Source organism: Phacochoerus africanus, chromosome 8 (assembly GCF_016906955.1).
Source record: "Phacochoerus africanus isolate WHEZ1 chromosome 8, ROS_Pafr_v1, whole genome shotgun sequence".
In the NCBI taxonomy this organism is placed as follows: domain Eukaryota; kingdom Metazoa; phylum Chordata; class Mammalia; order Artiodactyla; family Suidae; genus Phacochoerus; species Phacochoerus africanus.
In genome coordinates this window covers 84,565,347-84,625,654 of record NC_062551.1, presented here as the reverse complement: position 1 = coordinate 84,625,654, position 60,308 = coordinate 84,565,347, and the positions used below count along the sequence as shown (strand labels likewise).

Here is a 60,308-nt window from a genome sequence, read left to right as displayed (position 1 = left end):
TGGGTCACTGCTGAGGCCTACTTCACTTAGTATGATAATCTCGAGATCCATCCATGGCATTATTTCATTCTTTTTATGGCCGAGTAATAGTCCATTGTATGTATGTATCATCTTTATCCATTCATCTGTCAATGGACATTTAGGTTACACCCATGTTTTGGCTATTGCAATGAACCCACAGCACTCTTTAAAATTGCAAGTATGTTGGGGAAAAGCAAGAAAAAGGCCCCTTTCAGAGTTCCTGTCGTGGCACAGCAGAAACAAATCTGACTAGAAACCAGGAGGTTTGGGGTTCAATCCCTGGCCTTGCTCAGTGGGTTAAGGATCTGGTGTTGCTGTGAGCTGTGGTGTTAGTTCGCAGACATGGCTTGGATCTGGCGTTGCTGTGGCTGTGCCATAGGCCAGCAGCTGCATCTCCCATTCGACCTCTCCAAATGCCACAGGTGCGGCCCTAAAAAGAAAAAAAAGAGGGGGGAAAAAAGAATAAGCCCCTTTTGCCTCTTTTTGTTTGATGTGGCAACAGTACCAAAGTACTGAACAATTGACGGTAAAGAAGCGCTGACACAGAGGCACAGAAAGGACAAAGCATTGTGATTAAGTTGGGCTCAGGAGTCACGTAGAGCTGGTACAATTCAGTTCCTCATTTTATTAGCTCCGTGACTGTAAGCTGATTACTCAGTCTCACCCGGAAGGTCCAGGAAGACCAGTGCGTCATTAAAAGTACTGGAGAAAGGCGACATTCATCCATAGGTCAGCCAGGCAGGCTGGGCGTGGTACAGCCAGAGACCTTGGCTAGACATCTCTGAAGGGTGACTAACCATCTTGGTTTGACTGAGACTGGAGGGGTGTCTACGACAAGAGGATTTGAGTTTTAAACCTGGGAAGGCCCTAGGCACACTGGTCAGCCGGCACCTTTGGCCTCGCCAGCCTCATGTGTTTACTGCTGGGGTCACATGACTGCTATTTTCTACATGTGCCTGTGACTTAGAGAAAGCTGGGAAACTGCTCTCATCTGTAAAATGAGGATGACAGCAGTGCTTATTTCATTTGGTTGTTGTAAAGATTGAGTGAATAAAGCAGAACCTTTGATCCTGCCCTCTCAACCCAGAGGCACACCAAGATCCTACGTCTTTGCCAATCTAATGCCCTTTGCTCCAAGATATTAAAAAAAAAAAAAACTACCCACGGTTTTTCTATCAGTGTTACAAATGTGAGGTACAGCAACATGCTATGCTAAACTGGTAAAATAAATGTAAACTCCAAACCTTAAAAAATGAATGTTTCCCAGGAGTTCCATTGTGGCACAGGGGAAACAAATCTGACTAGTATCCATGAGGATGCGGGTTCAGCCCCTGGCTTCGATCAGTGGGTTGGGGATCCGGTGTTGCCATGAGCTGTGGTGGAGGTCGCAGACACGGCTCAGATCCCGCGTTGCGGTGGCTGTGGTGTAGGCTGGCAGCTGTAACTCGGATTGGACCCCTAGCCCGGGAAGTTCCCTAAAAAAAAAAAGCTAAATAAATAAAGAAATAAATGTTTCCCTCCCTGAGTGACTACTAAGAGAGCTCTAAGAGCAGCAGTCCCCTGTATCATTCTCCATTCAAAGGAGGGGCTCTGAGTCTGTGTCTTGGGAAAAGAAAAAAAATCAGGCTGGATGGGATGGAACATCCTCCTGGTGCCAGAAAAAAAAAAAAATCAGCAGTGCTGATAAGTCAAAGATACCAACCTCACTCGCCAAGATGTGACAACTGTGGCATTAATAATGACATGATAGTTATTTTATTGCAGTTATTAGAAAAATTTGTATCTGTGAAAGGCCATGCACTCATGATAGCAATCCAAATAGAAAAAGAGCACCAAAAGGTAGTTGAGCCACGACAGAAACTCCCTAACTTTTTTTTTGTTTGTTTGCTTTTTAGGGCTGCACCTGAGGCAGATGGAGGTTCCCAGGCTAGGGGTCCAACTAGAGCTACAGCCACTGGCCTATGCCACAGCTCGCCAGATCCTTAATCCACCCAGCAAGGCCAGGGATCAAACCTGTATCCTCATGGACCCTAGTCGGATTCGTTAACTGCTGAACCATGATGGGAATGCCTCCCTAACTTTTTTATTTTAATAAATAAACACACATGGATACTTTGCTTCTTTTATTAATTAGATGCCTATTTATAAAGTATACATACGTACCGTTCCCATCTGGGTAAAGAAGCAATTCACTGGCCTCTGAGAAGTCAAATACTTCCAGACAATGGGAACTGTGCCCAGAACAAGACGGGCTGATAGGCTGGGCTGCTCACACACAATAACCGAGATGAAGGGGAGGATGACAGGGCACGCCAAGAGCTAATTAGCCAACCATCCTAGAGTCCTGCTAAGCCCAGAGATTCTCTACCTCCTCTTCTAGAACGTGAAGCCTCCAGGTGGCCCTAAGAGTATAATAACATAATACCTCAATAGGAATACACGTAGTTTCAAACTTGCAAAATTCCCATCAATGTATCAAACAGTAAAAAAATTTATATAACACCACCTAAGTGAGACTGAAAGCCTAAGATTTTTTTATTTTGCTTTTTTTCTCCTTTTTTAGGGCTGCACCCTCGGCATATGGAGGTTCCCAGGCTAGGGGTCTAATCGGAGCTACAGCTGCTGGCCTACACCACAGCCACAGCAATGCCAGATCTGAGTCACGTCTGCTACCTACACAACTCATGGCAACACTGGATCCCTAACCCACTGAGTGAGGCCAGGGACTGAACCCGCAACCTCATGGTTCCTAGTTAGATTCATTTCTGCTGCGCCACAATAGGAACTCTTAAATTTAATTTTTATTAAAGTAAATTTGGAGTTCCTGTCATGGCTCAGTGGTTAATGAATCCGACTAGGAACCATGAGGTTGCGGATTCGATCCCTGGCCTCGCTCAGTGGGTTAAGGATCTGGCGTTGCCGTGAGCTGCGGTTTAGGTTGCAGATGCGGCTCGGATCCCGAGTTGCTGTGGCTCTGGTGTAGGCCAGTGGCCACAGCTCTGATTAGACCCCTAACCTGGGAACTTCCACATGCCGCAGAAGCGGCCCTAGAAAAGGCAAAAAGACAATAAATAAATAAATAAAAAGTAAATTTGATTTACAATGTTGTGCCAGTTGAACAGCAAAGTTACCCAGTTAAATATATATATACACACATATATACATATATATAGATATATCCTTTTGTTATATTCTCTTCTATCATGGTCTGCCCCCAAGAGATTGGATATAGTTTGCAAGCCCATGATTTTGAGAAACAAAACCTAAGAGAAAGGTATGACTTAAACAGTCTTACAGGAGTTCCCTTGTGGAGCAGGGAGTTAAGGATCTGGTGTTGTCACTTCCCAAAAGGGAAGCTCAGTCATCTGTGGCCTGATGACAGTCCTCTTGGACCACACAAGCAAGTCTTGAGTCCTGACCAAAAATCAATTGATTGAAGACCCAGATCCAATAACCTGAATTGCACTAAGAAAATCTCTCTCTTTTTTTTTTTTTTTTCAGGCCTATGGATTTCTGAAACCCCAGAAAGGAATAAAAATAATATTATAGAAATCAGAGGATAGTAACAAAATAAATGAAGGAATCAGGGCGCAGGAGGCTCCAGGTTTTGTGGGGCTTGAGGCTTAAACAATTTGTGTGGCCCTATTTAGGAAAAAGAATGCAAAGTAAGGTATTAAAGTAAACAGGAATCTGGACAAAAGAAGGGCCTTGGAAGAGGCTGTGCAAGGATGAGGCCCTGAAACCTAAATTTCATTAGCTTCAGAATCAACTATCATTTTTGTATTTTGTCTGCTCTTTAAGATATTTGAAGTATTCATAAGAATCAGCCATACTAAAACTTGAATTAAAAACATTAGAAAAAATTAAGGATATTGAAATTCATTTGTTTAAATACCCAAAAGATTGATTTTAGGGTTTATTAGCTGTAAGAGTTCAATAAATTGAGCATTCAATAATTAAACAATACCTCTGGGTGTTCTGCACAACCTATAAAAGCCTCTTTGATATCAACATTTTTCTATCAGTATTATCCAATTCCATAATGATTATTACTGGTAGAAATAATCAGTACTATATAAAACTATATAAACTCTATCCAGTTTAAAAAAGAAAAAAAGAGCATCACATCTTGTATATAACACTGGAAACTACCAGAAATTCCCCAAATACAAATTGTACTTGTAGAAATGAGCACCCAGGAAACCGTAGTAGCAGATGTGAAAAACCAGAAACATGTGATATGAATTGTTTGAATCATGAATTTAACCCTCAATATAAGGTTTGCCCCAGAAAAAACTATTCACATAAAAACGACTTCTGCTGAGTTACCACTGTGGCACAATGGGATCTGTGGCATCTTGGGAGCACTGGGACACAAGTTCAATCCCCAGCCTGGCACAGCGGGTTAAGGATCCAGCGAGAAGCTCAAATCTGATCCCTGGCCCAGGAACTCCATATGCTGCAGGGCAGCCAAAAAAGAAAAAAGAAAAAAAAATGATTTCTGCAAAATTGAAAATGGAAAAAATTTGAAATGGTTAAATCTCACTGTTCAGGAGTTCCTGTCGTGGCTCAGTGGTTAACGAATCCGACTAGGAACCATGAGCTTGCGGGTTCGATCCCTGGCCTTGCTCAGTGGGTTAAGGATCCTGCGTTGCTGTGAGCTGTGGTGTAGGTCCCAGACGTGGCTCGGATCCTGCGTTGCTGTGGCTGTGGTGTGGGCCGGGGGCTACAACTCCAATTGGACCCCCTAGCCTGGGAACCTCCATATGCCGTGGAGCGGCCCTAGAAGAGGCAAAAAGACAAAAAAAAAAAAAAACAAAAAACAAAAAAAACCTCACTGTTCAAAAAATTGAACAGAAAATTAAGTCCAAATGAAAATTCGTCATAGGAGTTCCCATGATGGCTCAGTGGTTAATGAATCCAACTAGGAGCTAGGAGGTTGAGGGTTTGATCCCTGGCCTCGCTCAGTGGGTTAAGGATCTGGCATTACCCTGAGCTGTGGTGCAGATCGCAGATGCAGCTCGGATCCCATGTTGCTGTGGCTGTGGGGTAGGCCAGCAAGTGTAGCTCCGATTGGACCCCTAACCTGGGAACCTCCATATGCCACAGGTGTGGCCCTAAAAAGACAAAAAGACAAAACAAACAAACAAACAAACAAACAAACAAATAAATAAATAAATAAATAAATAAATAAAATATGTGTGTTTATAATGTGGCGGCAAGATCAACTGGGAGGTTAAAATGGCAGGTCAAAAATTCGGGGAGATAATGCACGTGAAGAATTTAGCAGAGATAATGCATGTATCTGGCATGCGGTATGCACTCAGTAAACATAGGTGGATTCAATTTTTTTCAGTGCGATAAAATCCTAATAACAAAATGTATCATGTTAACCATTTTCTTTTCTTTTTTTTTTTTTTTTTTTTTTGCCATTTCCTTGGGCCGCTCCCACAGCATATGGAGATTCCCAGGCCAGGGGTCTAATCAGAGCTGTAGCTGCTGGCCTACACCACAGCCACAGCAACACAGGATCCTTAACCCACCTGAGCAAGGCCAGGGATCAAACCCGTAACCTCATGGTTCCTAGTCGGATTCATTAACCACTGAGCCATGATGGGAACTCCCCATGTTAACCATTTTCAAGTACAGTTCAGTGGCATTAGCTATATTCCTGTTGTCCAAACAAACCACTTTCCATCTCCAGAATTTTTTAATCTTCCCAAATGGAAACCATATTCATTAAATGACAACCCCCCTTCCTCCCTCTCCCCAAGCCCTGGTAACCACTATTTTACTTCCTGTTCCTATGAATTTGACTCTTCTGTGTACCTCATATAAGTGGAATCATATAATATTTGTCCTTTGTGACTGGCTTATCTCACCTAGCATAATGTCCTCAAGGTTCATCCATATTTAGCATGTATCAGAATTTCCTTCCTTTTTAAAGGCTGAGCAATATTCCATTGCACCTCCATACCACATTTTGTTCATCCATTCATCTGTCAATAGAGACTTGCTTCCATCTTTTGGTTTTGTGAATCACGCTGCTCTGAACATGGGTATACAAGTAGCTGAGTCCCTGCTTTCAGTTCTTTGGGTTATATAGCCAGAAATGGAGCTGCTGGATCACATGATGATTCTGTTTTCAATTTTTTGAAGAACTGTCATAGTGTTTTTCATAGTGGCTGCACAATTTTATATCCCCACTAACAGTGCCCGAGGATTCCACTTCTCCACATCCTCACCAACAACCAGTTTTTTATTTCTTAAAAAGTAGCCATCCTAGGAGTTCCGATTGTAGTTCAGCGGTAAAGAATCCAACTAGAATCCATGGGGATGCAGGTTTGATACCTGTCCTTGCTCAGTAGGTTAAGGATCCAGCGTTGCTGTGAGCTGTGGTGTAGGTTGAAGATGTGGCTTGGATCTGGCACTATTGTGGCTGTGGCGAAGGCCTGCAGCTGCAGCTCCAATTCAACCCCTAGACTGGGAACTTCCATATGTCTCAAGTACAGCCCTAAAAAAAAAAAAAAAAAGTCATCCTGATGGGTGTGTTGCCAGATTTAAAAAAATTTTTCTTAATTGAAGTATGGTTGATTTCCAATGTTGTACAAATTTCTGCTGTACAACAAGACCAGATTGTTTTTAAAGGATGATTTCCCCTCTTCTCAGTTTTGCTATGGTTTTCCCTGATAGCAGTCTACCTGGAGAGGGAAATGGAAGACCTCTCAGAAATCACTTCCAGGTGACAAGAAGACTTCGACTTGATGAAACTAAACCTTGAGAGACAAATTCACTGCCCCTCTCCCCCCCTAAAAGGTAAATGCCAATTATTTTAGAGCCAATTAAGAACTGAGCCTTCTGCTCAATTAAATAGATCATCAAACTCTTGAATAAATGTGTGAAAATCTTATTTTGATATTTTGCATTGTTAAATTTTAAGACATTCTCACTTTATTTTTAAAAGTATGATCTTCTTGGGAGTTCCCATCATGGCTCAGTGGAAACAAATCTAACATCCATGAGGACTAATGAATCTAACATCCTTGGCCTTGCTCGATGGGTTAAGGATCCAGTGTTGCTATGAGCTGTGGTGTAGGTCACAGACGTGGCTCAGATCCTGCATTGCTTTGGCTATGGTGTAAGCTAGCAGCTCCAGCTCCAATTGGACCCCTAGCCTGGGAACTTCCATATGCCGCAGGTGCAACCCTAAAAAGACAAAAAAAAATTATGATCTTCTCAGCTGAATTTATACTACTTGAACCCCAAATGAGGCTGATTACCCCCAAGTGAACCCACATTTTAAATTTCCAGATACCCTTGATTGCAAATATTTTATCCCACATATCATAAATATGCTCTTACATGTCAGACTACATAAGTTTCAATCACGTTAGGCTTAATACAATAGTGTTATCTTGGTATAACTTTTGTTCTTGGTTGTATCTTATTTATTTCTCAGCAATCACTTGGAGGCTGACAGAACTTACACAGGAAGGAAATGGCACACAAGCAACATTCTGGGCCATAGATATTTTTTCTTTGACTTACATAGTTTTTTGGGTTTTTTGTTTGATTGTTTTGTTTTTTTTGTTTGTTTTTGCTTTTTAGGGCTGCAGCATATGGAAGTTCCCAGGCTAGGGGTCAAATCAGAGCTACAGCTACCAGCCAACACTACAGCAACGCAATCCGAACCACATCTGCAACCTACACCACATCTGTCAATAGAGCAAGGCCAAGGATCGAACCTGCATCCTCAGGGATACTAGCTGGATTCGTTACCACTGAGCCACAACGAGAACACCTATGTAGTGTGTTTTAATTTTAAAATTTACTTATGAACACTTAAAATTTAGACATTTTTACATAAAAGTGCAGCCTTCCAGCATCTGCCAAAAAAAACAGATGACCTAGCAACCCTGAGCCCACATTCTTTATGTCAGTTGCTATTTGCCATTATGCCTGTGTGGTTGTTTTTCCTAATCTGGAGGGGGAAAGTTTAAAAAAAAAAAGACCCCCCCTCTTATCCAATCCACTATTATCTTCTGTTTTCCTGCAGACCCCAGTTATCTTTTTTTTTTTGTCTTTTGTCCTTTTAGGGCTGCACCTGTGGCATATGGAGGTTCCCAGGCTAGGGGTCTAATCGGAACTGTAGCTACTGGCCTACCCCAGAGCCATGGCAATGCCAGATCTGAGCCACATCTCTGACCTACACCACAGCTCATGGCAATGCCAGATCCTTAATCCACGAGCAAGGCCAGGGATCAAACCCGCAACCTCATGGTTCCTAGTTGGATTTGTTTCCACTGTGCCACGATGGGAACTCCCCCAGTAGTCTTCTGAGTTTGTGACACTGTTCTAGGATGTTCAGGAAGGCATGGTAATTACATTGGTTGATGGAATCAGACTTCCTGGGTTTATGAAGACTCCCCCAACTTAGCCTTAGTTTCCTCAGCAGGGACAACAGCAGTACTTACCTACCTCATAGGATTGTGTTAGAAAATGTAAAATGTTTAAGACAATACCTGCATGGAGTTCCCTTCGTGGCACAGCAGAAAGGGAATCCAACTGGGAACTATGAGGTTTCGGTTTGATCCCTGGCCTCACTCAGTGGGTTAAGGATCTGGCGTTGCCATGAGCTGTGGTGTAGGTCACAGACGTGGCTCGGATCTGGCATTGCCGTGGCTGTGGTGTGTAGGCCAGCAGCCACAGCTCCAATTGGACCTTTAGCCTGGGAACATCCATATGCCACAGGTGCGGCCCTAAAAAGACAAAAGACAAAAAAAAAAAAAAAAAGACAGAGAGAGAGAAGAGAGTGTCTGCAGTTTTAGCAAAAGGAAATGCAATGGCCCAGAAACCCAGGGACCATGTCTTCGTTATTTGCCACTGAATCCCAGTGGCCAGCACAAAGCTTGGAACAAGAGATATCAATAAATATTTTTAAATTAATAAATGAGGAGGTGTTCCTAACAGTGTAGTAGTATTTAGAGCAAAGAACTGACAGACATGTTCCACTCTCCATAGGAGGGACACGGAGTTCCCGTCCTGGAGCAGCAGAAACAAATCCGACTAGGAGCCATGAGGTTGCGGGTTCGATCCCTGGCCTTGCTCAGTGGGTTAAGGATCAGGCGTTGCTGTGAGCTGTGGTGTAGGCTGCAGACGCTCTGATTAGACCCCCTAGCCTGGGAACCTCCACATGCCGCGGGTGCGGCCCTAAAAGGACAAAAGACCACAAAAAAGAAAAGAAAAACATAGGAGGGACACAACCGTATTACATGAAGAATAGTTGAAGCAACCGAGGATACGGATCCGGACTAGACTGGGGTGGGGACAGAAAGGTTGGGGGGATGTCATCGTCAGATCTTTTGCCATTCTGGGAAAAAGACTGTAGGCTTCTCACAGCTTCTCTGCGGAGAATCAGGACGACGGGATGGCAATACCAGAACTGAACCTGGCTCTTTATGGAAAAGAATACGCAACCCCACGAGGTGCAATGAAGTTACTACATTGAGCTCCCCGTATGTGTATATATTGTGCTAATGGCAAGTCCTACTACTATAACGCTTTAGGAGGCATCACTTGATTGGTAAGGTTTTGGACGAAACAAGACACCGAACAAAGGAAGTGATGTAAAGTGTCAGTCAGTTGCCGGGGGTGGGATTAAACGGCCTGAGATGTGGAAGTATCATCCAGATTGGTTCTCATCTTTTACTTTTTGGGCAACCGCCCACAGCATCTCGGGAGAGGGATACGACTCAAGCCATCTCCGGATCCTTAACCCGCTGGGCCACAAGTGAACTCCTTGATTGGTTATTTTCTTGAGACACTGGCCTATCTTTGCATCTCTTAGCTCTCCCTTCCGCAGCCGCAACCTATTTTGCCCTAAGTAACGATGGCTGCAGAGGCTTCGGATCTTCCCGGAGCGAAGTGCGCATTCTCCGGAGCTCGGCGCGGGAAGGCGGGAAAAGGCGTGGGATTCTTGAGCATTGATTGGCTGAGGGGAGAAACGCTCTGGACTCTGATTGGCTCCGTCCTTCGCGGGAAGGAGTTTGTGGCTCCAGCGAAAAGTAGATACAGCGCAGCTGCAACAGCGGAGTCCTGAGGGGGTTCGGCTAACCCACTGGACCGGAACCTTCTGGAGCTCTACACTGAGGGAATAGTGACCAAGATGTGGAATAGTAATGATGAGTGGGGCGCCTGATGAGAATCTCAAGAAGGATTTAGCAAGGGGGGGCCCCGGGAAGGCGTGTGGCGGCAGGGGCCGGGCGGGGGCCGGTGATGGGGACGTGCGGGTCGTAGGGAAGGTGGTGGGAAGGTTAGGGAGACTCTGGGAGTGGTTGGGGTGAAGTCTGGGGGGACTTGTGGATTTTTCAGAGGCTTGGAGAGTGGCACAGGTATTAATACTGCTGTTGTTTAAAACCAGGTGGATTTGAAAGCTATAGCAGCTCCTCCTTTGGGGGAGCCGGCGGCTACACACAGTCCCCTGGGGGCTTTGGATCACCGACACCTTCCCAGGCTGAAAAGAAATCTGTAGGTTGCAAGCGCATTTCTTTTTATTTTAACCTCTGCTGAAACTCCTAACGCATCTGTGAGAAAACTTAGGCGGGGAAGGAAGGGTGGTAAACTGGACGTGCTTGTAAGTTTGAAAAATCAAACGTCTCCTAATTTTGCATACATTGTTTCCTTGGCTTTATTTTGAAAGTTACCAATATAACTAATGAAGTAGTCTTGTGGGAAAAACCGAACTTGTATGTGTAGCCTATTTTACATTCTTCACATACTGGAAGTCATTTTTAAATGAAATGTAATGAGGTCATCTGATGAGGTGGAAAGAGCCTGGTCTTTGGAGTCTGGTAGATCTATGTTCCACTATTGCTCTGACACTGCTTGCAGGGTATTATTGGACAATTACAAAACTGGGAATCAGTTTTGCACCCACTAAATGGGATTAATGATACATCTCTTACAAGGTTGTTGTGAGACTAATAACATTACATATAGTTATGCCTGCCCCAGAGTTGCTTTCAATAAATGGCCCCAGGGGTAGTTCCCATTCTGGCGCTGCAGAAATGAATCCAACTAGGATCCATGAGGATGCAGGTTCGATCCCTGGCCTCGCTCAGTGGGTTAAGGATCTGATGTTGCTGTGAGCTGTGGTGTAGGCCATTGGCTATAGCTCCGACTTGACCCCTAGCCTGGGAACCTCCATATGCCGTGGGTACGGCCCTAAAAAGCAAAGCAAAAAAAAAAAAACAAAGAAAAAAAGAAATGTGATCAAGAGCACACTGCTCCTGAGTGGTCGAGCCATAATCTCAGCCCACCAGCTGGCTGCCACCTTTTGTGACATGTGTGCTGGTAGTTGACTGGGCTTACTTTCTACCATCCTGGCAATATTCACCGTTCAAAATTATGCTTCAGCAGTTAGCCCACTGAGCAAGGCCAGAGATTGAACCTGCGTCCTCATGGATGCTAGTCAGATTCATTAACCACTGAGCCATAACGGGAACTCCTGTAATGCATATTCTTCACTCACTATTTTTTCACAGTCAAAATTTTCGTGCTTCAGGGTCCAGCCTAAATTCTCCCTCTTCTTGAAATTGCCAATAAATTTTTCCAAGATCCCACATTCTATAGTGTTTCAAGATCAGGCTTGTTATTTACATTTGTAGCATGTGTTGAGGGCAAATCCTGTTCCATTTTACTCATCTTTATTTCCCCCAAACAAACCCTGGCCAGTGGGAGACAAACATAAGAGTATACATGGTTAGGCTGCTTCTGGATGTGATTTAGGTGTCCTCTTCTGCCCGTCACATCCTGTCCCTTTCCTTTAAGATGTCCCGTGTGGCCAGGCCCTTATCCCATTTTCCTCATACTCACATGGGATTGTCAGAACATCTACCTAAAGCTATATACCTCCAACTTTTTGTTATACTTTAACTTAGAAGAGCTTCAGAGTTCTGTCTTTGCTGGCCATTTCCCAAATTCCTTCCAAATACTATCTCTTCTCATCAGTGATGAAAAGCCAGCTCAAGCTTGCCTTCATCCTAAAGCTGGAGTTGCCTTTTCAGAGTCTGTTCCAGAAGCAGGTCATGTTCCTTATGCTGTCCACACTCTGGCTGACTCATTTTGGTGATCCCTAGTATAGCACAAACTTATCCAGTCATCAGGAGCTTTGGAGTCAGACAGACCTGGTTTTGAAATTTAGAATGTGGCGTTGGAAAACTATATATTGGTTTTCTTCTCTGTGAAGTAGGGACAATGAGGTTTATTTTGAAGATTAGTGTTACAATATCCGTAAAGTGCTGGGCACATAGGAGGTGCTAAGGGACAGTAGCTATTATTTTCTTAATTGAATTTATGCATACTTTTTTCAGAGAGCCCGAGCTCAGCACATTGTACCCTGTACCATATCTCAGCTGCTTTCTGCTACTCTGGTTGATGAAGTGTTCAAAATTGGGAATGTTGAGATTTCACAGGTATGTAAAATAATTTGTGGAAGAGTCACTTAATCATATGAAGAATGAAATAAAACTTACTTCATTTAAAAATAGATTCATGTTGCTTTGGTTTCTAAGAAAACCAAACTTATTTTTCTTCTTGTCTAGGTGACTATTGTGGGGATAATCAGACATGCAGAGAAGGCTGCAACCAACATTGTTTACAAAATAGATGACATGACAGCTGCACCCATGGATGTCCGCCAGTGGGTTGACACAGATGTAAGCAGTTGTGTTTGAATCAGGGTGGGGTTACTTTGGGACTTTGGAGATGTTGAACTTTTTTAGTATCACTTTTTTTTTTTTTTTTTTTGCTTTTCAGGGCCATACCCACGGCATATGGAGGTTCCCAGGCTAGGGGTCCAACCAGAGGTACAGCTGCCAGCCACAGCCACAGCAACACAGGATCTGAGCTGCATCTGCGACCTACACCACAGCTCATAGCAACGCCAGATCCTTAACCCACTGAGCAAGGCCAGGGATCGAACCTGCAACCTCCTGGTTCCTAGTCAGATTTGTTTTGGCTACACCACAACAAGAACTCCTAGTCTCACTTTTTAACAGTGGTCCTCATAAAAATAAAACAAAAACAAGATATCAAAGGCAGAAACCCTAAAATGAAAGACTAATACATTTGATTTCATAAAAATTTTAAATGTTTTAAACTTCCCAAAATAGAATAAACAAAGGGCAAGTGACAGGACACACTAAAACATAGACTCAGAGAATAAGGGTTTTTATGTTGGCACTGTACACCCAGCCCCTAGATCAGTATCAGTACATAGTGGGCCCCAGTAAATACTGTTTAAATGAGAGGGAAATTTTTTTGCAACGTATTACAAACATTTAAAATTTTTAATTAATGAATATTCTTACAAAGAGAAAAGCAGAGTTCTTTTGTGGCCCAGTGGGTTAAGAATCTGCCGTATCACTGCAGCTGCTCTGGTTGCTGCTGTGGCATGGGTTTGATCCCTGGGGCAGGAACTTGCACCTGCCGTGGCCAAAAGAAAAAAGAAAAAAGCTATTGCACCTTGGGAAAATGGGCAAAGAAATGCACAAATATTTATAATAGATGAGATACAGATTGCAACAACAATAAGAAAAGTAGGTTTAATAAACATCGATACCATTTTAAACTTATTAAATCGGCAAAAGAAAAGAAAAAATGGCAATGTCCACTTCTGTTGAGAGCAATAGGCACTTAATTTGTTTTGTTTTGTTTTTTGCCCATGTCAGGTGGAAGTTCCCAGGCCAGGGATCGAATCCATGCCATTGCTGTGACCAGAGTCACAGCAGTGACAACACAATCCTAACCCCCTGAGCCATAAGGGAACCCCAACAGGCACTTAATTTGTCGGGTGATTTGTCAGTGTTTATCTGTGGAAGTGGATACCATCCTTCGTCGATGTTATGAGTATAACCTTTCTCATAAATCAACCAATGATCAAAATCATCCATCACAGAAATGTTGAACCAGCACTCCACAGCTAGAAGTTTACATTAAGGAAATAATTAAAGACACATGCAAAGATTTGGTTGTAAGATTGTTGATGATCACATTATTTATAATAATGGAACACTCAAAGGAATCTCAGTGTTACCAATAGATTATAAATCAAGCCGAGGTATACTTGTAAAATACCGCAGATGATATAGAAATGTATGTATCACCACAAAGAAGTGTTTTACATAAATTGGGGAGAGGAGAAGAGCATGTAAAAGATAGTATCCGGAGTTCCCGTCGTGGCGCAGTGGTTAACAAATCCGACTAGGAACCATGAGGTTGCAGGTTCGGTCCCTGGCCTTGCTCAGTGGGTTAACGATCCGGCGTTGCCATGAGCTGTGGTGTAGGTTGCAGACGCTGCTCGGATCCCGCGTTGCTGTGGCTCTGGCGTAGGCCGGTGGCTACAGCTCCAATTCGACCCCTAACCTGGGAACCTCCATATGCCGTGGGAGCGGCCCAAGAAATGGCAAAAAAGACCAAAGAAAAAAAAAAAGATAGTATCCATTGGGTGGCCTCATTTTTACAAAGAAGCATGTGTGTGAGTATCTGCATAAAAATAGACTGAAAGAAACTATATGCTTTTTACCCATTTTTTTTGTTTTTCTTTTTACCCTTTTTATTTTCCAATTGGAAAGAAGGCTGCTTTTGGTTTTTGATGTTGTTTTTAAAATAAATTCATTGTAGACAATTTGGATAAGTACTTTGTAAGCTATTTTCACTTCAAAAACCACAAGCATCTGTGAAGAATTAACTTGATAGTTATGCTTTCTTTATTTTTTTGTACCCCAGAAAAATACAGGAGAATTTATTCAACAGTTAGTTATTATTGGAGTCCTGATTCTGCACCAGAATGAGAATATATTCCTCCACATGGGCAATAAGCTTTTTTCCATGAGTCACAACTGTTCTTCACAGATAATAAATAGAATTCTTCATTAGCATTTGCAGCTGTATAAAGTATCCCATTATATGAATGTGCACCTTTTGTTGGATATTTAGGCTGTTTGAATGTTTTAGTATTCAAAACTATGCTGTATGGAGTTCCCTGGTGGTGCGTGGATTGTCACTGTATGGAGTTCCCTGGGGTTGTCACTGCTGTAGCTTGGGTTGCTGCTGTGGCACAGAATTGATCCCTGGCCTGAGAATTTGCATAGCATGGCCGTGGCCCCCCTCCAAAAAAAAAAAAAAACTATGCTGTGTTAAATATTCTTTTTGTTGTTGTTTTTGCTATTTCTTGGGCCGCTCCCGCGGCATATGGAGGTTCCCAGGCTAGGGGTCTAATCGGAGCTGCAGCCACTGGCCTACGCCAGAGCCACAGCAACACGGGATCCGAGCCGCATCTGCAACCTACACCACAGCTCACGACAACGCCGGATCGTTAACCCACTGAGCAAGGGCAGGGACCGAACCCGCAACCTCATGGTTCCTAGTCGGATTCGTTAACCACTGCGCCACGATGGGAACTCCTGTGTTAAATATTCTTAAAGCTAAATCTTAATGCATGTTCTTAATTATTTTCTTAATTTTTAAAAGCAGAATTGCTATGCCAATAAATATATCCACCAGAAAGTTGTGTGCCTGGAGTGCCCACTGTGGCACAGTGGAATTGGCAGCATCTCTGCAGCGCCAGGACAGGTTTGACCCCCAACCCTGGCACAGTGGGTTGAAAGATCCAGCACTGCTGCAGCTACAGCGTAGGTCACAACTGCAGCTTGGATCTGATCCCTGGCCCAGGAACTCCATATGCCACAAGTAGGCCAAAAAAGGAAAAAAAAGTTGTGTGCCTGAGAGCACAGAATGGGAGTGCTGTTTCTTTTTTTTAATGATGTGCATAACATAGAACTTGGAACTGGAAATTCCTTTAGAGGGTTTTTTTTTTTCCCCCTGCTTTTTTTTTTTCAGGGCTGCACCCACAGCATATGAAAGTTCCCAGGCTAGGGGTCAAATCAGGGCTACGGCTGCCAGCCTGCACCACAGCCACAGCAACACGGGATCTGAGCCGAATCTGTGACCTGTACCACAGCTCGCGGCAATGCCAGATCCTTAACCCACCTAGTGAGGCCAGGGATCAAACCCACAACCTCATGGTTCCTGTCGTGCTGTGCCACGACAGGAACTCCCGAGATATTTTTATTCTAATTCCTAATGTTATTTTAAAAATTAAATTCTAAGGCAAATTAGTTCGTGCTACATTAGGGTCCTTTAACCCTTACTTTGTAACTTTCTCTTTCTGTACATAACCTAGAAATTTTAAAGAGGCTTGCACCAACATCATTAAAACCTTAGTGATATGTTTGTGTGTTTTCTGCTAGGATGCCAGTGGTGAAAACACTGTGGTTCCTCCAGAAACATATGTGAAAGTAGCTGGTCATCTGAGATCTTTTCAGGTAAAGTCGGGGGCAAAAATGACAGTTTAAAATGTATTTGCATGAAGCAATTTCTGGAGTCATGCTTTAAGTTTGGGATACTTAAATAAACTCCATGTTCAGTGGGAGTTATGTTGGAGTTATTTCATAATTTTTTTCTTCAAAACGAAATAACAGTTTCCCTCAATATAACACTAACAGAAAGATAGAGGAAGAACAAGATCTTAGCCTGCAGTTGCCACTGGTAGGATTCATTAGGTACAGAAGAATAGACACTGGACTAGAGACTAGACTGTGGTTGTATAACCTTGTGTAAGTCATTGGACATCTCTGAGCTAGCTTTGTTTTTTGCTTTTTACTATATTTAATTGACCATACTTGAATTAACTTTGACGTACAATTTTTCAGTATGTAACATGTTTTCCTCATTTAGTAAAATGTTACAACCAAGAATAGAGCCACGATGTTTGGCTAGCATGTGCTCATCCTTCGTTCACATTTTTCTCTTTATTTTCATAGAACAAGAAAAGCCTGGTCGCTTTTAAGATCATGCCCCTGGAGGATATGAATGAATTCACCACACATATTCTAGAAGTAGTCAATGCACACATGCTGCTGAACAAGTCTAACAGCCAGGTGAGCCGCTTCACTCTCTTCATTTTTTTCTCTTCCCCAGAAGACCATGGACCACTCTGTGCTCTAGCTTTGATGTCCTTGACATTTTGAAGATTGAGCCAGAAGAAAAGCGTCATTCATTCCTCAAAATTCTTCTTCATAAGCTTTACCATATTATTTTATTCCATACGAAACACTCATGTGCCTCTCAAAATTCCACATTCCCCTGACCCACTGGCTTGGAAGACTGAGGCCAAGACGGCCTTCAGGTGTAGACACAGTTACAGGCTGAGCTCTTAGCTTCAGGGTTGTTGGTCCATATTCAGAGAAAAACCCCAATTAAGACAGCATTTTGCTGCTTTCCTTCCAATCTATTGGCTAAACAAGAAATTTTATGCACCATTATTTTGTTCCTGAAACTATATTTCTTGGTTCCTATTGAAATTTCTCAACATTATTTTCTGTCATATGAACTCAGTTTGGCAAGTCCATCCATGAACACACAAAGGATTTGTTGATTCTCCTATTAGGGTGCCCTTAAATGATTCTGGCTACAGTAGGAGGGACTAGAGAAGTGATGAGCTGTTGCGTCCTAGTCTGTGCCAAGCACGTTGCTATGTACTAGGGATATGGAGATAAACGCATTCACTTTATTGGGCCTAGTATATGCCAATCATTATTCTAAGCCCTTGGGGTAGTTTCTGTTGTGGCTCAGCAGGTTAAGAATCTGACTAGTATCCATGAGGATGCAGGTTCGATCCCTGGCCTCGCTCAATGGGTTAAAAGATCCAGCATTGCTATGAGCTGTGGTGTAGGTCGCAGACATGGCTCAGATCCAGCAGCATCTGTGAATGGCACGCAGTCCGTGCATTGAAAAGGGTGGTCAAGATTAAAATGCAGATTTCGATGTCTCGTTGTAGTGGGTCTTGAATGTCCAGGAGTTATACATTATTTTCACAGGCAGGGGGAGCCAGCTGAAAGCTTTTAGGTAGAGAAGAGACATGACCAGAAGTTATTACTTGGTAGCAATGAGGAGGGTTGATTGGAATAGGAGAGATTAGCCCCTGGGACTAGTCCGGAGACCAGGGGTGATGAGGCTAGACTTGAGCTATGCTGAAGGTTGTGTTACTAGGCTGTGGTGGAGTTCCTATTGTGGCTCAGTGAGTTCAGAACCCAACGAGTATCCATGAGGATGTGGATTCGATCCCTGACATTGCTCAGTGGGTTAAGGATCTGGCATTGCTGCAAGCTGCAGTGTAGATTGCGGATGTGATTCAGATCTGGTGTGGCTCTGGCTCCACAACTCGACCCCTAGTCTGGGAACTTCCGTATGCCATTGGTGTGGCCCTAAAAAGACAAAAAAAAAATAAAAATAGGTTGTCTGACAGACTGTGGAAGGTGACCAAATGGAGACTTAGATGGCTGAGGTCTGCAGGACTGGGTTCAGGTTTACTAACTGAGATTGAATATAGCAGGGCGAGCACATTTGGGGAGGAGAGTAGTGAACTCTTGGAAGTATGTGAATTATCTGGATGGAGGTCTTCAGCAAATGGTTGGGAACAAAAATTTGTAGCCTAGGAGGACTGGGATGAAATCCTGAGAGAGCGATCAGCCTTTTGGGAGGTCGGTAGCAAAGGCTGAGAAGGGCTGCTGAGGAGGTACAGTTTGAGAATTAACTGGAGAATGAGAAGAATATGGGATCAAGAAGCCTACGGAGGGATATGTTTCAAGCGGAGTGTGATCAACAGTGTCTGCTTTGGAGAGGTCAGGGGTCACCAGGACTGAAAGGGGCTGCTGGGTGTGTTGGTTAAAAAGCATTGGTGACTAGGAGTTCCTGTCGTGGCTCAGTGGTTAATGAACCCGACTAGGAACCATGAGGTTGCGGGTTTGATCCCTGGCCTTGCTCAGTGGGTTAAGGATCCAGCGTTGCCGTGAGCTGTGGTGTAGTTTGCAGACGCAGCTTGGATCCCGCGTTGCTGTGGCTCTGGCATAGGCTGGTGGCTACAGCTCCGGGCCCTAGAAAAGGCAAAAAGATGAAAAAAAAAGGCATTGGTGACTGGTGAGAATGATTTCAAAGGTGTATTTGGTGAGAATCCAAACAGTGTTGGGAAATGAAAACAGTGACTAGAGTCTTTTTTTTTTTTTAAAGTTTGGTGGTTAAAAAAAAGAAGAGAGTGAGGAGAACCATGTCTCTTTTTCTCTCCCTGTGATACATCATGCCTAGTTGACACAGTAAATGCTTGCATCATTGAGCATCAAAGACAGACACCACTTGGACTTCCTGTCATGGTGCAGCAGAAAGGAATTCGACCATGAGGTTGCGGTTCGATCCCTGGCCTCACTCAGTGGGTTAAGGATCCGGCGTTGCCATGAGCCGTGGTGTAGGTCACGGACGTGGCTCAGATCTGATGTTGCTGTGGCTGTGGTGTAGGCCAGCAGCTGTAGCTCCGATTAGACCCCTAGGCTGGGAACCTCCGTATGCCACAGGTGCCCCCAGGCCCCACAAAAAGATAGATACCACTCTAGAAAATCTCCAGGTGATTTTCTTCTTCTCAGTGCTGTTTTTCCTCTGGTTCCCCTCACATCACAAAGAAGAGGAGGAACCAGAAGTATCTTTCTCTCTGATATGATATTCTTCAGAGGCTGATGTTACCTCGCTTGGAAGTACTCATTAAATAACAGCTATCCTTTCCAATGTAAGCAATTGTTATTGGGAAAACTCTGCTTAAATTGTTTATTGTTAAGCACTTATTAAGCTGTTTGAAAAAGCAAGGACCGTGTTTAAATTGGCAAATTTGCTAATATTGTAAATTTATTTCTTAATCCAGCTCCTAGCAGGGAGAGTACCTGTCAGCAATCCAGGAATGGGTGAAGTTGGGAGCTTTGGTGGGAATAGCTTCATGCCAGCAAATGGCCTCACTGTGGCCCAGAACCAGGTAAACACCTGAGTATCTTTAAAAATGTAAGACACAGGGAGTTCCTGTTGTGGCGCCCTGGTTAACTAGGAATCACGAGGTTGCAGGTTCAATCCCTGGCCTCGCTCAGTGGGTTGAGGATCAGCCATGAGCTGTGGTGTAGGTCGCAGACATGGCTCGGATCTGGCATTGCTGTGGCTCTGGCATAGGCCGGTGGCTATAGCTCTAATTAGACCCCTAGCCTGGGAACTTCCATGTGCCATGGGAGTGGCCCTAGGGAAAAAATAAATAAATAAATAAAAAGTCAGCAGGAAAAAAAAAGTAAGACACGGAAAATCATAAAATGTGTTACTTCCTTCTTGGTGCTAAGGCTAAGTACTCCTTCTTATAAAGGGACTCTGGTTTACACAGGGAAGCTAATTCAAAGTAGTTGCCAAAATCTTTCTGATTTGAATCTTTAGGTGCTGAATTTAATTAAGGCTTGTCCCCGGCCTGAAGGACTGAACTTTCAGGATCTCAAGAACCAGCTCCAACACATGAGTGTAGCCTCGATCAAGTGAGTATTTGGTTTGTGTGAGCTAGGGCTCTGGAATTGTACCCATTTCCCTTCAGCAGGGTTTCCTGGCAAGGAGAAGTGAGTTAAAAAACAAAAAACAAAACCTGTTGACGGACAAAAGAGAAGTTGCCCAGCCAAGGAAAACTAGAAGAAGGACTCACAGAGATGATGCTACCCATCACTTCACTCATTTATTTTTTTCATTCCATGAATACTAAGTCCCATGATGTGCAGGGGACATAAGTTTGAGCAAAAATTGACGTGATACCTCTTGTGGAGTTTAGTCTGGAGGAATGAATTCAGGTGTGTGGTCACATTGGCATTACTGCCCCGCTGTGGAGAATGTACATCATGCTATCTGGACCTGAAGCAATTCAACAATTTTTCCAGCATCCTTGTCCTGATAACCCGTTAGACAAGCAGCTTCCTAAGTCCAATGAACTAATCAAACAAACCAAGTACTATGGTATTTATGATAGCTGTTACTACGAATCAGTTGACATTCTAGTTCTCAATGGAAAAGAATGCTCAGGTCTAATTGCATTATCTGTCCTATAAATGAGGTTAACAATTCTTAGAGTTACTGTGATGATAAGGTGCAAAATGGCTGTCACACAGTAGGTGCTCTGTAAATCGTTAATGTTACTCAGTGTGTTAACTGACGCTGATCTTGAGGGTCTTAAAAGGATTTGAAGGTGTCATACCTTTTCTTTCCTTCCCGCAACTTTATATCCCAGAGGGAAATTAGAAGGTCAGTGGATGGCCGAGAAGCTATTTTTTATATTTTTTTAAATTTTTTATTTCTTTTTTTTTATTTTTTATTACTCAAATGAATTTATCACATCTGTAGTTTTATAATGATCATAACAATCTGATTTCACAGAATTTCCATCCCACAGCCCAAGCACATCCCCCCACCCCCCAAACTGTCTCCTCTGGAGACCTTAAGTTTTTCAATGTCTGTGAGTCAGCATCTGTTCTGCAAAGAAGTTCAGTCTGTCCTTTTTTCAGATTCCACATGTCAGTGAAAGCATTTGATGTTGGTGTCTCATTGTATGGCTGACTTCACTTAGCGTGATAGTTTCTAGGTCCATCCATGTTGCAAAAAATGCTGGTATTTCGTTCTTTTTAATGGCTGAGTAATATTCCGTTGTGTATATGTACCACATCTTCTTGATCCACTCCTCTGTCAATGGACATTTAGGTTGTTTCCATGTCTTGGCTGTTGCAAATAGTGCTGCAGTGAACATCGGAGTACATGTGTCTTTGCGAGTCGTGGTTTTCTCTGGGTAGATGCCCAGGAGTGGGATTGCTGGATCAAATGGTAGTTCTATGTTTAGTTTTCTGAGGAATCTCCATACTGCTTTCCACAGTGGTTGCACCAATTTACAATCCCACCAACAGTGTACTAGGGTTCCTTTTTCTCTACACCCTTTCCAGTACTTATTGTTTGTAGACTTTTTGATGATGGCCATTCTGGCTGGTGTAAGGTGGTACCTCAGAGTGGTTTAATTTTTTATTTCTTTCTTTATTTTTTGTCTTTTCAGAGCCGCACCTGCGGCATGTGGAGGTTCCCAGGCTAGGGGTCTAATCGGAGCTGCAGCCACCGGCCTATGCCAGAGCCACAGCAATGCGGGATCCCAGCCGTGTCTGTGACCCACACCACAGCTCACGGCAACGCCAGATCCTTAACCCACTGAGCAAGGCCAGGGATCGAACCCACAACCTCATGGTTTCTAGTCGGATTCATTTCTGCTGCACCACAACAGGAACTCTGAAGCTTTTTTTTTTTTAATTTTTTAAAAAATTTTTATTTATTTATTTATTTATTTTGTCTTTTTGCTATTTCTTGGGCCGCTCCCGAGGCATATGGATGTTCCCAGGCGAGGGGTCCAATCGGAGCTGTAGCCACCGGCCTATGCCAGAGCCACAGCAACGTGGGATCCGAGCCGCGTCTGCAACCTATACCACAGCTCACGGCAACGCCAGATCGTTAACCCACTGAGCAAGGGCAGGGACCGAACCCGCAACCTCATGGTTCCTAGTCGGATTCGTTAACCACTGCACCACCACGGGAACTCCTGAAGCTATTTTTTTTTAAATAGCTGTTTATACTAGGAGATATTACTGCAAGCTGAACTACAGCTTTAGATCCTGGTTTCAGTTTGCTTAGACTGGTATTGAAATGAGATCCTATTATCTTGTCTTTACACAGTTTGCGAGAAAAATCCATTGTAGCCCTAAAAACCTTTGCTTCCATGGATTACCTTGGTTTTGCAATTTTACTGGCATTTTTCTGTGCAAGAGCTTTTTGTGAGCAAAATGGCTACAAACTCTTCTCAGCCAAGATAGCAAGTAGGGAGATGAGTCACGTTTACATATTCGTCCATATAGTCACGTTTACATATTCGTCCATATCCAAAAGGCAGTTTCCTTTCTTCAGCATTTGTTTTTTTCCTTCTAGGCAAGCCGTGGATTTTCTAAGCAACGAGGGACACATCTATTCAACTGTGGATGATGATCATTTTAAATCCACAGATGCAGAATAACCGGATCTAACCGGGTACCTGAGATATTTTCCAGCTGGACCTATTTTCGCAATCTGTTGTCTCCAGCTGTGCGTATGTTTGGCAAGTTGACTCTAGGAAGTAAATTTCCTGTATAAAAGGTCTCAACTGACATCCTTTTGAAACTTACTCCTCTTCTGTTTTTTGAAGCTCAAAGGGATATAAATGAGGGCAGACTTTCTTAAAGATATTACAACTTAGTTACAGCATCAGGTCAGATGGGATTGGAAGAGGGAGGATCCCAGAGAGTTGGGTGGTGTTACTTAAATAATACGCAGGAGTTTGTGTTCCTAAATTGTTTCCTGTTGAGAGAAGATGAGCAGGACTAAGGACCGTCAGCAGAGGTAGCCAAGAGGCCCAATAACTTCTGCCTGTTTCTGTTCCCCGCTTTGATTGTGTGTTGTTACTTTTAGAACTGCACTTTCATCTTGTCATAATAATTGCTGCCACAAATGTGTTTTTTTTAAACATAAGGTTCTTGAGTGGTGACTTCGTGGGGCAGAATAAAGGACGATGTGTTACCCTGTTTTGTACAAAATAAGTGCATTTATGTGTTTAATAAAATAGTTCTATTATTGCGGTAACTTGTAAAAACATTATTTTTACACTGCTGTAATTAATTCTGTATCATCGCAACTAAGTCTTTTTTTTTTTGTCTTTTGTCTTTTTAGGGCTGTACCTGTGGCACATGGTGGTTCCCAGGCTAGGGGTCTAATGGAAGCTACAGCTGCCAGACTATGCCACAGCCACAGCAACGTGGGATCCAAGCCACGTCTGCAACCTGCATCACAGCTCATGGCAACGCTGGATCCTTAACCCTAGGAATCAAACCTGCAACCTCATGGTTCCTAGTCAGAGTCATTTCCACTGTCTTTGTTCTAGGGATCTCAATCTGTTACATGGGCCTGTTTGACAGGGAGGAGTCTGCAAGTCTGGATTCGGCTGGGTTGTGCTGATTTTTTGTCCTTTTATTATTTTTTATTTATTTATTTTTGCTTTTTAGGGCCACACCCACGACGCATGGAAGTTTCCAGGCAAGGGGTCAAATTGCAGTTATAGAGTTCCCATTGTGGCACAGTGGTTAATGAATCCAACTAGGAACCATGAGGTTGCGGGTTCGATCCCTGGTCTTGCTCAGTGGGTTAAGGATCCCCTATTGCCACAGTTGTGGCATAGTCACCATGAGCTGTGGTGTAGGTCGCAGATGCGGCTCAGATCCCCAGTTGCTGTGGCTCTGGTGTAGGCTGGTGGCTACAGCTCCGATTCGACCCCTAGCCTGGGAACCTCCATGTGCCTCGGGAGTGTCCCTAGAAAAGGCAAAAAGACAAAAAAAAAAAAAGAATCGGAGTTATAGCTGCCAGCCTACACCAGAGCCACAGCAATGCCAGATCCAAGCTGCGTCTGTGACCTACACCACAGCTCAAGGTAACACTGGATCCTTAACCCACTGAGCAAGGCCAAGGATCAAACCTACATCCTCATGGATGCTGGTCCAATTTGTCTCTGCTGAGCCACAATGGGAACTCCCTGATTTTTTTGTCCTTTTAGGCCTTGTTTCATTTTCCACCTAAGAATCTTATGAGCTGTAACATGCAAATAAAAGTTCTATAACTGCTTTAACCGTGTTTCTAAATAAGATCTGCCAGTAGCTTGTGAAGTCTCCACCCCCCTTGGTTTCTGACTGAACAACAATGTGGTTATTTTCTAGACATACAGAGTAGTTCCCACTTGGGAAGCTATGTGGATGCTTTAAAGTCAGTCAACCAGTATGTTTATTTGCAAGTGTATCCGTTTTTTAAAAATTTAAATTTTTTTATTTTATGATTTTTATTTTTTCCATTATAGTTGATTTAGTATGTCCATTCTTGATTGTTTCCTAAAAGAAAGAACAGTAGCTAAAAACCAAGTTTTAAAAAGCATGTGCATTTGAATATGGAATGCATGGTAGGATAGGTTAATGGTGGTGGACTTCTCTTTCTAGTTATCAGGCTAAGTACCCTGAAATGGGCAATAGCAGTGGTTCTGAGTGGAAATCTTTTGCTCCCTTGATTTCATCTTTTTTTTTTTTTTTTTTTTAAGGGCTGCACCTGAGGCATATGGAGGTTTCCAGGCTAGGGGTCAAATCAGCTATAGCTGCCGGCCTACACCACAGCCACAGCAACACGGGATCCAAGCCAAGTCTTCAACCTACACCACAGCTCATGGCAATGCCAGATCCTTAACCCACTGAGCGAGGCCGGGGATCAAACCTGCATCCTCGTAGATGCTGGTCAGATTCCTTTCCGATGAGCCACGACAGGGACTTCTCTCCCTTGATTTTATTGATTTTAAATTTGATGATGTAGCAGTCAAAAAGTGCTTACTCATTATTTCAGTGTTTATTGCATACCTACTGTGTCAGCCCATTGGTCAGCTGCTAGGAATGTAAAGCAGACTAAGAGATTGGTATCTCAGACGTGCTGGTTCAGTGTTGCCAATAACACAGAGTAGCTGCTCAGAAATACTGAATTCCCTGCCACCTCAGCATTACTCTTTCTCATGGGAATTGTGTGGTTTTTGAACACTGTGGAGGCCCATGGGGCCAAGCAGAGGCAAGCCACTCCTCAGCAGAACGCCAGCCACTCTAGTGCAGCAGAAATGAATCCGACTAGGATCCATGAGGATACAGGTTCGATCCTTGGCCTTGCTCAGTGGGTTAAAGATCTGGTGTTGCTGTGAGCTGGCAACCTACACCACAGCTCATGGTGACACCAGATCCTTAACCCACCGAGTGAGGCCAGGGATCGAACCTGTGTCTTCATGGATACTAGTGAGCTTCGTTAACTGCTGAGCCCTGCCAGGAACTCCTCCCAAGGTTGTGTTCATTGATTTCCGCAGCTCCTTACATCTGTTACTACATGAGTATGTTATACATAGTACAAAACAGTCAGAATTAGGAATGAAAGAGGATATGAAAATAATTAAGAAGGGACATGCCAATAGAGTTGACCCTTGAATATCACAGTTTGAACTGTGCAGGTCCACTTTTACGCAGATTTTTTTCAATAAATACATACTACACAGTCTGCAGTTGGTTGAACCCACAGATGCAGAGGGAACGCTGTATGTGGATTTTTTACTGTGTGTTGAGGGGGGTGTCAGCACTCTAACCCCCTCGTACAAGGGTCGGATGTCCTTTGGAGACCACTGCTCAGGGGTGTCTCTAGCCCTCCCCACCGCCCAGGGGTTTATTCCAGAGATAAGGAAGATAAAAGCCCCCTGAGGGTGGGGTCCGCCTTTGGTCCTTCCCCGCCCGCCCGCCCCATCGCTCTGGGAAAACATTCACAGTTGTGGCTTTCAGACTTGTTTTCCTCTTTAGCCCAGCTTTCCCTGATCTGATGTTGCTTGCTTTCTCATGCAGCATTTGGCTACTCAGAAATCCCCTTTCGTGGGAACTGGTGGCCCTTTCCTCTGCCCTCTCTTTTGTGATCTTGCTCATTTGTTGCCAAGATTAAATGCAAACAGTGCAAACGTGGAAGTGAAAACTGTTGACATTTTGCATGTGGTCCCAACCCCTGGGGCTTCTGTGGCAGGAAGGAAATTTGTCTCACTTTCTTATTGCTTTTCCCACCTTGGCAGCCTCCTGCCTGTAGATGAGGGCACGGGAACTGGTGTGAAGGTCAGGATGGGTGTGAGACACTGGGCACTGGCGCAGCAGCATGTGGTAACTGCTCAGCGGTCACCTGGAGAACCCCCTGCTGGGGTGTGGAGCCAGGAGGCCTGCGAAGCACATGAGAGCGGAGGGATGTGGGTAGGCAAGGAAGGACACACACAGTGTGGTGCCTAGAATCCGGGACTGGAAATTTGACCCTCTTCTGGCTCCCACCTAGCTGGAGACTCCCACCATCTGTCTCTCTCCTGTCCTCTGCTGACCATGGTGTTTAGTTCAGTGACTGCAAGAGCCCAAGAAACCAAAGTCCCACCGCTTTTAGGAAGTGAGGTCTTTGGTCTTACCTCATTGCACAGGCTTCAACTGATCTTGGAAGCTGATTTCCACTCTGCATAGTCATAGGCTTATATTTCTTTTTTTTTAGGGCTGCACCTGTGGCATTTGGAAGTTCCCAGCTAGGAGTCAAATCGGAACTGTAGCCACCGGCCTACACCACAGCTGTACCAACGAAGGATTCTTAACCCACTGAGCGGGGCCAGGGGTTGAACCCACGTCCTCAAGGATACTAGTCAGGTGAGCTATCAGGGGAACTCATTATATTTCTTTTCTTAGCTCACTATATCGGGCAGTGAGGCTCTCCCACTAGTTGGTATACTCTGTCTCCACAGCCCAGAAACATGGTATATTTTTTTTTTTTCTTCTTAGGGCTGCACCCACAGCACATGGAGATTCCCAGGCTATGGGTCTAATCGAAGGTATACCTGCCACCATGGCCATGGCCACAGCAACGCAGGATCCGAGCCACATCTGCAACCTACACCATGATTCACGGCAATGCCGGATCCTTAACCCACTGAGCGAGGTCAGGGATCGAATCTGCATCCTCATGGATGCCAATCAGATTGGTTAACCACTGAGCCATGACAGGAACTCCAAACATGGTATGTCTGAAACCCTGGGATGAATTCCATAAGTAGGGGATAGGGTGAGCCTGTAGAAAGGGTATTGGTTTTATTTTTATCTTCACTTGCTCTTTTTGTTATGTGTATGTGTGCATGTTTGCATATATATGTGCATGTGTGTGTGTGTCTATATATATATATATATATATATATATGCTTTTTTTAGAGTGTTACTTTTAGAGGCAGGCACAGGTCTCTGATCTTGGTCAGCAATAATGATAGTGACCTATTTATTGAATGTTTACGATGTCCCAGGCACTATGCTAAATGCTTTCAGATATTCTCTCCATTGATCCCTAAAACAATCTTTTGAGGTAGTTAACTTAGTTTCATTTTACATGTGAAGAAACTGAAGCTTAGAGAGGTTAAAATAACTCGTAAGTCACAGCTGATAGCTGGTGAGCAAGGATCCTAACCCAGGCCCTTGACTGGCTTATTTCCTGTCTTTAACATCAAGCTATGGTCTGCCTCAGAGCACTGAGGATTTAGATAGGGTTTGTGAAGTTCTCCTGTGGCGCAGTGGGTTAAGGATCCGGCATTGTCACTATAGCAGCTTGGATCGTTACTGTGGCTCAGGTTCAATCCCTGGCCCAGGAACTTCCGCATGCCGAGGGTGGGACCGAAAAAGAAAAAAAAAAAGAGGGGGGTTTGTAAAGAGTCAGACACAGACATAACTTAATAAGCGATGATCTCTTATTTTTCCAGAAGCTCAGGTGTCATTTTTATTCTACGGTCTTAAAGTAACCTTGGATAGTCATCTACAGGTGTCCTGTGCTGGGTGCCGCAGACATGAGGAAGACAGTCCGGGTCCCTCGGGGCCAGACTGGGGGAGGGGGAAAGGGAGGAGAGAGTGGAGCAGGGAGCAGCAAACATTCAAAAAGGCTCCCAGTGCCATGTGCGGTCAGGATTGAGTCCCTTTTACTGAGAGGCAGGAGGCACAGTCCTGCCATCGCCAGGGCGGCCAGTGTCTTGGATCCCTTTTTGCAGTAACCAGTGGGACAACTGGTATGGGGGACACAGGATTGAGTAGAACCCAGTTGGCTACTAAATACCAAAGCTCCAAGGCTGAGGGAGCCAAATGCAAGGTCTGGGCCCAGAAAAGCCCGCCCTCCGTGGCAGGAACCTAGACCCAGAAGGAGCTGGTGCAGTGTCCATCCCACTTGCAGCCCCACATGGCCACTCCTTGTCCGCGGTCCGAGGTCTGAGAGACCTTGTCCAAGGTCTTCTAAAGGCTTGTAACAGTTAGCTGGTATCTCAGATTCCCTGAGAAGCAGCAGTTAGGAAGTGAGGTTCCTGTAGCACCTAGAGGGTTTTTGGAAATTTCTCGAGTATTTCTTCATAATCATGTCCATCATCTGCAAAAGAGTTCAAGTCAGTGAGGACCTTTGGCCAGAAGTTCCTTCTCCTCCGTAGGGCACTTTCCCCGGGGACAGGGAAGGGCTTTGTCTGGATGCTCTAAGGTCCTTGCCTGCCCAGAAACCACAATTTGTTGGAGTTCCCGTCATGGTGCAGTGGTTAACAAATCCGACTAGGAACCATGAGGTTGCGGGTTCGATCCCTGGCCTTGCTCAGTGGGTTAAGGATCTGGTGTTGCCGTGAGCTGTGGTGTGGGTTGCAGACGCGGCTCGGATCCCGTGTTGCTGTGGCTCTGGCATAGGCCGGTGGCTACGGCTCCGATTAGATCCCTAGCCTGGGAACCTCCATATGCTGCGGGAGCGGCCCTAGAGATGGCAAAATGACAGAAAAAAAGAAAAGAAACCACAATTTGTTGTGTCTAAACCCTTTGCAAACACTCCTCCATGCGCCTTGGGAAAGGAAGGATGTTAGAGGATGAACCCTTCTTCCTTGCCAGGGCCCTGGAACTCCTGGGAGAGGGACAGTAGGGACCCTTTAGCCCAAGGCCACCCCACTTGGTCTATACCCCACTGGGACTGCAGAAGGGTCTGCCCTTGGGCAGGGCGCTGGAGGGTACGGCCTGCACCATCAGAGGCAAAAGCAGCAGCAGAGGAGTGGTATGGGGGAGGGGAGGACAAGGACGAACAGGACTGGCGGACTCACCTGTATCCTGCCTGATGGGCTGAGTGGGCCTGGGGCCCTTCTTGTGGCCAGAAACCTCATTGCACAGTTTTGACCTATCCTTTCTGACCATTGGCAAGGTCTTCGTCTTGGGTTTGGGCAGCAGAGCTGGTTCCTGCCATTCTAAGACCTGAAAAGACTAAGCAGGAGAAAAAGCAGAAGTCAACAGGGTCCCAAGAACCGGGCAGCGGAGTCCATGAAATGCAACTTCCTCCGCATATGACTTCCCCTTCTCCCCTCTCCACTTCCTTCTCAGGGTGGGGCCTCTCAGGACCCCAAGAGTGTTGCTACAAGCACATGAAATGTCCTCTGGCAGGGGAGGGAGGGGCCAGGGTGAGAGACGATAGGGTTGGGGACTAGAGACAGGGTGTCCCTGCGTTTTTCCGCAGGGATTTGGTGGTTGTCCTTCACACCTGCTGCTGAAGAAAAAGACAGTCACAAAGCCTCAGAACAGAGCGCAGGCCCGAGGGGGGGCGGTCCCCAGAAGGAAGACGCCTTGGATGGAACTGCCTGTGCCAGAGGCTGTATGCGTATCTGCTCCTTTCATCCCTTAGGTGCCTGAGGAACCGTTTCAGTTCCCTGTTTACACATGAGGAAACAGGCTCAGAGAGAACGTGCCACGTCAGGCCTGACACACGGAATCCCGGGCCCGGCCGAGGTTCAGACCCAGAACCATGGCTGTGACCTCTCAAGCCGCTGCTCTGGCTACCACACGAGCACCGGGCTTTCAAGAGCAAACAGTACAGCTCCCTGAGGAGCAGCGGACCGAACTGATGCCTGGGGAGGGGAAAGTTCCTGGTTCTAGGGCAACAAGCAAGAATTGGGCCCAACAGAACCATCAGGAACCAAGGCGGGGACTGAAATGTCAATTCTTTGTACCACAGTCTTTCTGGCACTGTCCCAAGGCCTGTTTCAGATGCCCCCATCCACGCTTGGTTTTGTCAGAAAACAACCGCTCTACCCTCTGCTCCACAGATATGAGCCCCTTCTGGGGCTGAGACTCTCAGGGTTCATTTCTTTAGTTTCCACTGCTGTTCTACTACTTCCCCACGTGGTACAAAATGCGAGTCTTTCCAAGTCCTGGAGCAAAGCCCTTTTTTTTTTGTCTTTTCTTTTTAAAAGGGCTGCACCTGTGGCATATGGAGGTTCCCAGGCTAGGGGTCAAATCGGAGCTGTAGCCACTGGTCTACGCCACAACCACAGCAACACAGGATCCGAGCCTTGTCTGTGACCTACAGCACAGCTCACGGCAAGGCCAAGGATCGCACCTGCGCCTTCATGGATGCTAGGCAGATTCGTTAACCACTGAGCCACAACGGGAACTCCTTCAAAGTGCTTTTTGTACAGATCGTCCCCCTCTACCCCGACGCATGCATGTGCGCCCCCCCACACACACACCCCTCCACCCCTGTTCTCAGCCGAACATGGCTGGAGCTCAGGCTCTGTGCTCAGACCCAATTTCAACTGCCCAGCCTGCCACTTGCTAGCTGTGTGATCTCAGGTAAACTCCTTTACCTCTCTGTGCCTCTCGATGTCTCAACTGGAGAAAGGGCTTTCAGTGCCCACCTCAGAGGGACCGTCCTGAGAGCTGGGTGGGGCAGTACCTATAAGGTGCCTGCCCCAGTCAGCGCCCGACGAGTGGAGGCTGGCAAAACAGCACTGAGAGTGATGTTATCCCAGGTTCATCTGAGGAGAAGGTGTACAGGCCACAGATTGAGTAACCTGGGACATGAACTTGGCGTTCCTGACTCCAAAGTTCTTTCCCCCTCCTCGTGATTCGGTCTGGTTCTGTTCAGACTCACTGGCATTTTCTCTGCCTGCCTGGGAATGGGAGGTCCCTTCCCCACAGAATTCCGTTCTAGCCAGAGTCCGAGTACAACGAATCAAAGCCACACGTCGCCCCACCGCTAAGCTAAGTACGAAGTGCAGTGTGGATGCAGAGGAGAGAGGACCGTCACTGCCTTGAAGGAAATCGGAGCCTCGCCTCTGTGTGTGTGGAGGGCTGAGGTGGGAATCCTGGCATATGGAGGAAGCATCAGAAGTTTCTCTGGGGCTGCAGCCTGGGCTGCTGAGCGGTGGTGGAAGATGGGCCTGGGAAGGTGAGACTGAAGACGGCTCCAAAGGGCCCTGGAGGCCACGTTAGGGGGTTCGTGTTACCCTGAGCGATGCGGAGCCACCGAAGATGGGGTCAAGGTCCCTGTGACCAGGGAAGGCTGTGGGAGGCCATTCTGACAGCTGCGGGGAGGGGTTTGACGTGGCTGCTGAACCAATTTAGGTGAAACATCCCGAAGGGCGTGACAGCAGGGGTAGCAGAGAGGTGAGGTGCCGTGAACTAGGAGTCAGCGTGCTGCTCCAGTTCAGGTCCCCCCATTTCTGAATTGTGACTTTAGAGGAGTCTCAGTCTCTGGGACCTCATGTGCTCAACCATATAATATGGATAATCACACCAAAGTCAGGATGGTCGGGACGGAATGATAATAGCACAACGTATGCAATTTTATAAACCGCAGGTTCTGCACCACTGTAAGGAACGTGATGCCAGACAAAGAAACGGCAAGGAATTCCCATTGTGGCACACTGGAAACAAATCCGACTAGTATCCATGAAGATGCAGGTTCGACCCCTGGCCTCGCTCAGTGGGTTAAGGATCCTGCGTTGCTATGAGATCGAAGGTGCAGCTCGGATCACCCATTGCTGTGGCTGTGGTGTAGGTTGGCAGCTGCAGCTCTGACTTAACCCCTAGCCGGGGAACCTCCATATGCCTCCAGTGCGGCCCCAAAAGGCAAAAAAAAAAAAAGGAAAAGAAACGGCAAGACCTGAATGATCCCAAAAGGCGGCCCCTCCCTGCCCACTTGGGTTCTGTTGGTACCTGTGCGTCTTTCACCTTTCTGCCCGGCTTCTTCTGCCTATCGAGGCTCTTACTTTTCGGAGGCCTGGGCGGGGGGGTTTGACTCTCAAAGGCCGATAACTTCCGCAGGCGATAGTAGAAGGCTTCCGTCAGCTCCTCCACTGTGGCGATGGGGAGGGGCCCCGCCGGCTGGCTTGGCCGCTCCTTGGCCTCCACGACCGTCAGGTCCAGCCACCGGGGAGGGATCTCGAAGCACATCTCAGGGTTGGAGTCCAGGCTGACCACAAAGAAGGGTTCCATGATCTTCTCCTCCAGCCGCAGGCCCGGGAAGGAGGGCAGAGGGTCCACAGGGAGGCTAGTGTCCTTGGCTACGACCTTGACCTCACAGGGCAGCGAGAACTGGGCGGTCAGGTCCTGCAGGCTGTAGCGCCGGCCATCCCTCAACTCCTCCACGAAGCTGCCGGGGAAGTAGAGGGGCAGCAGAATCTGCTCTTGGTCCTCCTCCTCGCCATCCTCTTCTTCTTCCTCCCCCGTCTGGTCACTCAGCCGCTGACACACCAAGACTTCTATGTCCCTCTCTTGAGCCCCAAGGGCCTGGCCAGTCCCCAACACCTCCAGCCTGTCCCCCATAGCCAGGGAGGTGAAGCCAGGGGTCTCCAACCCGTCAACCTCACAGTCCTTCGTGACCGCCACCCGGAGTGGCCGGCCTGGCTGGAGAGCACCCAGGAGGTCGAAGGTAGTGGGGAACTCTCTTGGCCGCCGCCGCAGCTTGCCCTGGTAGGCTCCGGAGATCATGAAGTGTCTGGGCACCTTCCGGCCCTTCGTTGAGGCCAGGAACCGCCAGGGTGGCGAGGCCAGGCCTTGGATGCAGAGCTTCTGGCCCTTCTGCAAGCAGCCCACCCACGGGCTGAGGAAGGGGCATGGCCCCTCTGGAACTTCCAGGATCTCCGTGGACAGGGGGAAGGGGCCTCCCCGGGCCAGGGCCTCGCTCAGCAGCATCGGCTGGATGAAGTGGATGTGCTGAGAAGAGGCGGTGACGTCCTCCACGTCGACCTCCAGGGTGGAGGGGATCTTGACGATGGTCCTGCGCACTGTGGGGGGGAGAGGTCGGCTCAGGGGTGTGCCCTCCACCCCGACAGAGATCGGCGGACCTTTCCTACCAGCATTTTCCTATTAGGCCAGATTCCTTGCCCATCTGTCCTTCAACCTCTTTTTATTTTATTTTATTTTATTTATTTATTTTTGTCTTTTCTGGCACTGGCGGCATATGGAGGTTCCCAGGCTAGGGGTTGAATCGGAGCTGTAGCTGCCAGCCTACGCCAGAGCCACAGCAACTCGGGATCCAAGCCGTGTTCTGTGATCTACACCACAGCTCAGGGCAACACCAGATCCTTAACCCACTGAGCGAGGCCAGGGATCGAACCTGCAACCTCATGGTTCCTAGTCAGGTTCCTTAACCACTGAGCCACAACAGGAACTCCTCAACTTCTTTTTTAAAAAGTTATTCTAGGAGTTCCTGCTCTGGCACAGCAGAAACGAATCTGACTAGGAACCAAGAGGTTGCCAGTTCAATCCCTGGCCTCGCTCAGCGAGTTAAGGATCCAGCATTGCCGTGAGCTATGGTGTGGGTCGCAGACACGGCTCGGATCTGGCATTGATGTAGCTGTGTTGTAGGCCTGCAGCTGTAGCTCCAATTAGAACCCCTAACCTGGGAACCTCCATATGCCATGAGTACGGCTCTAAAAAGCAAAAAAAAAAAAAAAAAAAGTTATTCTAGTGGGAGGTCCCATTGTGGCACAGCAGAAATGAATCTAAGAACCATGAGGTTGCAGGTTCAATCCCTGGCCTAGATCAGTGGGTTAAGGATCCAGCATTGCCATGAGCTGTGGTATAGGTCACAGAGGTGGCTTGGATCCAGCGTTGCTGTGGCCGTGGTGTAGGCTGGCGGCTACAGCTCTGATTTGACCCCTAGCCTGGGAACCTCCATATGTGGAGGGTGTGGCCCTAACAAGCAAAAAAAAGAAAAGAAAAACACTGACTTTGATGATTTTGGAAAATTTCCCTTCTGGGCATTGATTAGTGCCTTGTGCATAAACTCTAATATGAGGAAAACTGTCCCACCCACGGTGTCTGAGCCACACTACGTGGAAGACAGAGCAAGGAAAGTTCTCCTCTCCCTGTTTTGTAGATGAGAACACTGAGGCTCTGAGGAGCGGCCGTGACTTCCCGCAGGTCACACTATTGGAATTTTGCTCTGTGCCAGATGAGCTGATAATTGGTTGAAGCTGGGAGGTGGGCACATGTGGGTTCATTATACTATTCTGTTTTTTACTTCAAAATGCTTTATAGGAGTTCCCATCGTGGCTCAGCAGAAATGAATCTGACTAGTATCCATGGGGATGTGGGTTCGATTCCTGGCGTCACTCTGTGGGTTAAGGATCTGGTGTTGCTGTGAGCTGTGGTGTTGGTTGCAGACACAGCTCGAATCCGGCATTGTTGTAGCTGTGGTGTAGGCCAGCAGCTACTGCTCCAATTTGACCCCTAGCCTGGGAACATCCATATGCCACAAGTGCAGCCCTAAAAAGACAAAACAAAAAAAAAGCCTTATAGATTAGCTGAATTGCCTCTTTATCCAGGGGAGCCAACTCAGGTGGGTTCTTTTGTCTTTTTTTTTAGGGCCACACCCATGGCATGAGGAGGTTCCCAGGCTAGGGGTCTAATCAGAGCTCTAATCAGAGCCGCCTGCCTCCACCACAGCCACAGCAATGCCAGATCTGAGCTGTGTCTGTGACCTATACCACAGCTCACAGCAACGCCGGATCCTTAACCCACTGAGCAAGGCCAGGGATGGAACCCACAACCTCATGGTTCCTAGTCGGATTCGTTAACCACTGAACCATGTCGGGAACTCCAATGGTGTTATTTGATTTACACCACATGGCAGGGCTGCTGCTGAAAGTCAGGTTGGGGGCAGACCCAGCTCAGTGGGGATGCCTGGCCCCCACCTCATGCGGCCAGGAGAAACCACATGCCTTCTTGGCCACAAGTCAGGCCGCTGGAGCTAAGTGCACATTTACAGGTGGGCAGAAAAGAGCTAACTTAGCTGGCCTGACACTGCCTTCTCTAGAAAGCCCTGCCCGCCCTCAAGCTTGGTCCTTGGCTGGTATGTGGGAAGGTGGATTTTAGGAGGGTGCCCACTCTTCCCCGATAAGAGTGGCTCACCACACCTACAAACAAGGTGGCTGATGCGGAACCCCAGCTTTCTTCCTGAGAGGCTGGGATTTTGGCACGTGTAAGGCAGAGGGTCCCCAGGTGACCAGCGCCCAGGAAAAATCTTGGGCTCTGGGTCTCCAACGAGCTTCCCTGGTAGAAGGTATTTCACACGTGTTGTCACAACTCAGTGCTGGAGGAATGAAGCGTGTCCTGGGTGACTGCCCCAGGAGAGGACTCTGGGAAGCTCCGCCTTTTCCTTTGCTGACTGCTTTGTGTCTTTCCACTGCAGTGCATCCGGGGAGCCCTCCTAGTGAATCACTGAAATGTGGCGTAGTCTCAGGGCGACACAATAGAAAGTGAAGGGGACAGAGGAACATGGTAACACTGCAAGGAGGCTGGCCACAAAATCCAAAATGTGAGAAAGCCTACAGTGCAAATGACCTAGTCCCTTCAACAGGTAAGTTACCAGAAAAACAAGAGGAGAGAAACCTAGAGATTAAAGAGGCTTAAGAGGAGTTCCCAATGTGGTGCAGCAGAAACAAATCTGACTAGGAACCATGAGATTGCGGGTTCAATCCCTGGCCTTGCTCAGTGGGTTAAGGATTCCGCACTGCAGTGAGCTGTGGTGTAGGTCACAGATGCAGCTCAGATCTGGCATTGCTGTGGCTCTGGCGTTGCTATAGGCCGGGAGCTATAGCTCCGATTCCACCCTGGCCTCTCGGAATCTCCATATGCTAGGGTATGGCCCTAAAAAGACAAAAAGACAAAAAAAAAAAAAAAGAGAGAGAGAGAGAGGCTTAAGAGACCTAACAATCAACAATATTGTGGACCTTATGTGGATCCTGATATGGATGAACTGTAAAAAAATTTATGAGACAATAAAGGAAATTCAAACACCAAGTGGATGTTACCTCCAAGTCGGTGGTACTAGGAGTTATTGTTCCTTTTTTGATGTGAGAATGACATTGTGTGTTTGTTAAAAAATAAATAGAAAAGAGTCTACCCTGGAGTTCCCTTGTGGCACAGCAGGTTAAGGATCTGGCATTGTCACTGCAGTGGCTCAGGTTCGCCACTGTGGCTTGGGTCCAATCCCTGGCCCTGAGACTTCCACAATTTTTTTTTGGGGGGGGGGCATGCCTGTGACATCCAGAAGGTCCCGGGTCAGGGACTGAACCCAAAGCACGGCAGTGACATCACTGAATCCTTAACCACTAGGCGACCAGGGAACTCCAAGAAGAGTCACTTTAAAAAGAGATGTGTTTTGGATCATTTACAAAAGAAATGAGATGATATCTGGGGTCCGCATTGAAATAATCAGGTGGGGCAGAGTGGGGAGAGATGAAACAAGAGAGCTTGTGAGTTGACAACTCTGATTTTGGATGATGGGGATGTGGGGGTTGTTATGCTACTCTCGGCTTTTGTATATATTTGAATTTTTTCATCATAAAGCAGTTTTTAAAGTTTTTGTTTTGGTTTGGTTTTGGGGTTTTTCTTTTCTTTCTTTCTTTCTTTCTTTCTTTTTTTTCTTTTTTTTTTTTGGCTTTTATCTTTTCTAGGGCCACACCCGCAGTATATGGAGGTTCCCAGGCTAGGGGTCAAATCAGAGCTGTAGCCATCAACCTACGCCACAGCTCACAGCAATGCAGGATCCTTAACCCACTGAGTGAGGCCAGGGATCAAACCTGCAACCTCATGGTTCCTAGTCAGATTCATTTCCGCTGCACCACAACAGGACTCCTAAAGTTTTTTTTTTTTTTTTAAAAGCAAAGAATCGAGGAGTTCCCGTCATGGTGCAGTGGTTAACAAATCCAACTAGGAACCCTGAGGTTGCGGATTTGATCCCTGGCCTTGCTCAGTGGGTTAAGGATCCAGCGTTGCCGTGAGCTATGGTGTAGGTTGCAGATGTCGCTCAGATCCCGAGTTGCTGTGGCTCTGGCATAGGCCAGTGGCTACAGATCAGATTAGACCCCTACCCTGGGAATCTCCATATGCTGCGGGAAGTGGCCCTAGAAAAGGCAAAAAGACAGGAAAAAAAAAAAAAAAAAAGCAAAGAATCAAAACTTGACTCTGGAGTCTGCCAGCAACCCTGCCCTCCTCTAGGTAACACCAGGGAGCGGAACCACAAGTCCTCTGTCCTCCAGGGAGGAGGTCCTAGGCATCCATTCTTCTACCTCTGCTCCAGCTTGGCCTCTGACACCGGACCTGACCAGCTTCTGCCTCCGTCTCACCAAATTCTTTGTTTTCAGTCACCAGCCCAGAAAACAGCTGGGGATTCACCCAGGCAGTGCCCTTCCAGTCAGGAGCACCTTCACGAACGATCCTGCTGTCTCAAGGGACAGAAAATATTTCTCCTGAGCAAATAAATGGTCAAAGCTTCAATTTGCTTTTTTTTTTTTTTTTTTTTAGGGTCACACCTGCAGCATATGGAGGTTCCTAGGCTAGAGGTCAAATCAGAGCTGTAGCTGCTGACCTATGCCACAGCCACAGCCATGTGGGATCCAAGCTGCATCTGCGGCCTAGATCCCAGCTCACAGCAATGCTGGATCCTTAATTCACTGAGTGAGGCCAAGGATCGAACCCACGTCCTCATAGATCCTAGTTGGGTCCTTTACCTACTGAGCCACAACGGGAACTCCAAAGCTTCAATTTGTAACATTGTGTTTCCTCGTCCTCACCATTGTGTTGCCCAGTTTTATAAAGTACATGGGCCCTCATTCAAGTTGTCTCATTTTCCTATCTCCTTCTACACCTAACTTCCACTCCTGGGGGATCTTTACTCCATTACAATGTGTACACTGGGTAAGCCATCTGGAATCCCTGGACTGTCCACAGGGATGGGAGGCATCTTCCATCAGAGCAGATCCCTGGGGTCCCCTCTGTGCCTCCTGCCCCTGCCTCCACCCACCTGCCCAGGGAACTCACAGTGCATGATGGCTTCAACCTCATACTCTGGCCTCAGGGTCAGGAAGTGCCAGGGGAGGACGGGGCAGGTGAGGGGGCCGTCCCTCAGGGCCGGGTCCTGTAGCACCTGGAGGAGGGTCTGAGGGTCCCCCAGCTTCAGTTCCCAGAAGCACCCCTTCTGGGACAGGGGCAGGTGCAGAAAAGCCTGCTGGACTCCAGTTCCCAGCACACAGCGGGCATAGTAGGTCCCGTGGTGCATTTCCACAGCCTCGAGCTTGAGGGGCTGCGCCTCGGTCACCGTCCTGGCCTCGGTGGTGATTCTGTGGGTTGACATGAAGCAGATGGGAAGCTTCCTGGAATGCTGGGTTGCAGCAGAGACCAGCTCCTCCAGGGTTCCATAGCTCTGGGGGCTGGTGATGGGGCTGAAGAGACCTATGGGGCACAGAAAAGGGTGTTGGGATGGGGCAGGCCTTTGCCGCACCAAGGGCTGCATATCCCATGCCCGGGTCTGGCTGCAGAGAACCAGCCAAAATCCTCCAAGGACAGGTGCCAAGAAGGCCAGCATCTGGGTAACCAGGTTGCAGGGCTGAGGGGGGAGGCGGCAAGTGCACGGGGTGAATGGACAGAGAAGGGCAGGGTGGGGACAGTTCCTTCGGACACAGACAGGCATGGACACAGGGATTGTCACAAAGACGACAGAACAGGCGCTCATCTCCCAACAGACACACTGATGCCACTGCATCTACCCACCCTGCGACCCCACCTGCCTCTAATATGCCGTCTTCACCGCCAGATACCTCACCAGTGCTGCAACCCCACACACCAGCAGTATCACCCCATCCTGGGTGGGTGAGCACCTCAGTTGCTCCCTCCCAAGCTAGAAACCCAGGAGCTTCTGGCCAAATGACCTCTGACCACCCCTTCTACCCCGAATCCCATCTGCCAATCTGGCTGCCCCACTGCTCACCCCCCTCTAACCCTCCCCACCCCCCACCACCCTGTCCATGGCCTCCGCCACCAGACAGGCCTAAAATGCCCCATGTCTGGTTATAATATCACTTCCAAAGTCTCCCTGCCCAAAACACTCAACACAAATGAATCAATTCAAGGAAACACCACACAAACCCAGTCTAAGGGACATTCTGCAAAAGTATCGACCTCCTGGACTCTTGAAAAATGTTGATGTCCGGGAGTTCCCATCGTGGCTCAGGTAGTTAACGAACCCAACTAGTACCCATGAGGACATGGGTTCAATCCCTGGCCTCGCTCAGTAGGTTAAGGATCTGGTGTTGCCGTGAGCTGTGGTGTAGGTTGCAGACACAGCTCAGATCCCGCATTGCTGTGACTGTGGCATAGGCTGGCAGCTACAGCTCCGATTCAACCCCGAGCCTGGAAATCTCCATATGCCAGGGTACAGCCCTAAAAAAGCAAAAAAAAAAAGCAAAAAAAAAGTTGATGTCAAGACAAAGGAAGGCTGAGGAACTGTCCCAGACTGCAGGGGACTAAAGGAGGCTGGCCAAATGTCACATGGGATCTGGGACTGGATTATTTTTTGTTTTGTTTTGTTTTGTTTTTTAGGGCCACACCCTCAGCATATGGAAGCTCCTAGGCGAGGGGCTGAATCAGAGTGGCAGCTGCCAGCCTATGCCACAGCCACAACAACAGCACATCAGTGACCTATGCTGCAGCTTGCGGCAATACCAGATCCCCCTTTTTTTCCCCTCTCTCTCTCTTTTTAGGGCCACACCCACGGCATATGGAGGTTCCCAGGCTAGGGGTTGAATCGGAGCTACAGCCGTCAGCCTACACCACAGCCACAGCAATGCAGGATCCAAGCTGCGTCTGCGACCTATGCCACAGCTCACGGCAACACCGGATCCTTTACCCACTGAGACAGGCTAGGGATCCAACTTGTGTCCTCATGGTTACTAGTCAGATTCGTTTCCACTGAGCCACAACGGGAATTCCAACACCAGATCCTTAACCCACTGAGTAAGGCCAGGGATCACACTTGCATCCTCTTGGATGTTAATTGGGATTCTTAACCCACTGAGCCACAACAGGAATTCCTGGATTCTGGATCAAGGCAAAAACCAGCTATCAAGGACATCATTAAGGGCACCTTGTGAAATCTGAATAGATTATGGGTTAGATGGCAGTATTGTATCAATAGTAAGTTTCTTGAATTGGAGCTACAGTTTTGGGAGAGAATGTCCTTGTTTTTTAGGAGATACACCAAATATTAGGAGTAATATTTAGATGTAACGGGGCATCATGTCTGCAATTTACTCTAAAATGATTTGGGAATGTGTATATATATATATATATATATTTGGGAACATGTATGTATATATATATACACATACACTCACATATATAGTAATATATGTTCATGTGTATATATATGGGGGGAAGCAAATGTTGCAAAATGTTTAATCATTGGTGTACAGGAGGAGTTCTAGCAAGCCTTCTGTAAACTTGCAATTATTTCAACGAAATTTTTAAAACCTCAAGAAAAACCCCAAAACCTCAAAATACAAAGGTTTTGTTATTTCCCTATTTAAAACCCTCAGGGGCTACTCAATGCCTTCGAAAAAGTCCAAAATGTGTCTATTTCCCACACGACCTTCCCCCACCACCCCTGTGGTCTGGCTCCTGCTCACCTCCCCACCTGGAACACATGCCCTCACCTGGCACAGGAAACTATACTGAGAACAAGCCCTCAGAGGGCGCCTCCTCTGTGTCTGGCCCTCTTCTAAGTGCTCCCTACATGCAACTCAGTTAATCTTCACATCAAGCCTGATCACCCCCACTAAAGAGGAAGAAGCTGAAGCACACAGAGGCCACGGAACTCCACGGCCACAGCTAGTAGCCGGCAGAGCTGGGATTTCCATCCAGGCTGCTGGCTTCAGCATCGGGGCCCATGGTCCCCCCACCTCCAGGGGTTTCTGGAGCACCACATGTGCACATGCTACTCCCTCCAGCTGGGATCCTTCCTCCAGTTCAGGTGCCACCTCCTCCAGGAAGCCCCTCTTGAAGACCTCCAGAGCCCTCTCTAAACTCATGCCTACTTCTCCTGTTTCCTGATCTCTGCCTTCCTGGGAGTTCCCCGCCGGAGAGAGGGCTGCACCTAGTTCATCCTAAGCCCCACGCCCCCCCAGCCCCCAGCACAAGGCCTGGCACACCCGGAGTGTCCATACATGTTTGGTGAGTGAATGTGTGAGCGAACACAGAAACAGGCACGTGGACAAAGACCCAGTACAAAGAGCGTCCCGGCCAAAAGGCAGAGATGGATACAGAGAGGGGGCAGCCACGCCAGCTCAGGGGATCGGCAGAGCACTCAGGACATCTGGGCCTGAGTGCTGGGGAGTGGTGGATGTGAGAGCCGCGTGTGTTCTCACACATTGTGGAGGGGTGTGTGGCTTCGTGCTGGGGTCAAGTGTGTCCGAGGGTGTGCCTGGAAGGTTCCAGGCCCAAGGCACAGAGGCGCTGGCCTTACCCTGGAAATCGGGAGCAAGTTCCATGGTCTGGCCTGTCTCCGGGTCCTTGCAGACCACTTTCTGGAGGCCAATGTGGGTAATCTTCATCAGGTCCCCTGTGGAGAGGCAACACTCGTTCCCAGAGATCTCATAGATGGAGCCTGCGGAGACACAGACCCGGGTTCACCGGTTCAGCAAAGGCCAAGCGCTGGGAGGCCCCTGCCCTCTTCTCCCATGGGTGCTGCCGCACCTTTGCACGTGTTGTTCCAGCACCTGGAATGTGCTTCCCTGTCCTCCCTGCCCAACAGACCCTGGCTCAGCCGTCCTCAGCCAGCATAAAAACGCTGCAGCCCTTGCCTTCTTTGCATGCTGGTTGTACCCCTCTGTGGGCCCATCCCCCGCCTCCTGAACTCAGCTCACAGGGCAGGACTGATCCATCCCAGCCTCGAAGCAAGTCATGAATGAGTAAACAACACAGCAAATCCTGTTTCCCTCATTAAACAGCTAAACAGTCAGGCCCAGAGAGCTTCAGTGCTGCCCAGAGGTCCCACAGAGCCAAACACCCATGCTGGTGCTTCCTTCTTTGGATGAATTTTTTTTCTTTTTTTTTTTTAGGGCCGCAGGCACAGCATATGGATGTTCCCAGGCCAGGGGTCAAGTAGGAGCCACAGCTGCCGGCCTACGTCAGAGCCACAGCAACGCCAGATCTAAACCACCTCTGTAACCCACACTGCAGCTCGAAGCAACGCAGGATCATTAACCCACTGAGTGAGGCCAGGGATCGAACCCACACCCTCATGGATACTCGTCAGATTCGTTTACGAGGAGCCACAATGGGAACTCCCCTTTTTTCTTTTCTTTTTTTCAGGTGAATCATTTTTTAAAGGAAGAACAGAAGAGAGTGGCAGGCCACGAACAGGATGGGCCCAGTAGGCAGGGTTCTGGGCCCCCACCTTCAAGCAAGCAGCCCATCTTCCTGTCGAGAACATGAGAGGTTCCGGATGAAGAGCTCTCATGCAAGGCTGGTGCACAGGCCCTCCATCCTGCTGATGCAGTAGGCGAGCCTCAAGGCCACCTCACTCCACCCCACTCTCAGCACAGCCCCAGCAGAGCCCTCCCCAACAGCCCAGAGAAACTGATGAAAATCCCACCTCTAGCCCCAGGAAAACACACACAGGCTCATAAAACACAGAGTTAGGAATACAGAACCTCGGGCCTGGTAAGAGCAGCAGCCCCCCCCCCCCGTGCTGAGCGCTTACTGTATGCTCGGCACTCTGCTCAGTACTGCAGATGTGCTGCTGCATTTAAGACCCATGCCTACTGCTGGAGGGAAGGACAATTTTCTTTTCTTAAACAATGAAGCTGAGGGTTGGCAAGGGTGAATGGGCAGCACAAGAGTATCAGGTAGGAGACAGAACTGAGTTCCCTGGTGGCTCAGTAGGTTAAGGACCAGGCACTTGCTGCTGTGGCAGGGGTTTCATCCCTAGCCTGGAAACTTCTGCATTCAGTGAGCACAGCCAAAAAAAAAAAAAAAAAAGGAGTAAGACTCAGCCCTGGATGTTTGTCTCCACCGCTGGCACACAGCAACCGCTGCCAAGTGTCGAGTGGTAGTGGCTGAGTGTTGGTCATGGCCACCTGCCCCACGGGTATCACCATCGGCCCTCCTCTAGCTCCCCCCCACCCCCTATCTAGCTCTTTTCTTACCGTCCCCCTTCCGCCACTTCCCACCACTTCTCACCACTTCTCATTAGGCAAAATGAGGAAACCAAGTATTGTGACACACAGCGGTGGGGGATGTTGGAAGGAGAGCAAATAGAGCAAAGATGCCTGCAGGAAGCCCCCAGAGAGACAAGAGCTTTCGAACCCAGACCCATCACATTCCCAAGTGGGCCTGGCAAGATGCCATGGTGTGGTGGCCTGTCCTGCTCCCGTGAGGGGCCCTCCAGCATGTATCACTCTTGATCTGTGGTGCAGAACAAGGGAGAGGGTGGAGGGAACAGGATGGGCAGGGTACTGGTGTGAAGTTTGCCCTCTAAGGAAGTAGCCTCCCACCAGCCCACCCAGACTCTAGCTTCCCTCTCTCCTCCACCCCCCACTTCCCCACTCAGTTGCCCACAGCTCCTCCCTAACCCTCAGAGCAGCCACCTGTCCCTTCATGGCCTGTCAATCCTTTTCAGGCAAGGAGCAGAGACCCAGGAAGACTCCCTGGAGGAGGAGTCATTTAAGCTGAGACCTGAAGAGCTGATCAGGTCAAATACTATCCATTGCCAAGCAGCCAAGCAGAGAGCAAAGACGGGATGGAGGGATTGAAGGAAGGCCGCGTAGACGGGTGTCGAGGGGGAAGGAATGGGAGGTCACATGTAGGGGAAAGCTGACCTGTCGCTTCAGAATCAAGCTCGGCGTCGCCAACATCCTAGGGCTGCGACCCCACAGAGTCCGACCTCAAGCACTGCGCACCGCCGTTCCACCCCAGCTTGGTTCGGTTCCACCCACCTGAGTATCTGTGCTCATTGAAGTCCCATCACCGGGGTCAGCCAACCCCCTTCAGAAGCAAAAAATCGTGTCCCCAAGAAGTTGCAGGGTAGCCCCAGAGCACACAGTTTGGGCAGCGGCAGCTTCGGGATTCGAAACCCGAGCACAGCGTCCCGGGTTTCTAACGCCCTGGCAGAGAGAACCCAGTCCGCGGCGGGGCCGGGAGGTCGGAGGGGTCTCGGCCCTTCACTCACCCTGGAAGTAGACACCCGAGCAGACCCGCAGTACTCGCGGCAGGGAGGCGGGGTCCAGGGCGCGCACGTAGTCCTGCAGCGACACAGGCTCCATAGTCCGCGCAGCTCGCGGGACCTGGACCGAGTGGCCCGCTCGCCGCCGCCGGGCCCTGCACCCTCCCCTCGGCCGGCCCAGCGGGGCGGAGTCGGGGCCAGAGCCCCGCCCAGGGGCGTGAGGGCCGCGACCCTGCGCTCCAGCACGCGCCGCCTCCTTCTCTAGGACTCAGGTTCCCCGACCTCAACGGGGGGTTTGCAGGACCCGGCTCTCACATTGGTGGCACGATTTGGAGGGTCCAAATCAGGACCTGACCCCCGAGAGGCTCTGAGTAAATAAAAGCTGGTCCCGGGAGTTCCCGTCATGGCGCAGTGGTTAACGAATCCGACTAGGAACCATGAGGTTGCGGGTTCGGTCCCTGCCCTTGCTCAGTGGGTTAACGATCCGGTGTTGCCGTGAGCTGTGGTGTAGGTTGCAGATGCGGCTCGGATCCCACGTTGCTGTGGCTCTGGTGTAGGCCGGTGGCTACAGCTCCGATTGGACCCCTAGCCTGGGAACCTCCATATGCCGCGGGAGCGGCCCAAGAAATAGCAACAACAACAACAAAAAAGAAAAAGAAAAAAAAAAAGCTGGTCCCCACGTGCCCAGTTGTCAGTGATGTACCCCATCGTGGAGGAAGGACAAGGATGAAGATGAAGGAACCGCCCCGCCCCCTGCATTCCCCCCGGTCCTCACAGCAGAACCGGGAAAGGAAGCCCGCCCGCGCCGAGTAGTTCTGGGTCTCACAGGAAAGGAGCAGCCCTGCCTTTTGAGTCTGAGGAGGGAGGTAGAGCGTCAGGTCGCCTGAATCCCTCTGCGGGACACTCCAAGCCCTCTACTCACTGGGGACTCATTACCTTCCCAGGATGCTCTACCCTCTGGACAATTCTCCTGAAAAATTCTTCCTTGAGCTAAAAATCTGCTTAGGAAAGAGACCAACCACTTCCAGTGAGCAAAGAAGAAATAGGTAAGTCTTTTCCTTGTCCCTTGACAGTCAAACTGAGGTTCAAATCCCAGCTCCTCCTCTTGCTTGTTATATAACTTTAGGCAAATCACTTCAATTTTTGAGTTTTCTTTTCCTCATCTGTAAAATGTAGGAAAGAATCTTTTCTGAGCTGGTTGTGAGGATTAAGTGAGATGATACGGATATTGTGCAAAAAGCTCGATTTCATTTTTTGTCGCTCTAAAAGTAGTAGAAGACTTCTAATCAGAAATAATAACAGGAGTTCCTGGAGTTCCCGTCGTGGCTCAGTGGTTAACGAATCCTACTAGGAATGATGAGGTTGTGGGTTCAATCCCTGGCCTTGCTCAGTGGGTTAAGGATCCAGCAGTTGCTGTGAGCTATGGTGTAGGTTGCAGACACGGCTCAGTCCCGAGTTGCTATGGCTGTGGCGTAGGCCAGTGGCTACAGTTCTGATTGATTGGATCCCTATAGCCTGGGAACTTCTATGTGCCCTGGGAGCGGCCCTAGAAAAGGCAAAAAGACAAAAATAAATAAATAAAATAACAGGAGTTCCTGTCCTGGCTCAGTGGAAACAAATCTGACCAGTATCCATGAGGACACAGGTTCAATCCCTGGCAGGTTAAGGATCCAGTGCTGCCGTTAGCTCTGGTGTAGGCCAGCCGCTACAGCTCCGATTCAACCCCTAGCCTGGGAACCTCCATATGCAGTGGGTGTGGCCCTAAAAAGACAGAAAAAATAATAATAACAATAGCAAAAGTTTAAAGCAAAAGAATAAACCCTGATTAAAGACATTTGACAGGAGTTCCTACTGTGGCTCAGCAGGTTAAGAACCCAACTAGTATCCATGAGGATTCAGGTTCGATCCCTGGCCTATCTCAGTGAGTTAAAGATCTGGCGTTGCCGTAAGCCACAGCATAGACATCATAGGCATTCCTATGGCTGTGACGCAGGCCGGCAGCTGCAGCTCTGATTCCACCTCTAACTTAGGAACTTCCATATGCAGCATGTGCAGCCCTTAAAAAAAAAAAAAAAAAAAACTTTTGACAAATAAAAAGGGGACACTTTCCCCTACCACTTAAATTATAACTAAAATGTTGCTGTTTCTTTCTACTTTTTATTCTGCTGGTGTGTGCAGAATACACAGTAAATTTTTTTATACAGGAAATTTGCAAAAATAGTAGACATTTCCCATATATATCCACCTAGCTAGTTTCCAATCCCCGTGTTGCTAGCCTCTCACGTTACCAGAGAGCATCTGTCAAAATTAAGAAACCAGCATTGCTACATTACTGTTAACTGAACTGCAGACTTTTTTAGATTTTATCTGTTTTTCCATGGATTTTTTTTTTTTTTTCTGGTCCAGCATCTCATCCAGGATTCCATGTTGCCTTTGGTCATAATGTCTCCTGTCTGTGACACTTTCTCAATTTTTCTTGTTCTTATAACCTTGACTGTCTTGAGGGGTACTTTGCAGAATGCCTTGCAATTTTTTTTTCTGTTGTTTTTAGGAGAGGTTATTACCAAGGTGAGGTGCCCTTCTCATCACACCCTTTCAGGAGGTGCGTGACATATCCACAAGACATCTCACTGTAATATTGATCTTGACCTCTTGGTTAAGGCGGTGTTTCCGGGTTTCACCACAGTAAAGCTGCTGTTTTCCCTCTCCTTTCTCTGTTCTTTGGAAAGAACCAGGGTGTGTGTGGGGGGAGCAGAATGCAGCCCCATTTCCCAGAGGCGGCAGCATCCAAACAAATTATTTTGGTTTATTTTATTTTATTTTTTTGCTTTTTTTTTTTAGGGCCACACCTGCAGCATATGAAGATTCCCAGGCTAGGGCTCTAATCGGAGCTACAGCTACAGGCCTATACCACAGCCACAGCAATGCCAGATCCAAGCCACGTTTTCAGCCTACACCACAGTTCACAGTAATGCTGCATCTTTAACTCGCTCACTGAGCGAGGCCAGGGATCGAACCCGCAACCTCATGGTTCCTAGTTAGATTCGTTTCTGCTGGTCCACAACAGGAACTCCCAAATAAATTATTTTGAGTTCCTCTGTGAGGAAGGCTTGCCTCTTCTCCCCTGCTTATTTAATTTTTTTTCATTTTCCCCCTTTTTATTTATGTATTCAATTATTTATGTCAGTATAGACTCATGTATATTGAGTTTTGTACTTTGACTGTATTCTAATACTATGTTTATTCATTTTGTTCCTCAAGTCATTCCAGTTTTGGAAGTTTCTCCAGGCTGGCACCTGGAGCCCTTTGCCATGCCCCCATCGTTCCCTTCTCTGAGCATCTCCTGGTGCTATGAAATACTCCAGGATCAGCTTGTCTTTTCTCTGCCCTCACACTGCAATCACCATTTCTCCCAGAAGCCTTGGTTCCTTTTATTGGAGAGCACATTTTGTGGTGTTTAGAAACCATGCTCTGGGAGTTCCTGTCGTGGCGCAGTGGTAAACAAACCCGACTAGTGTCCATGAGGTTGTGGGTTCGATCCCTGGCCTCACTCAGTGGGTCAAGGATCCGGCATTGCCATGAGCTGTGGTGTAGGTGGCAGATGCGGCTCGGATCCTGCATTGCTGTGGCTGTGGTGTAGGCTAGCAGCTACAGCTCCGATTAGATCCCTAGCCTGGGAACCTCCATATGCCTCGGGTGCGGCCTGGAAAAGGCAAAAAAAAAAAAAAAGAAAAGAAAAGAAACCGTGCTCTGGTCACTGAGAGTGCTCCTTGCCACTGTGTTGCCTGTTCTTTTTATTTGTCTTTTTCTTTCCTTACATAGACATTTACAGACACCACTGCCTGCCCCTTGACACAGCTGAAATCAGATCCAGCCCTGATCTTCAAGAAGCAGCTCCTATGGTACAAATTCCCGGTTGCAAAATAAATGAATCACAGGTTAAAAAGATACAGTGTGGAGAATATAATATAGTCAATAACAGAGTTCCCGTTGTGGCTCAGTGGTTAACAAACCCGACTAGTATCCATGAGGATGCGGGTTTGATCCCTGGCCTCACTCAGTGGGTTAAGGATCCGGCGTTGCCATGAGCTGCGGTGTAGGTTGTAGATATGGCTTGGATCTCACGTTGTTGTGGCTGTGGTGTAGGCTGGTGGCTACAGCTCCAATTAGACCCCTAGCCTGGGAAACTCCATATGCCATGGGTGTGGCCCTAAAAAGACAAAAGATGAAAGTAATAATAATAATAATAATAATAATAACAATAATATAGTCAATAACTACCTCTTATCTTAGTATGGTCATAGAGCATAACTGGACTCATCATGGTGACCATTTTTGAAATGTATGGAAATACTGAATCACTGTTGTGTGACAGGAACTAACACAGTTCATAGATCAATTACACTTCAACAGACAAACTCGTAGAAAAAGAGACCCAGTTTGTGGTTATCAGAGGGAAGGGGTGGGGGGAGGATTAAGGTAGGCAAAAGGTACAAACTTGCAGTTATAAGATAAATAAGCACTAAGGATATAATGTAGAACATGATAATATAATTAACACTGTTGTACGTTATATATGAAAGTTGTTAAGTAGTTCCCCAGTGGCTCAGCAGTTTAGGGATCCAGCATTGTCACTGCTATGGCATAGATTTGATCCCTGGCCCAGGAACTTCTGCCTGCTGAGGGCTAGGCCAAAAAAAAAAAAAAAAGTTGTGGAGTTCCCTTTATGGTGCAGCGGAAATGAATCCAACTAGGAACCATGAGGTTGCAGGTTCTATCCCTGGCCTTGCTCAGTGGGTTAAGGATCCGGCCTTGCCGTGAACTGTGGTGTAGGTCACAGACACAGCTCAGATGTGGTGTTGCTGTGGCCATGGCATAGGCCAGCAGCAACAGCTCTGATTAGACCCCTAGCCTAGGAACCTCCATATGCCTCGAGTGCAGCCCTGGAAAAGACAAAAAACAAAAACAAACAAACAAACAAACAAAAAAGTTGTTCATCCTAAGAGTTCTAATCACAAAGAAAAACTTTTCTTCTATTTCTTCACCTTTGTATCTATATAAGCTGATGGATATTCACCAATTTTATTGTGATAATCACATCATGATGCATGTAAATTAGATCATTATGTGGCACACTTTAAATTTACGCAATACTGTGTATCAATTATATCTCAGTAAGACTGGAAGATAGATAATAGATAGATAGACAGGTAGATATATAGATAGATACATTTTTGCAAAAAAAAAAAAATGCTCCTGGGTGATAACTTTCAATAGAAAATTTCAAATCCTTCCCTTTCACTTGGTTTTTATTTTGTGAGCATGTTCCCGGATTCCTGGGTCCAGAAGTGGACTGACCTGACCAAAAGGAGTAGGTGGAAGCCCACTACGACCAACATATTGAACCATTTCCTTGCCAGGATAGTTTGCAGTTGTACACTTATCTGTGTAATTATTTGCTTAATTGCTCTTCAATCATTAGACAGAAAAATACGTCCTTGCACTAGATTCCTGAAGTTGAATTTCTGGGTCAAATGGTGTGTGTGTGTGTGTGTGTGTGTGTGTGTGTGTGTGTGTGTGTGTGTGTGTGTGTGTGTGTGTGTGTGTGTTTTGTTTGGGTTTTTTGTGGGTTTTTTTTTTGTCTTTTTGTCTTTTTACCTTTTCTAGGGCTGTTCCCACAACATATGGAGGTTCCCAGGCTAGGGGTCGAATCAGAGCTGTTGCTGCTGGCCTTCGCCACAGCCACAGCAACGGGGGATCCAAGCTGCCTCTGTGACCTATACCACAGCTTACGGCAGCGCCAGATCCTTAACCCACTGAGCAAGGGCAGGGATCGAACCTGAAACCTCATGGTTCCTTGTTGGATTCGTTAACCACTGCACCACAACGAGAACTCCAGTGTGTGTGTTTTTGCAGCCTCGAAGGGTATATTTCAGTCCTAGTGAACAGCTGCTGAGTCTCTGCTGGACCCAGCAAGATAAAGAAGGAGAGAGACGTTTGCAAGAGCTGAGAGCAGCAGAACACAGAGGATGCAAGGGGCCTCGGGCTCAGGAGGAGGGTCTGCTAAGCAGAGCAGATGGGATGGAGAGGGACATTTCCACAGGTTTCCAGAAGCATCACCAAGGGATTCTCTGAGCACCTACTCTGAGCAGGCCCTTATACAACCTTTCACTTGTTTGTTTAACCCTCCCTGTAAGTAGGCAAGACAAAAATCATTCCCCCTTTACAGATGAGGAAACTGAGTTTCAGAAAAGTGAAGGGACTAACCTAAGATCATGCAAAGAGAGAGTGAAGATGCTAGGATTTTAACCCAGCTCTGCTGCTCCTCCAGCAGGCTGGAGGAAATGGCAGTTCTTCGTCTCTCCCCCATGTGTTTCAGCAGGCCATGTGAATCTACCACATTTCTTTGCAGCCCAGTTTTGCCTAGAATTACAGGAGAGGATGAAGAATATAAAGATGGGCTTTGGAGATAAAACTGGGCACAAATTCTGGCTCCATCACTTAGCTGTGTGACCTCAGGCAAGTTCCTTAACCTCTCTGAGTCTCAGTCCCCTCTGTATAATGGGGCTGGCCAGAACAGGAGTGTTGGTGCAAATGAGAATGTAACACAGGCATCTGGGCACATGCCAAGTGCTAGCTCTCTGTTCTCATGATTTCCTGGGGCCCTCCTGTGCCCTGTGACACTTCTCAGAGATCTCAGCTCTCATTTCCTTCGTGAAGCACCCTGTTTCTATCTTAGGAAAAGAAGATTCTGAGCGGGAAACTCTGGTTTGCTGTTACACAACATGCAAATGGAGGAAATGGAATTCAAAGCCAGGCCTATGGGTTGCCTCTGCCTGAGCCCCTTCCACCTGTCCAGGTGGGAAACCCTGGCCTGGGCCTCCCCTGGGCCCTCAGGAGCTGCATGGGGTGTGGAGAGGGAAGCCCAGGCTCGTGCAGGGGCTGGGGATGTGCAAGGACTCTCGCTGGAATTTCCTCCGCAGTCTTGTTTGGGCTTTTCGGATCTGAAAGTGACTGGCTGGAGTAACTCAGGGTGACTAGGGACCCTGCTGTTGCATTGGCATCATTCAGTCTTGAATATGCTATCACGTGGCCTGTGGTTTTCAGGCAGCACCCAAGGGGGCAGGGTGTGCTTTCCAGGGGGGGAAGTGGACGAACACTGATGCCGCACTGGATGTGGTGGTGACAGTGTCCTGCCGCCTGGTGTGGCATGTTGGCCTAAGGTGGTGGGAAACACTCCAGCAGTCAGGAAGGTCAAGACCAGGGTGTGGGTGAGAGGAGGAAGATGCCTCTGGTCCAGGGGAGAGGGAGGCAGCTGCCCTCTAAATGCTGGTTGCTAGGTTACAGGGCATCCATCTCCGAGCCTGGAGGCTACCCTGAGCTTCTTCCTCTGGCATGGGCCCTTCTGGCTGTGAGACATGTGCCCTTTCACAAGTCCCATGGCAGTCTGCCACGTGACGACACCTCTAGGTGTGCAGGGCGCCCACCAGAGCAGACACATGTCGAGTTGCCCTCTCCTGGGGAGAGTGAGGTGGGGAACTCACCGGAGACCAGAAATGCTCCCAGGGCTTGAAGCATGGTTTCTAGATTTTCTGTGTATAAACATGAGCAACTTTCTGCCAAGGCTTCCCTGAGGTGGTTATGGAGACCTTGCTGGAAGATGCCTCCCCCACTGGCAGGTGTTCACTGGGGAAAAAGGGTAGTCAGTATCTGCATCTCCTCAAGGAGGAGCCATATCTGCTTGTGAAGCTTCCTAGGACTGACTCTGCTCCCTCCCATGTGATGGAAAGTTACCTGCAAGCCCTCTTCAAGTCCAGAGAAGCTCCCACAAGGTCTCAGGGAAGGCACAGTGGCTTCTGGCCCTCGGTAGGGGGAGGGGAGAGTCCCAAGACGTCTTGCAGGGGCCAGGACCAGTAGGGGTGGTGGCTGAGGAGGGCTGGGCAGGAGCCGCACAGTCCCGGGAACAGGCTAGGGCCCAAACAGGGAAGCCAGCAGAGTGGAGCAAGAACGCAGAAAGTGGAACCACAGCCTTGGGCTTGGGGAAGTCCTGCTGGAACCAGATGGAAACCGAAAAGTCCCTGCTCTCTGCATCCGATGCTTCTCTCCCAGAAGGGACTGCAGCAGCTGCCTGGCCACATGCAGAGGGAAGGAAGTGGGCCCGTTCTGGAAGCAGGGAGCAGGCTTTGGGCTCCAAACACTGCAGAAACCACTACATGGTTTCTGGATTTGGGAGGAACAGCTGAGTCATCTCTCTCCTTTCAGCAGAGGTTAAATGAAGTCATCTCTTTCTCAAAATATTAAGAATAGAGTTACCATGTGACCCAGCAATCCCACATCTAGGTGTATACCCCAAAAAATTGAAAGCAAGGACTCAAACAGATATGGGTGCACCTGTATTCACAGCAATGGAATTCACCATACTCAAGAAGTGGAAGGAACCCCACTGTCCATCAACAGATGAGCAGATGAACAAAATGTGGTATATGCATAAAATGGAAGATGCTTCAGCCTCAAAGAGGAAAGAGGAGTTCCCTGAGCCTAGCAGTTAAGGATCTAGCATTGTCACTGTTGTGGTGTAAGTTCAATTCCTAGCCCAGGAAGTTCTGCATGCCACAGGCCTGGCAAAGAAAGAAAGAAAGAGAGAGAGAGAGAGAGAAAGAAGGAAGGAAGGAAGGAAGGAAGGAAGGAAGGAAGGAAGGAAGGAAGGAAGGAAGATTGATTCTCAGGATGAGACAACTTGGATGAACCTAGAGGACATTATGCTGCATGAAATGAGCCAGTCACAAAAAGGCAAATGTTGTACAATTGCATTTATGTGAGGTGGCTAGAGTAGACAAAATCATAGAGACAGAAAGCAGAAGGGTTGTTGCCAGGGCCTGGGGTGGGGACATGGTAGGAAGGGAAAGAGGGGAGTTATGACTTAATCAAGTTTCAGTTTTGCAAGATGTAGAAGTCCTACACGTTGGTTGTACAACCAACTTAACCCATCTGAACTTTGTACTTAAAAATGGTTAAGATGGAGTTCCTGTCATGGCTCATCGGTAACAAACCCGACTAGTGTACATGAGGGCTTGGGTTCGATCCCTGGCCTCGATCAGTGGGTTAAGGATCCAGCGCTGCTGTGAGCTCTGGTGTAGGCTGGCAGCTATGCTCTGATTCCCTAGCCTGGGCACCTCCATATGCTGCTGGTTCAGCTCTAAAAATATATATATTTAAGATGGTAAAATTTTTTTGTTATTATTTTTGAACAGTTATTTCCCCAATACAATTTTTGTTCTACTGTACAGCATGGCGACCCAGTTACACAAACATGTGCATACTCTGTTTTCACACATTATCATACTTCCTCATAAGTGATTAGACAGAGTTCCGAGTGTTACACAGCAGGATCTCATTGCTAGTCCATTCCAAAGGCAATAGTTTGTATCTATGAACCCCAAGCTCCCCAATCACCCCACTTCCTCCCCCTGAAGATGGTAAACATTATGTTTTGTGTGTTTTATCATGTTCTTTAAAAAAAAAATGTAGCTCAAACTGTTTCTAAGCCTAAATCCAACGTACAGCATCACTTATTCTTCAACAATAATCTGGCTGGTAATGAATATTGTTGCAAACAATATTCCCCCAAACTTGGAACATGGCTCCATGGTCTTGGAGTAACATGTTTACTGTTGCGAATCCAAGGTCATTCTTAGTCCAGACCCCTTATGTGAGATGATTGGGAGCCTTCTCTCTGTCCTGGGGCTCTGATTTTTCACATGCTCAGTCCTCTGCAGGTCTTTCATTCTTGCTTCTGGGCACTTTTGGATATTTTTACTACAGTAAGGATGTATTAATAGATGCCCAGTTCTAGAAACTTCCTTTAGTTTTTGTGTGGGGGTGTGTGTGGTTGTCATTTGTTTCCGTTTTTCTCTCTTTTGCGAGCTCCTTTCATCTTATTTTTTTTTTCCTTTTTTGGCCACCCTGAGGCATTTGGACTAGATCTGAGCCGCAGTTGTGACCTAAACCACAGCTAGAGCAGATCCTTAACCCTGTCAGGTCAGGGATCAAACCTGCATCCCAGCACTCCCAAGACGCCACCGATCCCATTGCACCACAGCAAGAGCCCCAGGGAACTCTGTTTATATGTTGTATTTTCTGGACCAATTCTTCATCTCCCTGAGCTCTGTTCTACCTTCCAGATTTCATGGACTTCATGTTTTAACCATTCTACCACTTTTGAAAGTTTCTGCTGTCTATTTTTAATTATTTCCAGTGGAGTTCCCATCTTGGCGCAGCGGAAACGAATCTGACTAGGAACCATGAGGTTGTGGGTTCGATCCCTGGCCTCGCTCAGTGGGTTAAGGATCCAGCGTTGCCGTGAGCTGTGGTGTAGGTCGCAGATGCAGCTCGGAACTGGTGTTGCTGTGGTTCTGGCGTAGGCCAGCAGCAACAGCTCGGATTTGACCCCTAACCTGGCAACATCCATGTGTTGCGGGTGTGGCCCTAAAAAGACAAAAGACAAAACAAAAAACAAAAAAATTATTTCTAGGAACTTCTGTAAGGGAGTACCCCATGGTGCTGTTCCCAGAACAGACCAAACCCCCCTCCCCCCGTCACATCCTCCACTACCTCTTTTTTTTTGCTTTTTAGGGCCGCACCAGAGGCAAATTGAAGTTCCCAGGCTAGGGGTCAAATCAGAGCTGCAGCTGCTGGCCTACACCACAGTCACAAGAACGCAGGATCCGAGCCGCATCTGTGACACCACAGCTCATGGTCATGACAATGCCGGATCCTTAACCCACTGATTGAGGCCAGGGATCAAACCCACATCCTCATGGATATTAGTCAGGCTGGTAACCCGCTGAGCCACAGTGGGAACTCCTTCTCCTGCCTCTTGTTTGTAGAAAAACTTCAGCTTCCTAGGTCTTCCCCAAGTTTTAAAGAATAACTTTAATCAGAGAAGTGAGAAAATGCAGAAACAAAAAAATACAGTGGAGCAAGACTAAATAATAATAGTTTAGCTATTAAAGTCAAGGACCGGAGTTCCCTTTGTGGCACAGCAGAAAAAAATCCAACTAGTGTCCAAGAGGATGCAGGGTTGGCACTCCCTGGCCTCAATCAGTGGGTCAAGGATCTGGCCTTGCTGTGAGCTGTAGTGTAGGTCGCAGATGGGGCTCGGATCTGGCATTGCTGTGGCTGTGGTGCAGGCCAGCAGCTGTAGCTCCAGTTCAACTCCTAGCCTGGGAACTTCCCTATGCTGTGGGTGCAACCCTAAAAACAGCAAAATAAATAAATAATAAAATTCTACTTTTCAGGACTTCCTGTTGTGGCTCAGTGACTTAAAAACCCAACATAGTGTCCGTGAGGATGGAGATTTGATCCCTGGCCTTGCTCAGTGGGTACGGATTTGGTGTTGCCGAACGTAGGGACATAGGTCACAGATGCATCTCGGACCCAGCATGGCTGTGGCTGTGGCTGTGGCGTTGATTGGCAACTGCAGCTCCGATTCAACCCTTAGCCTGGGAACGTCCATACATATGCCACAGGTGTGGCTCTAAAAAGAAAAATAAATTATAAAATAAAATTCTACTTCTCATTCATCCTGTTCTTATTTCAGGGATATTATGTATCATGAGGGAGAGAGGGAGCTGCCAAAAACTGTCTTCTGTTTGGACTCACTCTTCCAGAGGAAAAAAGCGTAGAGGTAATTAAGAGATGACTATTAGAGGGTGGAGGAAATAAAAGGTGCCCAACGGGCGTTCCCGTCATGACTCAGTGGTTAACAAATGCGCCTAGTATCCGTGAGGACTCGGGTTTGATCCCTGGCCTCTCTCAGTGAGTTAAGGATCTGGCGTTGCCATGAGCTGTGGGGTAAGTCGCAGACTCGGCTTGGATCCTACGTTGGGGTGGCAGTGGTGTAGCCAGCAGCTACAGCTCCGATTCAGCCCCTAGTCTGGGAACCTCCATATGCACAGGTGGGGCCCTAAAAAGACAAAAAAAGATTAAAAGAAAAAAAAGGGGGCCTACCAAACTGACAAGGTATCATGAGACCACCAAATGAAGTAAACAGTGCCATATATTCAATGGTTGAGTTTATCATAGGGTAACTCACTCACAGAGTGGGATCCAGTGGCCAATGATCCAAAGGCATTTGCAGCTTCACTCTGCACTGCTGAGGGGCCATGAGGGCAATTTTTTAGTTAACCTAGGGTATGGGGGTAGGTGCTTGGAAATGGGAAGTGCCTTCCTAAGTCAAGAATTATGAATGGGTGACGAGTCTGGTGGGCACAGGAATATGCCATCAAAAGGCCTTCATCCTTGGAGACTAAATGGAGACCACCTGGACCTAAGGGTCATTAAACAATATCTATCAACTACAAAGCCCTTGACCACAGAGAAGTCATTTATTGCACAGTACCGTCCTGGGTAGGGTCAGTGGAAGGACTGGAGGAGCTGAATGAGCCAAGATGGGTCAGTCATGCCAGCAGCCAGACACTCCACCCCTGACCTCTTGATGAAGTTTTTGTTTTTTTGTTTTTTGTTTTTTTTGTCTTTTCTGGGCCCACACCCACAGCATATGGAGGTTCCCAGGCCAAGGGTCCAATCAGAGCTGTAGCCACCGGCCTATGCCAGAGCCACAGCAACTTGAGATCCGAGCCGCATCTGTGACCTACACCACAGCCCACGGCAATACCGGATCTTTAACTCACTGAGCGAGGCCAGGGATCAAACCCGAAACCTCATGGTTCCTAGTCGGATTTGTTTTCGCTGCGTCACAACGGGAACTCCTTGATGAAGTCTTGATGGCCGTGCAGCCTCATGTGTCATTCTTCTGTGTAGACTCTAGGGCCAGATGGAGGACGTGGCTTGCATTCCTTGGCAGCAGCAGGATAAGCAGCAGCAAGAACAAAGGACACTAAGAACAATGGTTCCACATTTACCCAGGAGAGAAGTAACCCAGCGGGTAAAAGCATCAATAAAGGAAACTTTGATTAATGACTGTTTTCACATGGGAAAGTAAATCCATTATGTTGGATTCAGATGAAGGTATATATACACAGCGTTCCTGCCCAGTAAAGGCACAAGCTTCTCCTGCGAGGCTGTCAACATGTCTAAAGCCAGATGTGTGGGGGTTTTTTGTTGTTGTTTTTAAAGGCTGCACCCACGGCATATGGAGGTTCCCAGGCTAGGGGTCAAATCAGTGCTACAGCTGCCGGCCTGTGCCACAGCAACGCCAGATCCAAGCCGCGTCTGCAAACTACACCACAGCTCACGGCAACGCTGGATCCTTAACCCACTGCGTGAGGCCAGGGATTGAACCAGCATCCTCATGGTTACTAGCTGGATTCCTTTCTGCTGTGCCGCAATGGGAACTCCATAGCGCCAGATGGTTTTGCAGCACCATCTTTCTCCTTTGCGTGGTCTCCTAGTTTGACAGAGAGATGCTCTGGAGGGGGTCATTCTAAGTTGATGTGGTAGGAGTTCCCACTGTGGCGCAGTGGAAACGAATCCAAGCTGTGGTGTAGGTTGCTGCTGTGGCTCGGATCTGGTGTTGCTATGGCTCTGGTGTAGGCCGGCAGCAACAGCTCTGATTCGACCCCTAGCCTGGGAACCTCCATATGCTGTGGGTGCTGCCCTAAAAAGACAAAAAAAAAAAATCCTTGCTATTGCGTGGATTTCCAGTATTTCCAATATGGCACCTATACCCAGGTGTTGAGGAAGGAAAACAGATGTCAACCGTTCTCACCATGACAAACCATGACGGACCCGCCACCTGGACTTAATAGCAGGAAGGTTATGGGAAACTTCCCATTAGAAGAGATACACACAGAGACACACAGACACACATGACCCAGGAGAGAAGGAAACCCCAAGGTACGTGGGCCTGTTCCCCTATAGGGCAGGTAAGGCGAGAACGGGCTCCACACACCCAGATCCCTTGTTTGGGAGGCATAACAATGCCTGTCATGTAAGAAGCTGCTTCTTTTCCTGTCCATTCAGTGTGTAATCTCTTGTGAGTTACTTCACAGGGAAGACACTCCCTACATCTATGATTTATTTGGATATGGTTTGTCTTTTCTATGCCGGTGGGGGCTGCGGACCTCAAGACTCTGTGTTTAGCCCAACCACCTCAAGCCAGTGGGAATTCAGGAATCATTTGATGGGTTTTCCAACCAGGGAAAAAACATATTGTTTACAGTCATTATAATCAAACCGAGAAATTTCATCAGTGAAAGTCAGGTCACCAAAAAGAAAGCCAAGATTCCCTTTGGGTGTGGTTGAATGAGTGACCTGTACATGGCAGCCCCTGGGCACTGGAGACGGGGACCAGGCCGCAGACCCAGCAGTCAGGACCACTGGGGGCCTCTGCAAAGGTAGGGGGCCAGGAGAGGAAGACATTTCCAGTAACCAGGAGTCAGGAAGTCCAGGAGGCAAGTATGGGTGATAAGACAGATGTTTTATTTTACCTTTTTTTTTTGCGTTTTAGGGCTGCACCTGCAGCATATAGAAGTTCCAGGCTAGGAGTTGAATTGGAGGTACAGCTGCTAGCCTACGCCACAGCCATGGCAATGGAGGATCTGAGCCACATCTGTGACCTACACCACAGTTCATGGCAACTCCAGATCCTTAACCCACTGAGCAAGGCGAGGGAAGGAACCCACATCTTCATGGATCCTAGTCAGATTCATTTCTTTTTTTTTTTTTTTTGTCTTTTGTCTTTTGTCTGTTGTTGTTGTTGTTGTTGTTGCTGCTATTTCTTGGGCCGCTCCCGCGGCATATGGAGATTCCCAGGCTAGGGGTTGAATCGGAGCTGTAGCCACCGGCCTACGCCAGAGCCACAGCAACGCGGGATCCAAGCCGCGTCTGCAACCTACACCACAGCTCACGGCAACGCCGGATCGTTAACCCACTGAGCAAGGGCAGGGACCGAACTCGCAACCTCACAGTTCCTAGTCGGATTCGTTAACCACTGCGCCACGACGAGAACTCCCAGATTCATTTCTGATGCTCCATGATGGGAACTCCCTTGTTTATTTTTTCAAGTTTTATTACAGTGTATTTCATTGGCAAGGTTATGATAATTTCTGCAACAGTGATTCAGTTATACATATACACACATCCATTCTCTTTCAGGTTCTTTTCCCCCATAGATTACCACAGAATATTGGGTAGCGTTCTCTGTGCTATATAGCAGGTCCCCACCGGCCAATCATTCCATGTACCTCAGTGTGTATATGCTGATCCCAAACCACCAGTCCATCCCCCTCTCCCCCACCTGTCCCTTTTGGTAACCATAAGTTTTTCAAAGTCTGTGAGTCTGTTTCTGTTCTGCAAATAAGTTCATTTGTATCCTTTTTTTAGATTCCACATAGAAGTGATATCATATGATGTTTGTCTTTCACCGCCTAACTTCACTTAGTATGATAATCTCTAGGTTC

At 47.4% G+C, this 60,308-nt stretch overlaps 2 protein-coding genes and 1 long non-coding RNA gene across 4 annotated transcripts; 2 read left to right on the top strand and 1 right to left on the bottom strand.

Annotated features, from left to right (window-relative positions):
- The first annotated feature begins 9,892 nt into the window (after positions 1–9,892).
- On the top strand, positions 9,893–23,622 carry RPA2 (replication protein A2). Its single transcript, XM_047792850.1, has 9 exons — positions 9,893–10,196; positions 10,442–10,548; positions 12,393–12,494; positions 12,624–12,737; positions 16,332–16,406; positions 16,905–17,021; positions 19,829–19,936; positions 20,377–20,471; positions 22,936–23,622. Exons 1-9 carry the CDS (start codon positions 10,187–10,189, stop codon positions 23,018–23,020), a joined length of 813 nt encoding a protein of 270 aa, XP_047648806.1. The 5' UTR covers positions 9,893–10,186; the 3' UTR covers positions 23,021–23,622.
- A 4,702-nt stretch (positions 23,623–28,324) lies between these two features.
- THEMIS2 (thymocyte selection associated family member 2) lies at positions 28,325–45,037 on the bottom strand. The gene is made up of 6 exons (XM_047792849.1): positions 44,893–45,037; positions 42,187–42,327; positions 38,709–39,119; positions 32,595–33,664; positions 29,708–29,864; positions 28,325–29,004 (listed from the first exon to the last, which is right to left on the bottom strand). Exons 1-6 carry the CDS (start codon positions 44,984–44,986, stop codon positions 28,952–28,954), a joined length of 1,926 nt encoding a protein of 641 aa, XP_047648805.1. The 5' UTR covers positions 44,987–45,037; the 3' UTR covers positions 28,325–28,951.
- Positions 45,038–45,534: 497 nt separating this feature from the next.
- Positions 45,535–57,909, top strand: LOC125133696 (uncharacterized). Of its 2 annotated transcripts, XR_007136499.1 has the most exons (4): positions 45,535–45,932; positions 47,438–47,488; positions 56,486–56,572; positions 57,709–57,909. It is a non-coding gene; the product is annotated as an uncharacterized LOC125133696 (long non-coding RNA). The 2 variants fall into 2 exon arrangements; XR_007136498.1 differs by lacking the exon at positions 47,438–47,488.
- The last annotated feature ends 2,399 nt before the right edge of the window (positions 57,910–60,308 follow it).

Excerpts from the sequence above, each read along its gene's own strand:
- THEMIS2 (XM_047792849.1), bottom strand. The coding sequence starts at position 44,986 with ATGGAGCCTGTGTCGCTGCAGGACTACGTGCGCGCCCTGGACCCCGCC. Across the intron at positions 42,328-44,892 it reads CTCGGGTGTCTACTTCCAGG|GCTCCATCTATGAGATCTCT; the intron begins GTGAGTGAAGGG and ends GTGTCTCCGCAG. Across the intron at positions 29,865-32,594 it reads GAAAGGTGAAAGACGCACAG|TCTTTTCAGGTCTTAGAATG; the intron begins GTACCAACAGAA and ends TCTCCTGCTTAG.
- RPA2 (XM_047792850.1), top strand. Across the intron at positions 10,549-12,392 it reads CCCAGGCTGAAAAGAAATCT|AGAGCCCGAGCTCAGCACAT; the intron begins GTAGGTTGCAAG and ends TACTTTTTTCAG. Across the intron at positions 20,472-22,935 it reads ATGAGTGTAGCCTCGATCAA|GCAAGCCGTGGATTTTCTAA; the intron begins GTGAGTATTTGG and ends TTTTCCTTCTAG.